Source organism: Podarcis liolepis, assembly GCF_965112155.1.
Source record: "Podarcis liolepis genome assembly, chromosome: 4".
NCBI classification, from domain to species: Eukaryota; Metazoa; Chordata; class Lepidosauria; order Squamata; family Lacertidae; genus Podarcis; species Podarcis liolepis.
In genome coordinates, this window is record NC_139558.1 from 5,714,983 (window position 1) to 5,787,071 (window position 72,089).

The window sequence follows — 72,089 nt, forward strand, 5'->3', positions numbered from 1 at the left end:
TCTCTCTCTCTCTCTCTCTCTCTCTCTTTCTCTCTCTCTCCCTCTCTCATCAAAATAGATTTACCAGTGTTCATTAACATCATCCTGTTTCCCAGTCGATTTTCATTCTGATAAATGCTATCAACCATTGCAATTTTTATCTGTGTGACTGTTTTTCACTTCTCAATTTCACTGAATTCTGCTTTTTCCTAAAAAGGTTTCTGGTGGGAAAGAAAGAAAGAGGTATTTTTTTTCCAATCTTGTGTGTGGAAGACTTCTTTATGTGGTCTCCAGCTAATAACTTCACTTCCCATCTCTTAAACATCCTGCTCTTTCCTCCAATGACCTCTTTTTCCTGATACACTTTTCATTTGCTGCCTTTTCATTTAATATCCTTTTTAATTTGGTTTGCTTGTTTGTCCAGACTTTCTCCTCGGCCTGTGTTTACATTGCACCTTTATTCTTATCCTTTGCTAATATTATGGATTTCTCTGTCTCCTCAGTCAGACATCCAGAATGGGTTTTTTATTTACAGCGTATTTATCTCTCAGACTTTTAGATAATTGACATATGTTAATTTGTTTTCAGATCTTTTTGAGGTCACCTCTAGATTTATATTCTCTTGGCAATCTTCTCTATGCAAAACCCCAGTATACGTCTGGTTGGCCTTATTCAACGTAGTGGATTTAATGTGTGTGAGCATTTTTCCTTCTTTTTAGCAGCTGTTGCTACCATGAGGATTCTCCCAGTCCAGTGCTGTCATCTTTAGCTGTTGTTGTTTTTCTAATCAAAAGGGCCCCTGGACCCTGGTCATATTTCAGGGATGCAGAGAGATAAGGGTTCAAAGAAAGAAAATGCATCTGCTGCTACCCCAGCAAGTGTTTGGTCATTTCATGAAAAAAGCAGCCTTAGCAAAACTCTAGCATCAGAATTGGACAGCACTTAACTAGACAGAAAGGTTGACATCTTCTAATTTCACTTTTCTTCAGGAAACTAATACAAAACCTTCTCTATCCTACTCGCCACAGCTAATGCCTTTGAAACAGAAAGACAAAACAGAGTTGGTGTGTGATGCAGGTTCTCAGGTCTTGGGAAATGGCCTATGGGTTGAATTCCCCTGGAAAGAACAAAAGCACAGCTTGGGTGTGTACCCCTTGATCCACCACTGTTGCTTGAGGCCCAGGTGACCACAGTGGCTAGGGGTGCTGACCTTAGATATATGGGCAAAAGAGGAACCTCTCCAATCCATTTTTAATTTTTGTGGAAACTATATCTGGGATAGGGATGTGGGTGGCGCTGTTTGTTAAACCACAGAGCCTAGGACTTGCCGATCAGAAGGTCGTCGGTTCGAATCCCCGCGATGGGGTGAGCTCCCATTGCTCGGTCCCTGCTCCTGCCAACCTAGCAGTTCGAAAGCATGTCAAAGTGCAAGTAGATAAATAGGTACCACTCCAGCGGGAAGGTAAACGGGGTTTCCGTGCGCTGCTCTGGTTTGCCAGAAGCAGCTTAGTCATGCTGGCCACATGACCTGGAAGCTGTACGCCGGCTCCCTTGGCCAATAAAGCGAGATGAGCACTGCAACCCCAGAGTCGGTTACGACTGGACCTAATGGTCAGGGGTCCTTTTACCTATATCTGGGATAGGAATATATATATATAGCCAATAGAAAAGAATTCCTTGCCTAACACATTTTACAGTCATAATAAATTTCTGTACAAAGTTCTACAGAGGAAGATAAATAAGAGCTCTTGGCTGGGCTTCCACACTATTTGAGTACAAAATTTGTGATTCTGGCTTTATAACCAGAAATAGCAGAGTCCTGTCTTACTGTAATTATATTTGGAGAGTTTTAAAAAGGTAGACTCACTTCTCCCTAGATGTCGATTCATTCAGGCTTTTACCCATTTTCCCATCTTAGCATCTCAATCATTCCTCCTGTCCCTACTAATTAAACTTCATGACTGGGCTGATAAAATATAAAAAGGAGACACTATTAAAATGCATGTAGTAGGTGGTCTGTGCTTCAAGTAAATAAATAAATAAATGCACCAAAGAGACCTTATCAACTGCATCTGAAGCATAAAAAAAAGCTGAGACACCTCATAATTTCCATGCACTCTTAATCTACTTTGTGCAAATTACACACTCAGACTTTTCTAAATTTATTGTAATTAGGCCTATATATTACAAAGGGACTGCTCGCACAGCTCCTACCTAATCTCTCATTTATATGCAGAATAGCAGAGCTAAAGAGTTTAGGATTTTCACATGTAATGCTCTTTTTACCTAATCAAGTTATGCAGCTTAGTAGCTTGCTTCCCTGTGGTTCACACACATTTTTAAAATAAATCAGCATAGTCCTAGCCAGGCATTAATGCTATTTTCGGCAACCTTTCTCTATTCGCTGATTGTTCACCGGGGACACAGTAATTCATCACTCAGAAGTAAATGGTGCATGAGTAACCCATTTTAAATAATCAGTTTATAAGAGAAGCACTACAGAATCCAGATTAAGTTTAAATGAAGTTATGTATTTCTCCATTTTCTTCTTTAAACCACATAGCAGTGCCATGGGTAGTGGGAAAGGATGTCTCTGCCTGGGTAATTCTCTAGATTACTCTAGATTTGTGAGTTCATGTTTCAATCACTGGATGAAGTTTCCATTTTTCTGATGTTCCATGAGATTGATGCTGGTTCACTTTCTCTTTTGCATTCATCCAGTCTCGTCATACCAATCCCGACACACTAAGTGTGCTAGGGAGGCAGCAATCCCATAATATGTTACTTCATATTTATATTAATGGAACATAGCCAGATGTGTTATGGGCTGGCCATTGCTGATCTGGCTACACTTCTAAGCTTTCAGCCATCAGGAGCCCATGCTGCACAAAGAAGAAGAAGAAGAAGAACTATAACAGATAACATACCACTGCTTGAAATTTTGAGACGCTCTTGAAAAAACTAACCAGTTGCATAGTTGGGTAATTTCAGCCTCTACACTTCATAGTCTTATGCCTTCCCTCCTTGAGATTGTAATGTGTAGCACTATCCTTTTTTTCAAAATGTAGTAAGCCACCCCCATGCTGTGTCTGGCCACTCTCATGCTAATTTGTTGAATTCAGACCCAGGACTTCTTGCCAAAGTCTTGTCCTGATAGCACTACTATCATCAACATTCACTGATCAACCTCAGCCCATAATTAAGAGAGCTATGAGTTTATATGGAATTGCACCTGCAGTGCCTCATATTTTAAAAAATCCATAATACTAATTAAATAGTCATTTTAGCTTTATATTATATTTATTAAGACCAAATAAGTAATCATAAAGATGGCTTTTGAGTCGACCAGAATTTTAGTTTTGTTAGGCAGAAGCACTTATGCATTTTTACATTTGTATCATAATAATAATACAGATAGAAGTTATTCAGAACTTTTGAGAAATTCACTTTTAGTATATAAATGTCCCTTTTCACTATGCAACACAGCCATTATTTTATCCATTAACATAACAACATAAATTTTGCAATGCCAAAAACAGACTTGCTAAAAGATTTCCAACTCTTGGGCTTTTTGAACAAGACCAAACCACGATCTGTTACGGTTATTAAATGTTATGTTTCAAACCAGGGAAATAAATGTGTAACATGTAGGTGTGTTATTCAAACCTGCCTAAATAAGGTGGAATAACTATCAGGAACCTGGAATGGATCAGAACTGTGTGCACTCTGATCCATCTCTACGTGTGTGTTAATATATATATAAATATTTTTAAAAATAAAAAAAATGTCCAGTAGCACCTTAGAGACCAACTAAGTTTGTTCTTGGTATAAGCTTTCGAGTGCATGCACACTTCTTCAGATGAAGAAGCTTATACCAAGAACAAACTTAGTTGGTCTCTAAGGTGCTACTAGACAATTTTTATATATATTTTGACTGTGTGCTAACAGTTGGACCAGCTTATGAGTGGGGATTCAAATGCCACTGAAAGCAACAGCCCAGCAGCCACATCCATTCCACTCACCATTTGGATACACAACAGATTTACACCCAGTTCCAATCCAGCTATTGATCTGCAGAAAACTGCTTGTGAGCTGCATTGCGGTGACTTATTTTGCTTGGAGGGACTTCCTTCTGTGCCCGATTCCTTGCAATAATGTCAGGTTCTCTACAGGCTCCCATAGGCGCTTTCATAGTTGTCACCATTTGCAGCAAGACAAATATAAAAGACCTGCTTCCGAATGCACTGTAGTTTCTTACTTGTCATAAAGAAAAATAATACAGCCTTTACGCTCCTATATTAAGGACATTATCTTGCATTCTCCCTAGAGATAAGGTGATCGGAATGCAGGAGAGGCACAGAAGTTCCCCAATTTGTTTGTTTCCTGTGATTTTACTTGATGTTCTGCTTGGGGAGGAACAGAAAAAGCCTATCAATAAACGATTTTAATTCAAGACTTAAGGAAGCTTAAAAATATATCTGTATTAAATGTATAGATTAGGGTTGTCAAACTCAAATGGACTGGTGAGCCAAATTCACCATCCACCACTTATTCAGGAACCACACCTATAATTATAAATTAGTGACTGAAAAAAATATCAATTCCATCTGATTTCAATCACAAATGATACATGAAATGCTAAAATTAGATACTAACCTCAATTAGATGCTAAAATTAAATGGTTGCATCTGTTAGTCACTAAAATTAGATACCGGCTTCTATTAGATATTAAAATTGAGAGCGTGGGGAGAAATTGTTACTGCAGCTGTAGCGAATGATATGTTCTTAAACATTGTTTGGATTTTGGCAAAGTGAAACATTGAAGCCTTGAGAAGGTTACAATAAATTGCAGCACCACACCAGGAGTCCAGATTGGCTGTATACCCCTCACCCCAGCAAGTGCACTGCAAGCTGGGATTTCTCTGGCATAAAGTAGCAGCTGCTGGGAGTCAGACCTTTTGTCCTATGAAGACCATCGTCAGCTTCCTGGTCCCTCAAGGGGCACTACATGCCACATTGAAGACCTGCTAAAGTGCCTGCTGTAGATGGATCCCCCTGCCCTCTCATGCGCAGCAGGGGGGGGGGCTAGCCTGTGACTCCAAATCCCCACCAGCCCAAGTGGACATGGTCAGTGGTCAGAAATATGGAAGCTGTACCCCAGTAACTTCCGGGGGGGGTCACTTCCCTCCAAGTACACAGTGCAATTCTGTACATGTTGACTCAGAAGTAAATGCCATTGCATTCAGAGGGCCTTACTCCTAGGCAGGTATGTGCAGGATCAATACCATAATCACTTAACACTGCAAAGACACCATTGATTTTGCATCTCACATGATTTCAAAGGGACCAGGGATATTGTTAGAATCTACATATATGATATTGGACTCTTTTTTCTTCTTCTTAAGCATAGAAAACCAGCTGAATAGGAAAAAAACGGCCAGCATGTTTTTGCAACTTAGCTTGATCTACAGAAACTAGTGGCTGAAGATTTTCATAGAACATAGATAAGTTGATTCACTTACAAATGTCTGGGGAGAAAATTCTTTTATAGACATAGCAGCTGATGAAACAAGAATGAGTAACTGACTTGTTGGATATATTTTAACTCTAGTCTAGTTGCATCCATGGGGACTATTCACAGAGGCAAAGGAACCAGGGTTGTCTTGCCTCATAGATAAGGCAGAACTAAAGCGATGGGTCCCCTTTCGTCAGGCAAACCACAGTCTGGCTTCACAGCCCTGAAGTTCTCCTTTATGAAGTGCTGCACACACAAAAACAGGGCCTCCAGACAAGCTGACTTAAGCAGAGACCTAAGTGACTGTTCTACATGATCCTAAGCGGGAATATGTATGAAGGTCACCCTGAGCATGAAAAAAATAGAATGGGACCATGAGGGTCATCTAGTCCAACCCCTTGAAATGCAGGAATCTTTTGTTGAATGTGGGACTCGAACCCACAACCTTGAGTTTTAGAGTCTCATGCTCTACTGAATGAGGAGTAGGTACCCAGTACTTTTACTGGGCTCCCAGTACCTTTCTGAGCACAATTAAAAGTGTTGGTGCTGACCTTTAAAGCCCTAAACAGCCTCGGCCCAGAGTAACTAAAAGAGCATCTCCACCCCCATTGCTCAGCCCGGACACTGAGGTCCTCCTCTGAGAGTCTTCTGCTGGTTCCCTCACTGCGAGAAGTGAAGTTATAGGGAACTAGGCAGAGGGCCTTCTCAGTAGTGGCGCCCTACCTGCGGAATACCCTCTCTTCAGAAGTCTAGGAGATAAAGAATTACACAACTTTTAGAAGACATGGCTGTATTGGAAGGTTTTTAATACTTGATGTTTTATGTTTTCAGATATGCTATAAGCCACCCAGAGTGGCTGGGGAAACCCAGCCAGATAGGTAGAGTATAAATAAAATCAACTATTATTATTATTTTTATTAGTATTAGTATTAGTATTATAGTTTATGTCCTGCACTTTCAAATAGCCATTACTATGTCTGCAGTGTGAGGGGGGTGGGATGGTGGGGGAGGGGGAGGAAGAATAAAACTAATATATCATTGTTTCCTTTCCATCACAACAATGGTATCATTAAGAGGTTATCCTCATTAGATCTCAGAGATACAGTGGTACCTCAGGTTAAGTACTGAATTCATTCCGGAGGTCCATTCTTAACCTGAAACTGTTCTTAACCTGAAGCACCACTTTAGCTAATGGGGCCTCCTGCTGCTGACGTGCCACTGGAGCACGATTTCTGTTCTCATCCTGAAGCAAAGTTCTTAACCCGAGGTACTATTTCTGGGTTAGCGGAGTCTGTAACCTGAAGCGTATGTAACCTGAAGCGTATGTAACCCGAGGTACCACTGTGGTACAAAGGGACACAAGGAGGAAATTTGCAGGCTCCACTATGTGGTCTCCACTTGCACAATAGATGACATGTTCCAGCCTACTATAGCTTTGAATTGCCATTATTGTTTTATGTAAAAAGATGCCAGCTGAGAATATTAGAAGTAAGCAGACTTGTAAGAACAGGAGGCATCAGAGGTCAACCCCAAGGCTGTACCCCTATTTATTATTGTCTACACAGATTGACGGTGGCTCTCCAGGGTCTCTCCAGGCATTGCCAGCTATGTCTGTCACAGATGCGGCAGACAGGTAATAAATATGGGAACATAGGAAGTCAAGCTATTGGTTCTTCTAGCACAGTAATGCCTACACTGATGGGCAGCATGTCTCCAAAATTTCAGGCAAGGCAGGAGTCTCTTTCCCTGTCCTACCTGGAGATACCAGGGACTGAACCTGGAATCTTTTGTGTGCAAAGCATGTGTCCCATGACTGATCCATGACTCTTCCCCAGGAGGAGTTTAAAGATAAATAGCCATGTCAAGAAACAGGAGGGTGGAAGGAGACTTGGAGGAGGAGAGGAGAGAATTCAGACCCCAAAATGCTTCCTGTGTTAGAAACACAATTGAGTCTGAAATGTTCCCCTCATCATAATCTACTAACGGAGAACATCAGAACACCTTTCCTGAAGATCAGCATCGTTACTCTGAAATATATTGGGATCAATTATTTCCCAAAAGCACATGACTTAACTTTTGCAACTCTCCACCCCCAAATTGAATTCCTCAACAGAAGCAGTCCAGGCTGTGAATATAACAGGATTCTACTCCCAGAGCCACTATGAAAGCCAGGTCTCAGTGGAAAACTTTTTAAAAAAAAAATCTACATAGAGCTGCAGAAAAGTTCCAAAACAACAAGACCACCACTCGCAAAATAGATTCCTATATATAACAACATTGCCACATTAAGATGAACTACAGGATGTAAGAACCAGAAATACAAACTACAATTTACATCCAATCTTAATCCAAACCAGTATAAAGAATTAGATTATATGCCTACCTTAAACGAAGCCCTTAATTTAGTCCTGAGTAACATATCTTATTTATTTCAATGGGATCTAACTATAAATATCTTTAACTATTCTTAGGCAAGAATGTGTGAAAACTCCTGCAGTGCTAATCCTGAACTTGCTGCCATATGTCTGAAAAAGAGCCTAAAACTGCTGTGTGCTGCACTTTCTTTCTTGGCAAAAGCTGTTTAGTGTCACCATTTTCTGGTAGCCCCCTCAGACAACAGTTAACCATGATTTTAAAGTGTGAGACTGATAACAGAAAAGGATAGGTGGTAATAGCAGTAAAACCTGCATCTTTTCCCTTATCACTGTGACAGTTCTTTTTACACTTCACTTCACTTCAGAGTCAGACCACGTTCTTGGTATTGACCTTGTGTGTGGGAAATATATCTGTGTTTGGGGAAAGAAGTGTCAGCCAGAAATGCTTAAAAGAGTTAAAAGGGGGCCTTTTAGAATGTCTGGAAATAATACTATCTGAAAGTCACATGTGTATTAAATCACACAAGTCAGCAGTATTATAAATGAGCACTATTTTCAATTTAAGTTACATGCCAGTTCTTTTTTTTTTCTCACTTGTGGGTTTCTTTTATTTAAATTTCTGCAAATTAATCCTCTTATTTTATCATCAATAAGAGAGCAGCATGATGTAGATGAGATCTACAAACAAGCATGGCTCCATGGGTGTAATCTGCAATGTTTGACTGGAGAAGAGAGCAAGAGGGGTGTGGATGTTTGTGTGTTACACACAGGCAGGCAGGCATATGCAAGGTGACAGTGCAATTAATTTTTAAGAAGCTGTCTTGGTCAGGCAGCAAAACCAGGAAGATAATTGAACCCTCAGCGACCTGCCAAACATGGCTTGGTGGGTCGCAAGTTGTGTAAGCCTAGTCTAGGAAACGTTCCATGGAAACAATTTCCATAGAGCAGTGACCCAAATAACATAATTTTGTAACCTTGTTTCCAAGCTGATGAGCTGCACCCTGGCTTTGGACAATGCATCAGGAGCGGCACCAAATTCACCCATTAAGCTGCCTGTTTGGACTCCCATCCTCTTTAGACTTCAGATTCATTTCTCCTGTGACTGTTCAGTACCTTGATGATCTCGACAATTTTGTTTTTCCTGCACTTTATGCTACCGCATAGCGCTGGAAGATCAGCAGAAACACCTGGCTGCCTAAGCAATAACCAGGCAACTAGCTTGATCTTTAAGGAAAAGAACAGTGCAAACAAACACAGAAGAAACATATTGAAAGCACATTGATTGGGGGGTGGGGGTAGGAGAATTTAACACACAAATTCCTAATCCTCTTCCCAACTTTTCTTCTAACCTGTGAATCTACATACACACATTTAGGTGACTTCTGTGATTTGTCCACAAAGCCATTATCAGTATGCAAGTGCTGAAAAAGAAGAAGAATGAAGCATGCCCCTGACCCAAGGGCAAGAGAGAACTGGTATCATTGACTTATTCCCTGCAGTCAAAATTTTAATATGGTACAAATTGGATACCATTCTGTGATTCATCCATACCAGTTCTGTGTTGCTTTAATGGGCATCTTTACATTTTATAAATTACCATCTTTGCAATCCAAACTGAGACCATATGCGAAGTGCTCACATTTCCCTAAAGGAGTCCATCTGTAGCAGCTTCTGTTCAACCCCTTCATCAAATCTTGCTGTGATTACATAAACCATTGCTCTGGTGCAGCCAGTATCAAACAAACAGGCTGCAAAGCCCTGCAGAGTTCTCTCCCTTGCTTGTTCATATATCAGGCAGTGGATTTCAAGTTTGTTCCCGATTGTAACATTTCCTAATCTGTTCCTCCAGTGCTTCAGCCATACATGCGAATCTAGTATTACAATCTCTCGATTTCTGCCACCATCTCTCCACCAAGGAGGCAAACAAAGGGAGCTATTTCCTTGCAGCTGTTAGAAACTTAAACACCATATTGAAATTCTGATAGTCAGAAATGCACAAAGAACTTGACAGAACTTGAGAGAGAGCTGTAATACTGATGGTGTGGACTCTGTGCCACAAGGTTAGCAACAGAAATCTGAGCCAAATTACCACCCTCTTAGTGATACTTTCCCCTCCTCCAGTTGCCCATATAGAAGCAAAACAGTGTGTGAAAGGGCTGACTTTTGTGGCAAGGAATGCTACGTTGTGTGAGGGTCTTTCACTTTCAGTTCCATTATTAAAATAGCACTCCCAAAAACCTATGGCTAATGCCCACTGAAGTTATATCTGGGCTGCATATAGCATTCCTCATGATTGTATGCTGGGTGGGGGGGTGTTTAACCCTACACATTAGTTTGGCTGTGTGGCGTTTGCCACCTAGGATGGGTCATAAGGAAAGGGTTAAAATGGGTGTGATGTGATTGGCCAGTGAGTATGCAAGGGGGGGGAGTAAAAGTCAGAGTGGGAAGTTTTGAAAGTCAGTTGAGGTTTGGGAGTTGAGAGTTGAGGTTTGGGAGTTGGAGAAGTAAGAGGGAGGAATAGGCAGTGGGTTGGTCGAGTTGTATTGTGAGAGAGTGAGAGGAATTGTTAGGTTGAGTCAGATAGATAATTGGAATAATCAGTTTGGAGTTGTTAGGAACTAAGATTAAGAAACTGACAAGAGAAAAATAAACTGAAACCATACGCTTGTTCCTGCATTTAAAAATAAACTTGATTATTTGTTAATGTTAACAACTGTCTGGACTCCGTGTGTCCCCGTGACAAGCGGGGTGGTGGCAGCGAAGAAAGCAATCACGGGGTCAATAGACCGTCAAACGTCCGGGCGCCCTGTGTAATCACCACAGGCTGTTTCCTACTTTACATAGGAACATGGGAAGTTGCCTTCTACTGAATCAGACCGCTGGTCCATCCAGCTCAATATGCTGAATGGCAGCAGCTCTCCAGGATTTCGGACAGGAAGTTTCTTCCCAGCACTACTTGGACATATCAGGCTTTGAACCTGAGGCTTTCTGCATGCAGAACAAATGTTCTAGCACTCTTTCCCTTACAGAACAAGGACTATCAGTGTCAGGGGACAGTCCTCTGTTTTGAAGGAGCCCTCCACTTGAAAGGCTGTAGGGTTCAAGTCTGGTTTAAAGGGGTGCTCCAAGAGCAATTCTATGCGTAGAGGGGTTATAGTCTCATAGTAGTCATGTTGCTGGCTTGCTGGAAATCTCCTCTCATGACTTTTCCCCACGACCCTATTTCTCGCCCTTCCTCCTCCAGTCCAAAAACATAACAGACAAAGAATTCCACAAGAGTCACAAAAACCAAGCAAAGGATTAAGAGGAAAGTGTTCCTTGTTGTTGCATTGCAGCTTATGCTGTGCTTTTTTGATGTTTTGCAATACAGTATCTGGGTTGCAAATAATCATAGTTTATTCAACTGACAAGGCTTTTAGCATGTTTCAAGGCTGCCATTCTTGTATAATTTTACTCCTTTTTTGCTTTTCTATAGTGGCTACTGTTTCTAGTTTAACCTGCAGTTGAAAACATTTGTTTTTCACATATGCTATTGAAGTAAGATAATGTCATTGTCTTCTAGATTTCACAGGTGTTCAATTAATACACATAGCAAAGGTATAAATAAGTAACACCTATTTTTTTTTGGCTTTGGTTGGTTAGAGAACAGGCATCAGGAAATGGAAAATTATTTGTAAAACTGTAATTTTAAAATCACAGGTGTATATTGCTGAGACACATCTGGCTACAAACGGTTTTGTTGTTTTATGTCATGGTCGGTTAATTACCCTGAAATAAATATGACAACAATTTACATATTTCAGAATGTAGTCCAATGCTGTGAAGGGTGAATGTACGCTTGAGTAACAGTGTTAAAGGAAATGAGGGCATGATCACCTAAGCATCAAAAACTAGAAGTATGTAATGAAAAATCCTTCCTGGACTGATTCACATGGTGGAATATCATGAAATAGGAGTAATCTCAACACCAGGCACTCCTGGTGAGATTTCAAAGCCCTGCAGAATTGCAATATCATACAAGCAAAGGCACTACCATTCATATCACACTGATGTCAGGGAATTGAATGCACACCAGACACCCAAAAATATTGGATCATGACTTGATTCTCATGAAAATTCTCATGAACCTGCACTATTGAAGACATGTCCATTGTTGCTCAGCAGTGTGAGCCCAATAGGTGAGATGAAGTTGTTGTGGGGGATAAACCTGCCATGCAGAGACAAATGAAGATATTAATCAGCCAGACAGAGAGAAATCAGGATTGGTCTGACAGTTCCAAAACAGACAAGTTACCACAAGAGTTATTTGGTGTTAAGATGTAAGGAATGTGTGGGGAGAAAAATGCTAGCTGAAATATACTTGGAGTCAAGAGTGGATTTCATGCTCTTTATTCAGCTCATAGTGGTGAGGAGGGATGGAAGTTCCCCCAGAATGTCTGCTTTATATACATTATTTACACAATGGGCCCCACGTGATTGGCTAATTCCGGGATTCTCCTGTAGGCCAATCAGGTTGCGGATTCACTTCCACCTGGAGCTGGATTGGGTAGCTCCTGTGGACCAATCAGACTGCTGCATTCTGAATCCTATTGTTCTGGGACCAATCAGACTGCTGCATTCTGAATCCTATTGTTTGAGGACCAATCAGACTGCTGCATTTTGGATCCTATTCAACTCAGTACATAACACTAGCTTTGTCCCCATCACCACTCCCTTTACTCTCCACAAGTTGTGTGGTGAACTTAGGAAGAAGTGAAGAGTCTCCAGTACTCATGAAGCCCCCCCCTTTTTTAAGGAAACAATTTTCCTTTAAAAAGGGTCATGGCTGAGTGTGGATTTGAATCCAGGTCTCTCAGTATTAACTGAATACCCTACACCAGTGGCGGCCAAACTTGGCCCTCCAGCTCTTTTGGGACTACAATTCCCACAATCCCTGACCACTGGTCCTGTTCGCTAGGGATGATGGGAGTTGTAGTCCAAAAACAGCTGGAGGGCCAAGTTTGGCCACCACTGCTATACACATTACTCTACACAAGCTGTGCTACTCTTCCCCCAGTGGTTAGTTACAGCTATGCATGTCACAGTAAGCAGCCTGAACATATGATCACATGAATATTAAATGACAAGATCTGGACCAGGGATCTTAGCCAGATGGAGAAACTCCATAACATCATTGCTTCTCTACAACTTCTGTGGCTATATTTAATATTTGTTTTATTTATTTTGACAGCTCAGTCAGGCATCCGTCAATAATTCTTCAGGGACAGGAAAGGAAAGAGATCTTAATTTTCCTTTTAAAACAAGGATTTAAGGGATGGGTATGTGGTCAAAACTGAGCAGTCAAATCCATACTTTGACAAATAGCCTCAGTCTTTAACTGAGGAGCACAGATAAAATCCACAGATAACATGAGACATGTTTTCTTTCCATGTGGGAAAAGAGAGAGTTATGTATTCCACTAGGCAACTCAATAGTTGTGCAGTGGGGCTTCCCGGTCTTTCCATTGTGACCCTCCACTAATCTGTTGTGGTGTGTTGGGAAAACCACCAAAACAGCAGGTGAGGAGAAGAGAGGGGAGATTGCTCTATCAGGCAGGGAGGAATGTTTGCACTGATGAACCAATTTCCTTAGTGCTGCTTTGAATGCAACTCCTTGATTTTTAAAATTCACAATAGGGAGCAGATTGTGGCTGAAATTTTTACCCCTATTACTTGGAAGTCAATCTCACTGAATTAAATGGAATTTCCTTAGTACACATGGTTAGGATTGCAGTCTTAGCACATCTAGGCTGCTTCTGGCATCAAACAACACTTGAAACAAGAAATGCAAAGAGTTACCGGTCAGGAAAACTGCAATTAAATGTCAATGAATGTGTAAATAATGTGTATTGCAAAGCAATTTATGTATCTATTTTTACACACAATGTGTGCATGTTTTGCTTTGGGGTTTTTTTTTAAAGAATAACAACCTTTCACTACAGAGAACTATGATGAAAAGTATTCACAGCAAGATCTGAACAGCAACAATGGGCTCAAATGGTAGAAGGCAAGCCACTCACAGTCTGTTTTCAATGAATTTCTCTGACACTCTTATGAACAAATATTCCTTGGGTACCTCAAAAGCACAGTAAGGGCCATAAAACCTGCTCCCACCCATGATAATTCCCCAAAATGTTCTCTTTCCTTGCTAATTGAAATGCAGTTTGTTTTCTTGTTAATTAAAGAATAATAAAGAATAAAAATGGGGAGAATTCTTCTGGCACAGTACCATGCCACACATATTTCTTATAGATAACTTAGCAAGCTCCAATAGCTAGGCAAACTCTGAGAGTCTTGTGTCAATATGAATGTCTGAATTACAAAATACCCAGTGCGGGCGCACCACCCCCGGCAGCACGGTCCCGGAGGGGTGCCATCGCGGCTGCCCCCCCCCGCCCGCACTGGGTGCCACGCTCCCGCAGGTGGCATGCCATGCCCCCAGGACGTGCATCAGCCACGCCCACGCCTGCTCTCCGCCCCCCAGTGCCAGAGAATGAAGCATGAAGGAGCATGAAGGAGATTAACCTTGAGAAGAGCATTCCACAGATGCAAGACCAAAACTTAAAATACCTTTTCCATCCAGCTGTTCCATTAGAAGGCAAATGAGAACTAGTTTTCTGAGAATTTTCAGAAAGGTAGTCATATTGGTCTATTATAGCACCTTAGTCTTTGTTAAGACTAAACAACAACAAAAAAATGGCATAAACTCCACAAGTTGTCACAAGACTCTAGTACCTGTGAAGTTAACAAAAGCAAGACTCATGTGCAACACATTTAATAGTCTGATGAGGATGTGAAAATTGTATATATTTGAATTCATGTTTCTAATGTAAAAATTTGCCTCAAAATTTACTGCCATTTCTTTGATTGCTTCAAGGGGAGGCATCAAAAATGCAATAGAATTATCACATGCTGTATACATGTAAACCAAATTGAATCTGAATTAATTTAAATTAAGTGAATTGGCTGTCAGAGGACGATATTAGTATCATCTGGAACAAGTTAAGTCATGTCTAAACGTAACTGGGACTGCAATGAAAACTATTTTGACTCATGTCTGAAAAGCATTTCACAGATATTTTATGAGTCTCTAACAGAGAGATTCATCTCAGATGCAGGCCAGGAAAAACAAGGAAGAGTTCACAACAACAGGGGAAAGATAGGAAAAGAAGTAATTGTGAGTAAATTATGGAGTCTGCATCTTGTTTATATGATAGTGAAAGGAAAGTGATGTCTTCAACAATAGCAAAGGCTATGAAGTATGATCAAAAATACTGTTATTCCATCACAATGACTTGGGTCAAATTTACCTTTTTGTGAGAAAAGTGCTTATATCAACACTTACAGCTCAATTTCATCCCTCCCCCCCCCCCCGGTTGCTTACACTGTAGTTTTACAAAACTATGTCTTAGCTTTTAGGGTCAACAGTACATAGATTTTGGAAGAAATTTAGCCACCTTCAGGTATTCAGGTTAAGTAAATACCCGAGGGGGGGCATGGGCAAACTGTGCCCCCCCCCCCGCCGTGGTCCCATTCTCTCTCATTATGTTCATCAAAGGATGTGGTTGAAGAGAATTCAAAAAAAAATGTAAAAGGGCTGTAATATTCATCATCTCCCTCTTCGAGCCTATGATGGTGATGCTATGATGTTCGCCTGTCTGTTGTGTTTTGTTAAGTTGCTTTTAACTTGTCACATAGCATCTAGAAACTTCAGGTCTGTGTGCTTATGATTAGTGACAGACCAGATTTTATACCTGTCTACTGGTAGTTGTCATATTATTGTGAAAATTCAGTTGTATCAGTGCAGACCCCTTCAACCCTTCTTTAGAAATACATCTGAATCCATAGCTTTCCATCATTCAGTATCTCAGCTTTTCTTTCAAATCCACCTCTGTATCTACACACACACACACACACACACACACACACACACACACAAACACACACACACACTTGGAGTCTCTCTTTTTTCCAGAATCATGGAAATCAGAAACCATTCACAGATGATTACCGTATTTTTCGTCCCATAGGACGCACCGGCCTATAGGACGCACCTAGTTTTTTGGGGGGGAAATAAAGAAAATTTCCCCCCCTTTATTTCCCCCCCAAAACCAGGTCGGGGAATCCAAATCAGGTCGGGGAACAGTGGGATCGTGGCACTCCACCTCCCCGCTGTCCCCCGAGCTTGTGGGGCTGGCGCCAGCTTGTCTCCCCAGCGCCAGCCTCCAAACCAGGTCGGGGAACAGCAGGACGGCGGCGCTGCGCCTCCCCACTGTCCCCCGAGCTTCTGGGGCTGCCCGATGTCTGCCCGAAGCGCAGGGCGCTCTGCTTTCAGCACGCCCCACGCTCCGGGAAGCAGGCTGCTATCTGCAGCCTAGGGAGCCCTGCGGGAACTCCCGCGGGCTCCCCAGGCTTGCTGATAGCTTCCTGAAGCGCACCGACCCCTCTCGCTCTCCAAGCTTCAGCGAAAGCCTGCATTCGCCCCATAGGATGCACACAGATTTCCCCTTCATTTTTGGAGGGGGAAAAGTGTGTCCTATAGGGCGAAAAATACGGTAAATCTGTTGGTGAAATAATAACCAGTGTTTATGAAACACCAGTTTTGAAGATGTATTGCAATAAAGTGTATTGATTGCATAGTATGACAATATAGCCTAATAAAATATGATTCTGCCTCCATTCCACTTTGCTGCTATTGACTGACCTTACTAGGGTACACAAAATAGTTTCTGCAATGAAAACTGGAGCCTGACCATGGATGTCTATGCTGTGGTAACAGCTTGAATAGATTATAAAATTGTAATCTTTATAAGGCTGCTGATTGAATGGGAGTAGCACATGCCCAAACAAATAAATTTGCTCTGTATAATATATGGCCTTCTATATGTAACACAGGGATGAATGAAATCCCAATACTATTTCCCAAACAATGGGAACCGGCTTTGAGCTGTATCCCCTTTCCCTGGTTCCAGTGAACGACCTGCAAGCTGTCCCTGCATGGATTAGCTTGTTAATAAGCTATGGTTCACTTCCACAGTCCCAAACAAACAGCCAAAAAACAGAAGGTATATATGTAGCTCTCTGGAATAGCAGTATTTAATGATTTCTTGGCAGGTCAGAACGTTGTACAGGCTATGACACAGGAAAAGGTGCTTAAAAGTCTTGTTATAGTAACACAGGCTCAAAAAACCTCTAAGCCTCATTTGTAAATCACAAAGCATAATCATCAACTTAGAATAAAGTTTCATCTTTGCAAATCGAAACAATATTCAGTAGCACCCGCCTCTGTGGTTTTGCTATGACTAATCCTATCACTGCTGTGTTATGTAGTACCATATGAAAAAATTCTCTGGCTGCTAGCATAATTTAATTCATTCAGGCTTCTTTTATGAGGTTGTTTTAGAACACAAAAGAAACTCTTAATGAAGTCTCTTGTGGCAAACTAAATGAAAGAATACATTTGTTTGATTGTGCAAATGAGAAGTTGCACTCTATGGTCCATTTCACTCTTGTTTTCCTTATTCCCCACTGTTGCAATATTGAATCTATTATATTACTTTTGTCAATTTGGTTTTGCAATTTAGTATACAGCTGACCAGATAATCTCTAGTTATTTTAATGATGGGTTGCAGTCAAGATATGAAAGCTTGCTGAGCCATACATGTTGTTGTTTTCCCCCAAAAGAAAACCTAATGTAACTTTATTTTAATAGCTATCAATATATTTTATAGTGCTGGGAGCATTTTGTGTCCAAGTTGAACTCTGGTGGGTTTTTTGTTACTTTGCTCTCATCTTGTAGGATGTGTGTGAAAATTTTATAGGCCAAAGGGACAAAGCCTTTCTGCTCATCAGAACCCCTTAATTATGCCAGAGATTTTGATAGATGAGCAGCAAAGTCCAAACAAACGTATAGCTACACACACACAACCCCCCCCCACAAACCAATACACACACACCTTATTTGTATTTTTCATTTATACTTATTACAATTATATACCACAGTTTTCTCCAAGAAACTCCAAGTAGTGTACGTGGGTCTCCTCCATTTCAACCCCACCATGCTAATCTTTTAAATTAGGCTAAAAGATAGTCAATTTATAACTTTGGAAATGGAACCTGCATCTTCATGGTCCAAATCTGACACTTAAACCTGTACACCACACCTCTGCCACGAATTCACTAGGTGGCTTTACGCAGGCCACTATACCTTAAACCCAATTTTGCTATATATATATATACCCACACCTCCACATGCCATATGCCTGCTGGAATGACCAATATTTTGCTAGCTATTAAAATAAAACAAAAGCAAGACCACATACAAATCCAGAGAGAAAAATCAAGAAAAGTAACTTCACCAAAGTCATGTTATTCCCTCAGACATCCTGAAATGCCTTGTGAATTTTAACTAAGATAAACAAATATGTTGAATGATGGACTTCTCTGAGGACAGCTGCCCATTGTGGTACCACTACAGAAAAAGTTGCAAAATTTGCACCATCTTCCTTATTTTGCTATGAAGCTTGCAACAGTCCAAAACAGAAATGTAATGGGAGAGAGAAGGGGGACAACAGCCAGTGAGGCAAACAAATATCTCTGCTGAGCACCCATGAAGTTCAAGCGAGCATTAAATGCACCAAAGGGTAACAATAGGGGCCACTTGCTACTGTGGACTTTCATATGTCCTAATCAAATAGTTTGTCCCTCAACCTTTCCAGTTTAGCAAAAAAAGAACCACATGAGAAAGGGAAGCTGAACAATAAGACCTGTCAAGTTGCATTTTGTGTCAAGAGGAATGCTCAGTGATGACACCTGGGCTTAAGTGCTGTCTGCTCGCATCAGTCTGATCGTGCACTGCCTGAGAATCAGATTAACTGCCGAGGTCAGAATTGCATTTGTAAGCTCCACCAGACATCTGCCATAGGTACAAACAAAAGCAGCACCAACACAGGAGGTGCTGAGAAACACAAGAACCCATGAATTGCTTTACTGAATATGACCAGTAAAGTCCATCTAGTCCAGCATTCTGTTTTCAAATCTGAACAGAGCAGTGACCAGGCCCATGCTCTGGTAGTTCGCCAGCAGCACATGACAGTGATAGACCTTCTGCTCTTGCTTATCCCCCTGAGGATAGGGAAGGGCCAGAGTTCAGAGGCAGATTACATGCTTAGAATGCAGTTAGTGTGATATCAGGAAGAAGCACTCAGAGATCAACTCAATATAAGGCAACTTCATATGTTTATCTTTGACATTGATATTCAAGATACATACTGCCAGTCCATTCACTGCCAAGTCTAATTGCCACAGAAGATCATAAACTCAAGAATGGGTGAGCTGGCTTGGGCTATTCATCAGCTAAAGCAGTTGGTACATGTTTTTGAGGACTCTGCTACAACATCATATTGGCAAAGCTAGTAGCTATAGAAGTCAGTAAACCCTGGAGTATGTAATGAAAGGCAGCATACAAATTTAGAAATAAATACCTCAAAGACAGGTCTTTATTCCCACACACAAACACATTACGAGGAAAGCATCAGAGACTAGAAGCTGCTTTGACTTTTTCAGCCTCATGACTGGGAATACTCAGCATCTCTTAAAAAGCTAAAAATTCCCCTCCTCCAAATTTGGTATGTGGGCCTTGACCAGATTTGATTGTGCCTCATCACCTGACATTTTGAATCAATATGCAAACTTGAGGCTTCTTCAACTTTGTAGCACCTGGGCCTGTTCACCTCTTCTTTCGCAGTTCTTTCCCTCAGACTTTCCTTTTCTACATTTCTCTGGACCAACACCTCTGTCTTCATTCATTTCCCATTTTCTCAGAATGCTACTCATTTCTTTCCTAAATCTCAGTTTTCTCTCCATCTTTAGGACCTTAACAGCTCAACCCAGAGCTCAAACAGTGATGTGCATCTACTCTTTCCTAACTCTCCAACATGGTTTCCATTGCTTACTGCTTTGCATTATCCCTCATTTTAGTATTTTTGCATGATTCTTATATGATTCTTATATATTTAAATCCTGAATACCCTTTCTTTTCTTTAAAATCCTCAAGCATCATCATCACCACCTACCGCTACCTACCTCAGATTAAAAGTCAGGTGTTAGTTTTAGTTCAATTTGTCCTGAACCTGCTCCTTGGACAAATTTTTAAAGTGCTTATATTCACCAAGCCAGAAAAGTAACTTGTGAAGCTTTTTAGCATGATATATTCTATGCAATCTAATTTAATTCTTGTCTTTGCAGTCATTAAATCTTCTAGTGTATTTTCATAAGGCCTGTTTGCAAACAGGTGTTCCTTCCTTCTGTGAACATTTATGGCTAGCTGCATCCTTGCATTCGCCACACTGGGGGCTCTTGTTTTGAAAAGTCTGTTTTGTTATCGTCACTCAGGTGAACTGGCATCAGGGTTCTGGCTGCAAGGTGGGAAAAAAGAGCTTTAGAAAACAGACATGGATTCAGGCACTGGGGTTAACACAGGATCAAGCTTACTTCATTGTAGTCGCTCACAGCAGTGCATGGATCACAGTAGGCTCCCTTATTATCTGCTTTACCTTCCTCACCATCAGAATTCTTGTTCTCAGAGGCAGCCCAATCCTCCAAACACTGGCAAGAAACAAATTCCACTTAAGTATATGGGGTCTGATAACAGCAGAAACCTCAAAAGAACTGGGTTGTTGGTGAGAGTTAATAACACCCTACTGTGTGAGTGAAGAGCTACATGAAATAGCCCTTTGTTAACTAAAGAACGGCAGTCAAGATATTTAGCAAGGTTTGAACAAAGACTTGAGTAAAAAAAAAAAGAGAAAAGAACTAAAGGAAAGACAGCAAACAGGTCTTGCAAAGCAGCATGTTGGAGAGTATAGACTCGTCTGGCTGCTCTTTGGATTTTCTTGTGTTTTTCCCAGTACTCCCCAAACCCTGCTAGATTCCCATATTTCTTGCACTTCTCTATCTCCTCAGCTGTCTCCCCGTTGCAGAGGACCACCAGGTGAGCGCTAGGCATCTTCACCTCTATGCCTTTCTCCTTTAGTCGTGTACTTAGCAGAAGAATAACAATAACCATGATCACAACAGAGATAACCAAACAAAACTGCTGAAAACAGAATTTGAAGCAAGTTTAGAGGAGAAATATATGATGAATTCCACCAAAAGTGACATTTGAAGCAAATTTGGAGCCTCCCTCAAATGATTCAAAATATTAAACAGTTGTAATAGGATCACCAACGTTTCTCAGGCAGATAGTCTCAAATCCATAGTTTGGAACTCATGGGAAAAGATGGAGTATATTTCTGAATAACTACATACATAGTTATTTGACAGAGAGGTCATTTCCAAATTGTGTTTCCTATCTCTAAGGTTCTGATATATAAAAATCAAGTGTTCAACATTTTGCTGCCTGATCCTGATAGCATAAAGAGGGAACATGAGGCTGATGCCCCCCCAAGTTATTTTATGCCTGTACTCGTGAAGAATAACTGCTTGCATACACAAAAGCAAATAAACTGTTACATTTCTCCTTAGCGCTGTAAAAACCTGGGCCATCTGTAGCTCATCCTTTTCTTGGTCAATAATAGATGAACGGAGCCCTGAATACTGAATGGATAATCCATCAAAGACAACCAAGGGCATAATGCTTTCTCAAAGCAATTTCACAATCAAGGTAGGAATTGCACTCATTTGACCGCCTACCTTGTTTTATTTCCTGAAGCATAAATTGTCACATGCAAAAGCATTAGCCTCCTGAGGGACATGGTGCTGTAATCCCAGCTCCTTAATTAGAAGAATGGGAGAGTAAGAATTAATGACGTTTCAAGTGACATTGAACAAATTTTAGGTAGGCTGGTATAGTCTCATCCACAAAGCCTAAAATAATACAGTAATTGGAGCAAGGCAAGAAAAGATGAAAACACAATCTTCATTTCATTTAAAACAACAGAAATTTAACCAAATACACTGCTGGGAAAATTGAATTTACTGCCCTGGCAGCAAAAGCTAATAGGGTCAAGTGAAGAAATGGAAAATTGTATTGTGACACTGTGCATGGCAGTTTTGTTATTCTAAAATTGACAAATATACCACTTTGCGTTTTCAAATCAGAAACATAAGACTCGGTCCTTCAACACACTTCCTCAAGAACAGTCCAGAGCTTTGAAATCCATCAGTAAAATGTGCATTGAATGAAAGAGCAAGGCCTTTTCCGCTGGATTTGAAAGTGGGGCTGATGCCATAGTTTGGTCCAAGCATCAGCATCAATAGTGCAGCCAATTTCCCCACATCATCCTGGTGCCATTTAAGTTGTTGAATTTTGCATCCAAAAGAAATTTGTACAAAGATGAAAATAAGCCTCTTGATTTAGTATTCTGCTTTTTAATTAATGTTTCGAAAAAAGTTAAGCATCAAGTAGCACTCTCTGAGGAAGATTTGCTGTTTGTTAAATTCTGGAGTTGGTGGTACAGTCTCCATGGGAGAGTCAAGTTTCCTCTTTGGTCTCTTAGTTGCTCTTTAGAGATTGGAGTTCTATATACATAGGGATTACAGAGAAGTTTTATACCTTTGACACTCCATCCCCTGATATCGTAACTATGGCGTTTATTGAATGTTAAATAGTATACCAAGGGTAAGTGTGGAGATAGTCCAGGAGCTAAGCAAGGTGGCTTTTGTGTCCAGCATTTGGAAGTCATAAATAAAAATCTGTTTTGACATTGGGACAGGATCTAAATTTGTTTTCAAAGAACCAAAGACCATGTAATGTTAGACCATCTATTATTTCAGGTCTGGTCTATGGTTTATCCTCATCTTCCACAAGAAGGGGAATTGCATGGGCAATTTAGTTTGTGTTATAATGTAACTCTAGATTTGGAATACTCCATCCGCCACATTTTGTGTTAATGAGTAATAGTTTTGTTGCTAGCCAAGCTTTGTGGCAGTGGTTTTTGATGAAGGACATTTTTTCCAGCTTTGCCTTGTCTTACTTTATTAAGTTGCAAACTGTTAGAGAAATCATTATATCAAAAGCCTTACAGCCAGTAAATTAATATAATCTCCCGCTACTTACTGACAGAATGTTTCTGAAACCTTGTGATAATGGCTAGGGGTTTAGCACTTTTTTTCAAAGAATGGTAATTCAACGAAGCTTAAAAGATATTTTACAGAAAGGCCCTGTTTGACTAAAAGATAACTGTCATAATCAAAACTGACAGCAAAAAATAAATCACTTGTGGAGATTATCAATAGTTTTAGAGCATTGACAGTTCAACTGTCTAAGTGTGTCCTCTCCCAATAAGGTATGTGAAAGGAAGGAAGGAAGGAGGGAGGGAGGGAGGGAGGGAGGGAGGAAGGAAGGAAGGAAGGAAGGAAGGAAGGAAGGAAGGAAGGAAGGAAGGAAGGACTCTGGCCACTATCCAGTAGACGGTAATGTGCTCCAGGAGCAGATTTAGCTGCTACAGGATTGTGTAAAATAAATACCATCAGGGCATGTATCTGTAGAACTGATTCATGGGAGGACAGGATAGAGCATGAAAGTAGTGTGTGGATATAATCTTACTAAGATGAAGACTACTGAGCAATACTGGCAAGTGCCAAGGGATCATAGCTCAGTGATAGAGCGCATCGTTTGCATGCAGAAGGATACTGATTCATTCCAAAGCAGCTACAGTTAAAGGGAGCAGGTAGGAGGCAACATGAATGACCTCCCTGGAGTCCCTGAAGGTCTTGTGCGTAATGTAGTAAGCAATCGTGGGTTAGATGGGCAAGCAGCCCGGCAAATTAAGCTGGTGGCTATGCCGAAATGGCTAAAATGACGAGAAGAATCGGAAATCAGGAAGACCAAAATTTTAATAAGGAATGGGGAAAATATATAATTTACCTTAAAAACCAATGTAAACAGCTAAAATCATTAGTAGGATTGGAATAACACTTGTAGTTTAATGGTGAATCTTGGACATAATGGAGATGTAAAAGATCTGGGTTATCATATAAGATGCAGGAGAAAATGATTAACAATAGGACCCACAAAGGGGAGGAGGGATATGTGATTGTAAAACTTTAATCTGGAAAACCAAATGAATAAATTTATATAAAAAAAGACGGGCAAGCAGCCCTACCTGCTATAAGGCTGCATTCTGTGTGCTGGGCAGGATTGCGACAAATCAAGATTAAAGAGGGAAAAAGTAGTACTTCCCCACTCCTCTCAATAAAAGGTGTTGCTTGAAGGCCTTTATTGGTCCTTTAGATGTCATTACCAGGATCCAAAGAACCTTGCAACTAGTTCCCAGCGTCTAAGGTAATGCAACAGAGTGTGGGGAGCCAGATAATGCACCCCCAATCTCCCACTCATGCAGTCAACATTACATGTGGGATAATGTCTGAACAGTGTTCCTGTGCCATTTTTCAAAATTATTTGTAATCATAGATCAACCTTCATGCCAGCATTTTACAATACATAATACAGGATAAAGTGACAGAAGGTCATTACCAGCATGCATGCAGTCAGCTCTGTGCTATCTCTGCTTTTGCTCTTTCCCCTTCTCCTATTTTGTTTTTCCCTTTATAAATACTTTAATGTGAGTGTTTGTGATTTCTTTTATTGATCATGGCAAGTCAGCCCAGAAATGAAGATGCAAAACATGATTGCCTGTGCAAATGGGATAGAGCCCTCCAGAGAGACTCTTTGTGGATTTCCTTTTCCACCTGCAAATAATGTAACAGAAGGACCTTCGTGGCAGATCATAATGAACACAAACCAGGAAGGAAATGACAGTCTCCTCTTCTGGTCTCCAGAGCAAACAAAAACCACAAAATGAGTGTGGCTGTCTAAGTGTGGAATTGATTGGCCTGCACAGAGGGAGGGGGGGAATGAAAACAGACAAGGCTATATCCATCAATATCCTCCACTCTCTTGCTCTCCCACACTGCAGTGCACTGGCTTCAATGCTCCCTGCCTCAGTAACTGAGAATAATCCCATATTCCTGCTTGCCTGTAAACTTACTGTGTGTCCCATACAAAGTGAAAATGGAAATATAACTGCCCTAAATCCAAATGTCCAGGCTGAACTGATTTGTAAACCAGATTTGTTCCAGACTGGCAGGAAACAAAACTTTTTTTTACTTCCCATCCCATTTTCCAGGGTGTTTTTTTTTCTCCACCTCTGCTGCATATTTCTGTCTCTTATACCATAACAACAATATTCTCTAATTCCTTCTGTTGCTCCTAATTCAAATCCTGCTTGTGAATTCATCATACTGTAATATTTCTTTAAATAGTCCAAAAGGGTTTTCCATTCTCCCACAAAGCAATCATCATTAGAGTCTCTTATTTTGGCTGTTAATTTTGCCAATTCCGCCTAGTCCATCACCTTACTCATGGGTAGGCAAACTAAGGCCCGTGGGCCAGATCCGGCCCAATCGCCTTCTAAATTTGGCCCGTGGACTGTCCGGGAATCAGCATGTAGAATGTGTCCTTTTATTTAAAATGCATTTCTGGGTTATTTGTGGGGCCTGCCTGGTGTTTTTACCTGAGTAGAATGTGTGCTTTTATTTAAAATGCATCTCTGGGTTATTTGTGGGGCATACAAATTCATTCTCCCCCCCAAAAAAATAGTCCGGCCCCCCACAAGGACTGGGGGACAGTGGACCAGCCCCCTGCTGAAAAAGTTTGCTGACCCCTGACCTTACTTACCTTTAGTGGGAACTTCTTCCATCTTTGTGCACAGAGAATCCTATCTGCTTTTGTTACATACATAAACAACTTAATCATCTTTTTTTTGGAATTTCTGACCCCATAATCCCTAGAATAAAAGCTTCAGGGTTTTTTTGTTGTTGTTTTTTTGTATAATCACTTGAGCTTGCACATATAATTGGGCAAGGTAAGAACAGTCATTCTGATAAAATTCACTTGAAAAATAGAAGCAGTAGCAGAATCTCCCCCACAAATTGGATAGATCCCTACACATAAAATATTACCAAACTTACACAGCACCCCAGGTGTAAATGAATCAAGACACACTATATTATAATTAAACCAATCAATCTATAGATTGGCCCTTTTAATTTCAATACATAATGAATTAACGGAAGATAAATGTGAGGGTGCATACAGAAGGAATCTCCTATTTAACCTACTTGTTTTCTCGGCTCCTTTGTCAGACAGCTAGTCTTCAGGTTGTAGATCAGATCCTCATTAGTGATTGAGTGCTTGGAAAGGCTGGCCTGAAAGCAAAAAAAAACAAGCAGTATTTCCACTTCCTGTTTCCAGGTGCTTTGATTTAAAAGTTTGGTTTAAATTGTATATTTAAACGATTTCTACATCTGCACTTCAGCAAAGTTTCCAATGCAGTTTACCAAATCAGGTAAAATACTATTTTAGAATATAATGTATTACATAGTGTTAACATGATACGTTAAAAAGCCAGGGGAATAGAAATGTGGTTGCTTGAAAGAATAATGGTGTTGGTGCCAGGTAGGCCTCCCCAGAGAGGGAATACCCAGCATGAAGCGGTGGGTAATTTTTCAGCATTTTTTTGCAAACACATTCCAAAACCCCTTTTTGCTTTCTCCTCTCCCCTTTGGTTCCTTTTTCTCCTTTCCTCATTGCCCTGCCAGTGTCATCATTTATCACACTGTCATTTTATTGGGGCTGGGGTGTTCTTTGGGGTTTTTTGTTGGGGGGAGTTGTTTCTGTTGTAGTTGTTGGTTTTTTTGTAACTTTCTCTTACATCTTGCTATATACCGTATTTTTCGTCCTATAGGATGCACCTAGCTTTTGGGGGGGGGAATAAAGGAATTCCCCCCCTTTATTTTCCCCCCAAAACCAGGTCAGGGAAACCAAACCAGGTCGAGGAACAGCGGGATGGCGGCACTGCTCCTCCCCGCTGTCCCCCGAGCTTGTGGGGCTGGCCGATGTCTGTCCGGTGCGTGGGGCGCTCTGCCTCAGGGCGCCCCGCGTGCTGGGCGGCAGGCTGCTATCCGCAGCGTAGGGAGCCCTGCAGGAACTCCTGCGGGGCTCCCCATGCTGCGGATGTCTGCCCGAAGCGCCGGGCGCTCTGCTTTCAGCGCGCCTGCCGCTCCAGGAAGCAGGCTGCTATCCGCAGCCTAGACAGCCCTGCGCGAACTCCCGCAGGGCTGCCTAGGCTGCGGATGTGTTCCCGAAGTGCCGGGCACTCTGCCTTCAGCGCGCCCGGCACTCCGGGAAGCAGGCTGCGGATGTCTTCCTGAAGCCTGGAGAGCGAGAGGGGTCGGTGCGTACCGACCCCTCTCGCTCTCCAAGCTTCAGCGAAATCCTGCATTCGCCCCATAGGATGCACCCAGATTTCCCCTTCATTTTTGGAGGGGAAAAAGTGCGTCCTATAGGGCGAAAAATACGGTATGTGGCAATTGTTCAGTTTGATTATGTATTTTTTAAATGCTTGATTGCTGTTTATGATTTATTGTGTTATTTTATAGTTAAGTATCATGTGAAAGGCTGGACTTGATAAATCCCAAGCCGGAATTAAGATTGTTGGAAGAAATATCAACAACCTCAGATATGCAGATGACACAACCTTGATGGCAGAAAGTGAGGAGGAATTAAAGAACCTTTTAATGAGGGTGAAAGAGGAGAGCGCAAAATATGGCCTGAAGCTCAACATCAAAAAAACTAAGATCCTGGCCACTGGTCCCATCACCTCCTGGCAAATAGAAGGGAAAGAAATGGAGTCAGTGAGAGATTTTACTTTTTTGGGCTCCATGATCACTGCAGATGGTGACAGCAGTCAAGACTAAACAACAACTTTTCATGTTGTAAGCTGCCTTGCGCAAGATTTGAACTTTAAAAAGGCGGCATACAACTAAAACGATATTTGTCTGTCTGTATGTGACCAAGTTTTTTTAGCAATGACGTTGTGATGTTGGCTTTGCTCTCATAGCCTCTCAGTCACATACTTGTTTATTGAAAATGGGCATTGCTTTTTATCAATGATGTCAAAGTGATTTATAAAAAGATAAAACAAGTGAAGCAACAAACAAAATAAAGAGCCCATAAAAAGACAATTAATAAAAAGAGCTTAAAATATTGAATATATTCCACACAAGAACCGCTTATGCCCCTGTGGAGATGGCAGTACCGAATTGGTGGCGTATGCCCTTCTGGCTTGCGCTCTTTATAAAAACTTGAGGAATGAGATTATCCCCCCCCCCCCTTTTATTGTCCATTCCGGGTCGCCCAGCCACTGCCCCAGTGTGCTTTCTCTTGGCAGATCAAGATGAGCAGGTGACAGCAAAGGTTGCAAGGTTTCTAGGTGGGGCAGTCAGAAGAAGATCCACTATTTGACTATTGATTCAAAACCCTAAAATGTATTTTATATAATTGACTTTTTATTTCTATTCTTTGTATATTGTATTGTTGATTTATTGCTATGGCCGATGGCTGATGCAAACAAATATTCATTCAGTCAGTCATTGCATATAGGAATAATATTTTTAAATGGCCGGATGGATAAAATGCTAATAAAAGGTTTTTGCCTGACATCTTAAAAACAGCCAGGGTCAGACATTTTTCCCTGGGAAAGCCATTCAGTAGCGGGGGTGGCACTGCTGAAATGCCCTTTTGCTGTAGATGTGCCAACCCTGACGTAGGAGGTATTTGGAGAAGAGGATCAGCCATAGAACTCAGCATGCGACAGCTTGGTAGGAGAAGAGACATGTGTCAAGTACTTGGATATGGCGCCATTTGCGTTGTTTATTTATTGATTAGATTTTTATCCCACATTTCCCCTCAAAAGAGCCCTGGGCAGCAATCAACAAAAGAGTAAAAACAATACGAAGATTTCGAAAGCATTTTGAGCTTGAAAGGCACTTTGTACTGAACCTGGAAGCCAAGAGACAGTGGACTTCTTCTCCCCACGCTCTGGGGGCTCAAGATGCGTTCCCTGATGAAATAATCATAACTACGCAACACTGTATTCCACCCTTTGTTTTTCTGAAGTCATAAATTAATCTGCATTATCTTTCTAATTATCTCTTAATCATCTGCATATCTGTAAGGCATCATTTAACACTTGTTACTCTACCGCTTGAAAGTAGCATCACCGTTGTTAACACGTGTTTTCTAGTCACATAAATATTTAAGTGACAAATCGGGAAATGTTAAAATCACAAATAATGGCACATACAAATCAAATCAACACATAATAAAATTGCCAGCTATTAATGGCATGCAAGGAACACAGCATATTATTAATCCAAATAAAATTCATTAAGTTTTCAATGGGTTTGCATTCTGCAATACAGGGTTGAGCACTTTCTTGAGGTGGGTGAGATACTTCTATTTTTTCCTTCCACAGTGTGATCAGTATAAGAGATCTGACTACCTGTATTTTGCACACATCCTACCTATTTTTAGAGCAACACTTCCTGAGCCCGGCTTAAAATCACTGTGAGCAGGCCCACATAGCCCTATAGTGTCTACTCTGGCAGTTAACATTTCTTATCACCTGTCTAGGAACATAAGGAAAGCCCTGCTAGCCCTGCTATATTTATTTAATAAATATCCCGCCTTTCCCCCAGAACTGGGACTCAAGGTGGTTCACAAGCATTTAAGCAAACACAGATAAAACATAGGTTGGGTCTACATTGATCTTCTAAACGTTGAAAAAAATAATGTTCTATAGTGCTTAATAGCAGTTTTCCATTGCCAGTGGCTTGCTGCTCTGCATCGCCCTCTGGTGTCACATATCAATAACGCATTTTAACATTATAAATGCTGAGTGTAGATCTGCCCATAGATTTTGTGTGTACAGTGCTTTTTTCTCTGGGGGGATGCAGGGGTACACATACCCCCTAAACATGGCCTCATTGAGGGGCACGATTTCAATATGAGTAGGAAAATGAAAGTACCCCCTAAACATTTTTTTAAAGAAAAAAAGCACTGTACATATATATAGAGAGAGAGTGAGTTTAAAAGTAATTTAATTATAATGGAACTAAAATGATGGAGGGGGACTCTATTAAAATGCATATAGTAAAAATCTGCTATCCATTCCAGTATCCCATTTTACGCAGTAAACATGGTGAAGGTCCACTGAAAGTACCAGTTTGGGCTGGATAACCCCCCCCCCTCCATAAAACATTTGGGGGCATAGCCAACCAAGTCATATTCAGGGGTAGACACACTGAAATCAATAGACAGGTTAGATTAAAACCCAAATATTTCAGTGGCTCTATCCTGTGCATGACTTGGTCAAACATCACCCTAAGTATTTTATGGGTGGAAATCCTATTCCATCAAAATTGGAGCTCTGCTAGACGTACTCCTGGCATTAGGTATTGAAGAAGGTAGATGGAATTTATGGTACATGGTGAGCAACAAAGATCAAGGAAATGCCGAAATACATATCCATAGGGATTAACTCTATGTGCTCAAATGATGATTGCACATCTGCGTTATGTTTTTGTGCAAATGCATAGACTTTGGTCTAGGGCTAGATTGAAGTTATTTGGAATTTCTCTGGTTTTGAGGCTGCTGCTGACATGCCATTGTCTTTTGCCATTCTTGATTTTCTTTCAGGTAGCTCCTGAATCTTATTGAAATGACTTGGGGTCACTTGTCATGCATTATGGAGAACAGTAATTCATGTGTCAGAAAAAGTTAACCCAACCGTCATACCCCTGTGTGGGATTTGTGACTGGTGAAGTGAACATATCAAGACTCCCATTGTTGAAGAAAGCCATGAGCCTCAGGGTAATGGTCCTATTGCCACTTTCTGCCAGAGTATCATAGGCTTTTAAGCACACATAAGCTTATTTCTAACTCAGGCTGAAGAATCACCTAGGATTTCTAAAAATAAATATAAAAATCATTTTCTCTGCGGTTGAGTAATACGATGACTGCAAAGAACCAAGCACTAACTATGAACTATCTTCAACAAGGAACTATTTGCTCAAATAAAACAGCACAGATTAAGTTTGCAGATGTTTGATCATTTTGCCTACTTAATTCAGCTTCCAAAATTCAGGGGCATGATTCATCCCCTTCCATTCACACAGCTCTAAACATGCAGAAACAGATATGAAGGCAGCCTTGCAACAGCCTCCCTGTCTCCCCACCACCATGGTCAGATGCACAGATATTGCCCGTACATTGTGATGTGTCTACCTTTACAAGTGGGTAACTTGTTAGAAAAATTAGAGGAGTGTCAAACCAGAAGGTTTCTAGGGAATGGAAAATATTTAAAGAATATTTAAAAACGTACTGTACGAACAATAAGATACTTGCAGAAATAGAGTGATACTGGTAACCAAGAATTACATAAAATGTAATAGTGGATTATATATATATATACACAAAATAATAATAATATGAATCTGTGCAACGAATACAGATAATATAAGTAGTATAATGAGAATTATTGGAAGTTATACATTTTAATCTGTCATGTAAGTGTAATATATTGCATTTGTTTATGTTTGTTTCCTTTTCTTATTTCATCGTTTCTATTCATTTGTATCGTTTTCTGTTTTATATGTTATGTAATTTGTGTATCTTTGCCTATGTGAAAATTAATAAAGATTTCCTAAAAAATACAAGTGGGTAACTTGCAGTCAGATCCAAAAATCTGTGCACTGCAGAGCACTGATGCAACTTGAGGGGATTTCTGGTATGTCAAATTTAGGAATAAATGAGAATGATAGGAAGAGCTCAAAATGTGAACTTCTCTTGACAATTTGAGTTGGAGCTCCTCCAAACCCTCCAAAAGCCCTTTTCAAGTCTGCCCCAACTCAAACTGGATCTTACATTCTGCCTCCAACATTTCCATTTTAAATCTGAGATTATAAATTCAAGTTCCACCATCTCTGACTGCATATGAATATGATGTTCTTTCTCAGCCAAGGAACCCTGTATTCAGTCATTTGTAGCTGGGAACTGTAGAACTTGTAGATAAATTGCATGATCTCAGATGCAAATGATAGAAGTCCTTCAATATCTACATAGTTACCCGCTTCCCAAGAGCTTGGAGGAAGTGAAGGTGGGTTGGCACCTAAATCAGGCTTTTCAAATGTTCCATTAAACATTCAAATAACCTATGAAGGTTGTCCAAGTGTTTGACTGGAGCTGTCAAAAGGCCTCATTTATTTTGGGGGTTAGGAATGAGAAGCAGCTTGTGTTTATAGGGATATTCCAAGCTTCCACATACAGCACACAACAAGCCAAGAATATGTTCTACTCACAATTGGTTCAATTTAGAAGCCACATTAGGTGACAGTATGATTAAATTCTAAGGGAAAGCTGGCAAGGCATGACACTTGCAGATACCAGCTAGGGGTGGGGAAACAGTTCCAGTTTGTGCCACTTTCACAATTTTCATTCTAAACTCCATTCCATCTCATTTCTACAGCCTTAAAAAAAAAATCTGAAAAAACCAAACCAAACCAAACTAAAAGAAACCACTTGCTTTTATGAAGTGGTCAAAGAACTGCCCCCTTTTCTGTCTGTCTTTCAAAGCAGCTGTCTTGAGCAGCCAGCTAGCATAGCTGCTGCTACATTAACTGATTTTTGCCAGCGCACCTGTCCCAGGTTGTGATGCGTGGTGATGATGCCCCAGGCCACTGGCTGTTGCCATGAGTCCAGTCTGGTATGAAGAAAGAAGAAAGCAGAGGTTCAGGGTGTTGGGAATACTGCCAGGGAGATATAGTCCATCATGGCCCCAAGCTGGCTGCCGGACGTCCATCGATCTCCCGTAGTCACGCAGATCCAGCAATTAGCGACGCGAAGCCTCAGAGATAGACTGCCATCTCAGGCTCGTGCACACTCTTTATCAGCAGAAAACACAGCCAGAAAGCTGCACTGCAGAAGAGCATATTTACAGACTTTATTTAGCGTTGAACAGAACAAAGAAAAACATGACCGTTCTGAGTCAGTGTCTCCGACCGACTGCAGAATCGAAAGGAATAGCAAACATAAACATCCTGTGAACAGGACATGCGCAGACTCTGTGACTCACAAAGCCTGCTCCCTTTTAAGGTGGAACGGAAATATCCTAACACAGGGCACTGGGAGGACTGAAGTTCCTGTGCAGATGAGGTGGGCGATTTTCCAATGTGGATTAGCTGATTTCCAAATCAACCTGAAATGAGCTGGGGAGAGTGGGTACTTAGGAGGTGGGGGAGGCATCAATAATAATAATACTAATTCTGCTTTTCAAATGTGTGTCATACTCACAATTGCTTAAGTCATTAGAGCCCATGTATAAATTTCCCATGGTCGGCTCATCATCAACTCATCAACCTTTTTATTCGACCGTCAGTCAGAAAAAAGTACATTTGTCAATACACAGTTAAAAGCTCCAGGAAGATTTTAGAACTTAGCCAACACTAAAATGGGCTAAACAGATAGCCCCATATCAATACAATCAATTTTAGTCTTGCGACGCTTAAAAGCTAAAAAAAGAAATTTGGCCACCAAAGAAGGTATAGCTCTAGTGACGTTATTCAGCAAGTGTAAGACCTGGTTTTCTTCGGATAGGAAGCTAGATTGACCTAGGAGTGGGTCTATAAAATTTTGTCTAAGCTCTGCATAAGAAGGGCAAGTCAAGAGAATGTGTTCGGTGGACTCAACCACACCCATGGCACAATGACAGGTTCTCTGGGCGTATGGTACTCCCCTGTACCTTCCCCACAATATCGCAGAGTCAAGGACATTTAATCTAGCCGCTGTAAGAGGTCTACGGTATTCCACATAGTGAATTTCTGCAAGGTAGGGGGCTGGTATGGTCCGATAAATCTGGTCCCCTAGGAACATCCCTGGTTTTACCTGGGCTATGTCCTCTTGTCTGGCAATGTCACTCAGTCTCCGGGAGATCACAGCTCTAGCTTGATTGTACGTCATAGACTCAAAGTAAAGGTGAGACAATCCACAGGATTGAACCTCGTTAGTGACCTCCCTTTCCCACGATGATTGGAAATCGTCCCTCAATATCAAGGGGGCAATACCCACTGGTTTAAAACAAAGCTTGAGCCAAAGCCAGAGCTTCGTCTTCAAGGCCACATACCGTAGAGCTTGCCAGCCGACCTCTAATCTCATAACCGCACCCGCTACCGAGGGGGGAATCCTAAGGATGGCTCTAAGGAATCGCGTTTGGATAGAATCCAATTTCAAAAAATCCCTACGGGAGCCTAAAGAGATGCCCACCAAAAGAAGGGGGAGGACTTTCATTTGGAAGAGTCTCAAAGCTATCTTCACTGACTGAGCCTGATTCTTAGCATATAAGGATCTAATCTGGATGGCTGCTTTAGATGCGTTAGTTGTTATATAGTCTCTATGGGCCAGAAAAGACCTATTTGACCGTATTACTTGTCCCAGATATTTAAAGCAGTTAACCTGCTCTAAGGGGCTCTGAAAGTGAAATATTTATGGATAAAAATGGTTTTGGCTTGTGGTCTTGTTTGCAGACTGTTTTGTTACAGCTGAACATTACAGAGCCCACCCCCAGCCTCAAATGTGTGTGTATGTGTGTTTGCCAATGTTTTCCTTAATTATAAAGTAGCCCTTTGAAACATGTCACATTTTTCTCCATTTCAAAACACAGCGATGAAAAATTAATTTTTAGGACAAAAATAAAGTAGGGCTGTTTGCACAATTTCGCTTGTCTTTACTCTTTGAGTTAAACAAGAGCAAATTCGCTGGTTGACTGTGGATATGATTTTCTAACACGATATTTAAATAAAGTCACTAATTAATGATATAAAAATACCTGTTTACTATTAAGCAAAAGCAACCAGATGCTGCATACACGTGCCAATTAACATTTGCAACATTTTTTGCAGATTAGCATTCCAGGGGGGAGGAAGTGGGCAGGATCCAATTCCATTTTAAGCTGTTTCAATTCAATTTTTCCCACATCATATGTGGAATAATGTCAAACTTCAATGTGCAATATGGACAGTATCAATGTTCATTTTAATGCTATGCTTTTGAGCAATGAGGAGTTCCTCAATTGTTGCATTTTTGCTTGTGACTGTAGTAAAAAGGTAAAGGACCCTGGGCAGATAAGTCCAGTTGAATTCGACTATGGGGTGTAGCACTCATCTCTGCTTTCAGGCCAAGGGAGCCAGCGTTTGTCCACAGACAGCTTTTCCAGCATGTGGCCAGCAATACAGCTGAACAGGCTCATTGGAAGGTGAATTTTTACACAATCAAATAGTGTTTCAAGAAAAATTGCTCCATCACAAAAATCACAATTTCTGGTGCCAAACACTTGTTGCAGCTCTATTTAAATAACTGCCATTAAAATTAAAGGAACTTAAAAGTCCTTAACTCAGTGCTATTAGTTGCAGTATGAAGCTTATTCTGGCGCACATAATAAGCAAAATTGGTCTGACCAGATTAAGAAGAGAACCACAAAGTTATGAATGTCTCAATAATTAGACATTGTTAACTAGGAAAGCAGAACAGATGTTGGGTGATTGCTGCAATATGCTCCTAATTTCCCACAACTATTTGCAGCAGTTCCCTGAGTAACCAATACATACCAGCACATCTAAACATTGATTAAGATTGCATTAACTGTTGTTACCTGTGTACCCTGCCTTAGGAACATAGGAAGTTGCCTTATCCTGAGTCCTGCAGAGTCTCTTTCAGGCAAGAGTCTCTTTCAGCCCTACCTGGAGATGCTGAGGTTTGAACCAGAAGCTCTTCCACCAAGCTCTGGCCCTTCCATCTCCGTCCATAGTCTTCAGAGCAGCTTATGCTCACAACCATGAATTATTACTTGCAAGACTCTCATTCTGAGTTTTAAAATGTATCTTCTTCATTTTTGTTTACTGTCTTCTGGCATCTTCTGCATGTCTACAAGGGCAAAACAAATCATAATTCCTAAACAGTATAGAAATTGCAATACCCATTTGATTTATTTCCCCTCTGCTTTCATCAACTCTTCTCCACATCTTGTAAATAAGGTCCCAAATAATGTCCTAAATAATGTCTCACTCAGGGATGCTCATATGCCACAATATTTATCAACATGTATACATGAAATATATGTTTGGTTCAAAATAATGGTACTTTGATCATTTATTTATGTTAAGAGGTGGTCGTTACACCCGAGAGTAGCATCTGCGGTTTCATTTACGGCACAGAAACAGAGTGATTACTGTATTATGAGGTAACCGCACTCGGGGGTATTACAAAACATGAAATACAACTGAGTTGAGGAAGTTCTCCTAATTTTCCAGGCCTGTGATTATCTCATAGGAGCTCACAGCTTGCAGTTACCAGATGTTTCACAATATCAGTGGCTCTGGAGTTGCTTCCGTGTTATAACAAGAAGATTTTACAGCACAGACGAAGGCTGGCATTTTCTCTGCTGGAAGAAGACAAAATTGGCAATTTAGAACAGCGGTTTTAGCTGAGCAGTTTGGTTAACATCAATTAATCTAATTTATTAAAACATTAAGGAACCAATCACAACCAAGGCCTACCATAGTTCTTATATGTGCCATGTATATCTGTGGGTTAATATTCTTTCATTCAAGCTACAGCAGAAAACATAGGATCTAAGCCTAAAACATAAAGATGCCCAACTTCTGTGGGATTATTTGTGTGTGTGGACTTTGCCCTCCAGTTAGTAGCTGATGGGCCAGGTTCTATATTAAAGTGAGGGTTTCACAGCTATGAAACAGAGTAACTTGAGTGACAGGCATTATATACAAAATGCAAAAAGCCAAGATAGCATTGCAGTGATTTGGTTTCCGTGTAAAGCTAAGCCAAAGCCTGGCTTAGCATGAACAAGTAAACATGTGGCTTCTAAAGGGAAAATCACAGCCAGTTTACTCCTTCTCCATTCCTGCTGCTGTTGCACTGCTGTGAGCTAAGATGTGCTTTGGCTTAGTCAGTGTTATGTCTGAACCCAGGCTCATGGTTTATCTTGTTCCAGACAAGCCAGAAGCAGTTGCCAAGGCTTGTTCTACGGCTGACCACTCATTGGGGAGACAAATGACAAAGCATTGGGTTTGGAGGTAATGCAGAGCCAAACCGTGGCTTAACTCACAGCTGTGTAGCAGCAGCAGGACCAGTGGGGACAGCAGAGGGGTCATGATCTCCTCTCAAGTAGTTCAGATGTTTCTTCATTTGCAGTAGACCATTCTTTGGCTTAGCATTAGGTGCAAAAGGGTTTGCCTCTCACAATTTAAAAAAAACAATTTCTTTATCTCACAAGAGAGCATTTAACCACACCTTAATTAAAACTCAGTTCGAATACCAAACATACATTTGTGGTGATGTATATTGATCTGAGTACTAGTTACATTGTCCACAAATGTCAGCCCGGAATGTCCTTCCACAGTATGCATCAGCAAGCAACAGGTCTTAAAAATTTCTTACAGCACAATCCTAACCATTATATGGGATTACGTTTCATTGTGTTCAATGAGACTTACTCTCTAGTATACAAGTTTAGGATTGCAACTGGTAATGGGCTTTAAAGAGAGTCTCTTAACTCTGCAATTTATTTTAAAGCCAGATGTTTATGCATGTCATCAGAATAGAAAGAGTTTTTAAAAGGCATATTTTATTGTGTATAAAGTCCTAGCATCAGGCTGAAAAGCGGTGTAACGGTACAACATAATTTCAAGTAAAAAAAACCAAACACTTAGTACTGAAGCAACAGTAGATCAGGGGATGAGTAGCTGAGAATGGGTGTGCAAAAATGTGCATAAGAGTGGGAGGTAGGTCTTTTTTCATATAACTCTGCTCTTTTCAAAGTGGCAATTTTCACAAGGCAAATTGAACATCATGAAAATTTAGCACAGCACTAAATACATTTAATAGGACTATTCAAGGTTCATAATGCGGTGTGCAAGCTATAGAATTACACATAAGAATTACAGTGGCAGTATAATTCTGAATACAACATAATGGAGACAAACACCAGGGGAAGTCCCTCCCCTTTGTGCCCAAATTGTGGTCATCCAAAAATTTCTTAGTTGGCTAGTGGTGGTAAAAGAATGCCGGACTACATGGAACTTGGTCTGATCTGGTCAGGCCATGCTTGAAAGTTCTGTGTAAGTTCCCACATGAAAACAGCCACACTTTGCTGAGAGTTCTGGGATGTCCTCTGGTCAGTCAACAAATGGATTATTTGCCATCACAACCACTTATTACTGACCTGCTTTTAAGTAGATATTTTGGACAACCAAGCGATTGTGAGGTACTTTAAATCAAATCCGGGGGCCATTGGCCGTGCCACTGGAGTCCCACATGTTTGCTAAACTATTTCTACAATGGATGATCTCTTATTGAAATAGAAGGAACTGCCCCATGATGCTAAATTTGTAAAATGTTACAAATTCTTATTGATTAAAGCTCAATCATTAAACAGATTACTGAAAAATCATAATGACTTGAAACCCTTAAATTACATACAGTTCTGATACCTTAACAAAACCTAAACAAAATTGAAATTAGTGAGAGTGCTGTCTGCTTAGATTATAAATAGGTTTCTTGGCAAGCGTGCATCTAATAAACATAATATATGATGTGTAGGGGGAAAGGAATATGAAATGAAACAGATGTTCATCTTCAAACAAATACATTCAATATCACATTTGAAGCAAGCATTCATCATTCCTTCACCGAGAAGAATCCCACTGCGGTTAACCACATCTTTAAGAACATAACAGTGATATCTCCTTACAAGGCAGCTACATTCATAATGGAAAGGAGTAAAAGATGAAAACAGCTGCAGCTGAGGTTTAGTGGACTTCCACAGATTGAAAAAGGAAATCATGACTCTACTTAGACAGGTTTTATTTGGCTATAATCAGGTTTGGCTGTTCTGCTCCCCAGGGAATACAGTAATTATGGCTCACTAGACTGAAGATAATTACTGCATTCCAAGGGGATTGGCACCTGCTCTCCTCTTTCATGCTGAGTTTAAGAAAAGAAGAATTTACTGCTGGGTCCAGGACTGGATGGATCCATAACCTGTCCTGATTGTGTTCTGTGTACATAGTTAAATACCAGTGGTCAGGGATCTGTGTGAATGAAACCACTCCTCAGTATGAGCAACTTTTCATTTATTTATTTAACGACCTATTCTACATCTTATTATCACAAATTACTTTCTTTAGGACTTCCTTCAGCTTCTCCACAAATCATCCGTAGTCATTTTTTAAATTACGCATTTCATACTTTATATTGACATTATTTGACTCCTTACTTCCATTTCTCTTTAGACAATATTCCTACATTTTTCATAGTGCTCTTTTAAATCCCACTAGCGTTATCTGTCCTTCACTTATGTTTTCCAGATGTTCCACAAATTTCCCCCAGTCCTCAATGAACCTTTGGTCTCTTAAGTACCTAATTTTCCCCGTCAATCTATCCAACCCATACATTCCTGCCTGTTCTCTGAGATCTGCTGGAGGAACAGCGCCAACTCATGGCATCTCTTGGGCAGCTGCAAGAAATGGGGCATTTAGCACAACAAGGATCTATATGGTGGAAATTCATTGACTTAGTCAGGTGTTTTCTGTGTTTAGTTTTAGACTACTTGAAAGGAGGGAGACCTTTCTAGGCCAGAAGACTCAGCTGCAGATGACAAAGGCAAGGACACTTAGATCCGTACCCTACTGTAGCGACTACTGTATCATTTATTTATTTTTATCTTTTAAACATATTGTAAGCTGCTTTGATAACTTCAGTTATTTGCAGAGTATAAAAGTTCCTAAATAAATAGTATTTATTTATTTATTTATTTATGCAAGGAGAAGGGGACGACAGAGGACGAGATGGTTGGGCAGTGTTCTCGAAGCTACCAGCATGAGTCTAACCAAACTGCGGGAGGCAGTGGAAGACAGGAGTGCCTGGCGTGCTCTGGCCCATGGGGTTATGAAGAGTCAGACATGACTAAACGACTAAACAACAACAACTTTGCCATATGACCCAGTTTTGTGTTCTTCTTCACTTTGCCTTTTATGCTTTTTTACTTTTTTTTACTTTTGATTTCATCATTTTCATGATGTTTTTATGTACACTGCTTTGAGAAGATATTTTTCTTGATTTCCTGATATAGAACTGTTTGTATAAATAAAGTAATAAAACAAATTCATAACAAGGCCTTCATTTCCTTGTTTCAGTACTTTGCGAAGTGCATGCAACTAAACCAAACACAACAAATACTGAATTGTATAATGACATTTTCTGTTGGCTTGAGCACAATAGTTAAGGACAACAGCCAGTTGTAGCAGTAACTAGCGACTGTTATTATGAATAAGAGTTTTAAAGAAAAAGCTTCACCTTCATAGTTATGCTTAGGTCTGAAGAAGAACCTGATAATAAGTTATTTTTATGCATTACTGGAGATGCCCAAATCAATGCCAAAGAAATAAACAATGAAGGAAGGAGGCAATGAAAAACCTAGACTGAAGATTTAACTCAGAATAAATCTGAAATCTGAAAACAATGGTGACCTTGAAACCCAATTGCATTTAGGCAGCTGGAAAGGACACATTTATGTATGTATGTATGTATGTATGTATGTATGTATGTATGTATTTAGCATGGAAGGGTATGGTTCATCAGTGAATATTTTAGGATTGTCAAGGGAGCTAACCAAGCTGCAATAGATGGGAACTCTGCTGGGAAGAAAGAGGTACTAAAAGTTGATTATTAGTGTTCTGTACAGAATGTCAGCTTGTGTACCACAGAATAGTAATACTGCAGGGCCAGCATAAGTAGGTTCCATCTTACCCACCCCGCTACCCTTCCCACCAGCCAGCCATTCCTGCTTTTATTGTAAATTTTACTTACTGGGTGGCGAAGTGGGAGAAGTAGTGGGAGCCAATGATGAGAAACGAAGGAAGAATCTTCTTGTGGCCATGCAAGGCAGCGAAAGCATTTCTTTCAAGGGAACTCCAACAAACTTTTCCTGTGTCAAACAATTACAACTTTTCATGGGTTCCATCTTACCCACCCAGCTATCCTAATCCTTAAATTCACTGATCAAGAACAAATTTGTTGTCTGCATTTTTTCAGTTGATTTAGGACGAATCTGATGCGCTGAATCCAAAAATCACATTGGTTTTGCTCAATCAGGTCAAGTTCTTGAGCTATGGCCACATGTCAGTTTTTTACGTTTTTGTTCACATATACGCTTGTGTGGAGCATTTTAGAAGAAGTTGGTGGGGGTAAAATGCCATGTCGAATAATTGTTTTGATTGGAAATGATTATTTTAATGACAAGAAGTATTCAGGTCCGATAGTTCTGGGTGATTATGTCGAAAAGGGGTCAGTTTGAAGTCATAAAACCTCGAAATCTTCCATAAATTTGTGCGGCTGGGATCAACAGAAAGAACCGGAGCAGCCTCAAGTATCCTGATCGTCAATCAGCACGTCGTCCAGTAGCTCATTGTGATGAAATGTCAGTGCCTATCTTCGGAGAACTTCCTGACATTAGTGACGAAGATGCCTCCAGTGTTGAAGGACATGAAGAAGAAGTGGTTCTTGAAGATGATGCTCCACATCCATTTTCCCAAAAGGAGTTGAATGATCTAGTTCGCGACCTCAGCTTGTCAAAGGACTCTGCCGAACTGTTGGCATCCAGATTGAAGGGAAAAACCTCCTCTCTGACAGTGCTCACATCAGCTTCTTCCGCAACAGGCATCAAGAGTACCTCCATTTTTTCTCAGAAGAGAAGGACTTGGTGTACTGTGCAGATATTGTGCAGCTTCTGCTCAAGCTTGGAGTGCCACAGTACGAACCCAAAGATTGGAGACTGTTCATTGACAGCAGCAAGCGATCACTGAAATGTGTTCTGCTACACAACGGCAACCAGTTTGCCTCTATACCCCTGGCTCATTCGACTACACTGAAGGAGAACTATGAAGCGGTGAAGTATGTGCTGGAGAAAATTGGTTATGATCAGCATTAGTGGTTTATTTGTGTTGACCTGAAGATGGTGAACTTTTTGTTGGGACAACAGTCTGGCTTCACCAAGTACCCATGTTTTCTGTGCATGTGGGATAGTAGGGACCGTGCTCAGCATTACACGAAGAAGGACTGGCCTGTGCGGGAGGAATTGGTGCCTTGCAAAGAAAGGAACGTCATCAACAACCCTCTGGTGGACAGAGACAGAATACTCTTCCCACCGCTGCACATCAAGCTCGGCTTAATCAAGCAGTTCACCAAGGCTCTGGACAAGGATGGTGACTGCTTCACTTACTTGTGCCAGGCTTTTCCAGGATTGACCATGGAGAAGTTGAAAGCTGGCATCTTTGACGGTCCTCAGATCCGTCAGCTCATCAGAGATCCAGAGTTCAGAAACTCAATGAACGAAGTGGAACTGGAAGCATGGAAGGCATTTGTTCTGGTAGTGAAGAACTTTCTGGGCAACAATAAGGCCAGAAACTACGCAGAACTTGTCAACAACATGCTGACTGCTTTCAGAAACCTGGGCTGCAACATGAGCATCAAAATGCACTACCTATTTTCACATATGGACTGGTTTCCTGAGAAACTGGGTTCAATGAGTGACGAGCAGGGGGAGAGATTCCATCAGGACATGAAAGAGATGGAGACCAGGTATCAGGGTCGCTGGGACGCAGTCATGATGGCTGACTACTGTTGGACTCTGAAGAGAGACCTCCCTGCCGCTGAGCATTCCAGGAGTTCCAAGAAATGGAAGTTCAATCCCTGAAGTTTGAAAAATGGTGAAGCAACATGCAATTTACGTGTACTTACCTTTATCAATGCCCACCATTCAGTTTACAGTAAACCTGACCTGATGGAGAGAAACGGATGCCATTTCCTGATTCAGCAGTGCAAAAATACCCTAAATCAGTTGTAGAAATCTAGACAACATTCAAAAAGTAAAAAATTGTTACCCAGTGTTACCCTTCCCACCAGCCACCCATTCCTGCTTTTATTGTAAACTTTACTTACTGGGTGGTGAAGTGGGAGAAGTAGTGGGAGCCAGTGATGAGAAACAAAGGAAGAATCTTCTTGTGGCCATGCAAGGCAGCAAAAGCATTTCATTCAAGGGAACTTCAACAAGCTTTTCCTGTGTCAAACAATTGCAACTTTTCATGGATTTAACAAATTAGAAGCCAGCACTTCAAAAGCCTTCAGAACCTCTAATGATCTTTATGGAATCTGCCTTTCTTTTGTCTGAACTTCTTCCCTTACAATTCTACAGAATGAGGATCACTTTACAAAGACCTCAGTGTGGTTGATTTTCCACCATGACTGTTCCCAAGCCATTCCTGACATGTGCTGATTCTTTTGGGAAGTGATGCATCTCTCCAAGTGATCCGAGGCGTTAGTAGTAGATGGCTGGAAGTAGTCATGTTGAAATTGAAACTAAAACAACAGTAAGGCAAACGGAAGGAAGGAAGGAAACCAATAGACCACCACCTTATAAAGGAGCAATATAAAAACAGTGTGTGGAATAAAAATAGGAATAAAAATGAAACACATTAGCAAAAGCAACCTCCAAACGATTAAACAGCCTAGGAAATAAGTCTGGGGCCAAAATGATATATCAAAGCAAGACCTAAGTGTATGAGCAGGCTCATGAGGAGACAAGTAATCCTTCCGATGTCTTGGTCTCAGGCCATGACAGATTTAGACTGAAAATTGCTTGGAGCCACTGCAGTTGACAAAATACAAGCAAAATGCCCAGTCCCGTTTAACAGTTATACTTGGGACTAACTGCACTTTCTTCAAACCAAACCCACATATAGCAAACTTCAGTAGTCTAATCTGGAGGTTCCCATGGTATGGATCATTGCTGGCAGATTATCTCTGTCCAGGTTGAACCACAGCTGGTGCATAAGCCAAAGCAGTCCTCCAGTCTGCGTCTCCAATGACCAAGTTAGATCAGTAAGCACCCCTGGACTGGAGGGTTGCAAACCCATTCAGCACCAGGTTGAGTACCACCATTATTATTTTTATTAAAAGAATTTATACCACCATTCGTTTCAAGAAGGAAATATCAAGGCAGTTCCCAGACAAATAAAAGTCAAGAGCAAAATAACAAGAATAACGGCAGTTATAAATATGCAACTATTCATAACAAAAATACATAGAAAGGAACTACATTAAAGCAACACACATACACCCCCAAGCCCATTAACCTAGCCAGCCATGGTGCCTATTGTGGGTTGCCACTGAAAATGGCAAGCATGTGCCAAAACATCCTTTCTCAGTAATATGCATCTCCTGCCAATTCATTTCTTGTCGCAAACTTTTCGTCGGCATAATGTAATCATGGGAGAGAAGCCACGCAGATGGTCTCTGGTACAATTCCTGGCACTTCCAGTTTAAAAGGCCAGGTAGCAGGTGATGGGAAAGACCTCTGCCTGTGAGACCTTGCAGAGTCGCTATTATATAGGTTGACGATGTACAGTGTAGACATTACTGGGCTAATAACATGACCTGGTATAAGGCATCTTCCTATATTCCAGGTTGAGGGCTGTTCCTAATGCCACATTCTATGCTTAGCAGCATTTGTGCAGACTTGTTGCTCACAAAACCCTGACTATTGTTCCTACCAACGAATAACATTAAGCTGTCATGGGAAACGAGAAAGGGCAATATAATTATGGGTGCATTGTTGACTTGTCTTTCAACCTTCCTCCACAGCAGGACAACAGCATTTATTCATTGTTGAGCTGAATGAAATAGCAAGAGCAGTAATGCTGTACCAGACGTTTATTATATCAGATCTGCAGCGTGAGGATTGTTTGACCTGTACAATAACAATGATGTACAAACCTCCTCGCAGAATCTATTGTTCCAATTTCTAGCCCTTGATGGGTAATGGATTTTGCTGGTTTTCTCTTTGACATTTTGCATCACAAAAACAAAGGAGAACTTAGCTCATTAAAATCAAGAGTCCTCCATTCAGAAGGAATGGCAAATTACTATAGTTTGGAGCTTTTTATGTTCAGAGGAGTTCCTCCTGAAGTTTATCAGAGTTTTCTATTACTCAGAAGTTAAGTGCCAATTGGCCACAGATGCTTAAAAAGCAGTGTAAATCCAGATATGTCAGTATCAATTACTCGATCTTGAGCTCAGCTAACGACATTAGCATATAAATTTGTTAATTGGGATTTTTCAGTATGTTCGGGTGTTTTGTGCCACTCTGAAAGTGCACAGCTGATAAATGTCGGATCCAAACAGTCTGTTGCCTCTGGAAGAAACAATGCCTACATTCTGAATCTTCGTAAAAGGATGTGGCTGTGTTCGATTCTCCTCACAACATAGGATGTCAGGGTTAGGACCCGTTGTCCAAAACTCGACCAGTTTTAGAAGTAATTATGGAAGTGAGAGCTGGACTGTAAAGCAGGCAGATCACCGAAGAGTTGATGCTTTTGAATTCTGGTGCTGGAGGAGACTTTTGAGAGTCCCATGGACTGCAAGAAGATCAAACCTATCCATTCTGAAGGAAATCAGCCCTGAGTGCTCACTGGAAGGACAGATCATGAAGCTGAGGCTCCAAGACTTTGGCCACCTCATGAGAAAAGAAGACTCCCTGGAAAAGACCCTGATGTTGGGAAAGTTTGAGGGCACAAGGAGAAGGGGACGACAGAGGACGAGATGGTTGGACAGTGTTCTCGAAGCTACAAACATGAGTTTGACCAAATTGCGGGAGGCAGTGGAAGACAGAAGTACCTGGTGTGCTCTGGTCCATGGGGTCACGAAGAGTCGGACACGACTAAATGACTAAACAACAACAAACAACAACATGGAAATTTACAATATCTGGAATTGTAAATGTTTTAAATCCCAAAGGGATGAGTTTGGCTTGAATATTTTTAGCCTAGAAGTGGGTAGAAATTATGTCTAAAAGCACTGGTGCGAATCAACAGATTCCAAATAAATTTTGCTAACCTGATCTACTTAATATCCCTCAGTTGTCTACAAAACAAGAGCTACCAAATTTACTTTGAATTACATTGTAGGCAAGATTTGGGGAAACTTTGTCAGCACCAGTCACATTCCCTTGTAGGAACAATAAACTGGGCTGTCTTGGTTTCAAGTGGTGTCAAGCTTTTAGTCTATAATTAATCTTCTTTTGATTACTGTTTGGTATGGTAGTATATTATATTAAATAATTTTTTAGTGTCGGTGTTGATGTATATATTATATATTGCCTGTATTACAGTATTGTATTGGAAATCATACTCAGACTACAGTGTAATGAAGGGCAGTTTCTAAGTCTGGGAAATAAATAAAGGAGGGGAAAAGCCACACTCCTCATAGGTAGGTAGAGATGGAAAGGAAAAGAAAAGCATATATTGCCAGCATCGTTGCTTCCATACTTCTAAACATGTTTTTGTACTAGAGCATAATGAGAATGTTCAGATTTCCAGGAAGTTAAATCATTTCCACAAATGTACAGGAAAGAAAGTAAATGTTATCATTAGCAGAACTCCATAGGAAGCTCCACTCCAGCTTCTGATTGGATTCCATAGGTCTATATATCTAATAATGAACTTCTCACTCAAAAGGTTTCATGCTGTGGAATCGTTGAAAGCAACACAAATGGTTTCTTTAATGAGGACATGTTAACAAAGAGCCTGCAAGGATGATTCACTAATCACCAAGGATACTTCTGTGTCTACACACATAAGGAAAAGGAACTGAAGATTGAATTAGAGGTGACTCATGTTTTACATGGCAATAATATGTGTCACATATATACCACAACATAAAGTGTAACGCAAGGATGTGCATTTCTTTTTTAAATGGCTCATAATAAAACTTTTTTGAAAGTACACATTAAAAATAGAACAGATTCAAAGGATGAGTTATTAACACAACAGGCTTAAGACAGTTCAATAGCTATAAATACTAATAATTTTCTTTCTCTTTATATTTCTTTTACAGAGTTTTCTTTAGTTTTTCTTTACAGGGTTTTGAGATGAAGAGATAATTCAAAAGTGTATATTGGGGTGGAGGAGCAGGCATAATCCTTTCTTGTTATTGGCATCTGTCTGTCTTGAGGGGCAATGGAAGAGTGCACCATGGGAAAACAAAACTCTGAGGCAGAGTGCATGGCGGTCCTGGGCTGCCCAGATGATAAGATTCCCCTTGTGGCCTCACTGATGTAGTCTTAAGGAAAGGAAAGCAGTACATTTGGCACCAGCTAGGCTGCAGGAGTTGCCGAAATGAGCAACTGTCTTAGGGACTCCACTCCGGATTTGTATTGGGTTTACTCCTTAGGCTTTTCTTTTCCTGAAGATGCTGCACAAGGCAGTGGGTAGATGTCATTATTCAGGGTTTACTCCTGAAGCCTAGTTCATGAATAGTATAATCATGAAGCAGCAGAGGTTTAGGATCAGAGTTTTCCTTCTAGATGGGCTCCCTTCCCATGCTGATGAGTGCTCCTTCTGCCACTCACTTCCCTCTACAGCATGTGCAGAAACCACCGTCTTGATGGTTGAACCTACTATTGGTCTTGCCCACTTAATCCACTGGAGCCTGTCTTTGCAAGCAGGGGAAATCTTTAGCTCAGCAAGGGTTTGAGACCTATATTCTGCCCTCACCCGGTTTAGCTGGCCCAGCAAAGCCATTTCCCAGGGTTTTGGTGCTGTCGCATGCTGATAGCTTCTAGGAGCCACAGGTGAGAGCCGCGTGCAAAGTGGTGGAAGAATTACCCAAGAAGGAGCACAACGTTTCTCCTCACCAGAGGTACTGCACCTCCTCTAAAATCTCATTCACCTTTATACCTTTATGATCAACACACAATTCCCATGTTTTGTCAAATAAGTCCTTTATCTTTTGTCCCCTGGTCACCCTTAGTTTTTGTGTTAATTTCTCTAAAAGAGCACATTGCTAAAGGTTTTGGCACCACTGGTCAATATTTACTGTATATTCTGAAGTATTTTCCCATTCTGAGCTGTTAACTACTGCTCGTGCTGCCCAGAGAAAATGACTCAACAGCTCTTTATGACTAAGAATCTAGAAACATATTTAGCAACACAAATGTATGTATCCATTGACCAGTAACTTCACTGATCTCCTGACACTTCCAATCCCCTTGTAACAGAGGGAAATTCCACCATGTGTGGAGGCATGTGCTGACCATACCACAACCTTTTCAACATATAGGGAAAATATAAGGGTTTATTAGAACTACCTTCCTTGGTGTCACATACCATTTGTGTAATACTTTCAATGACAGCTCCCTAGCAATGGCAGATGCTATCTTAGAGAAACCTGTTTCTAAAAATGCACATTAGGAGACCCTGATTGGCACCACTCTTGGAAGTGCTGCACTGTGACCAAGACTAGAGGGCAATTCACTTTTTAAGGGAGAGATTCACTGACACAGCCCCAGCAGTGAAAGCCCCGTGCAAGTACTTCTGCTTGTGCAATGGGGACCCCTCCCCCTGTGTGCCACCTGAAATTGGCTCTGGGCAGGGTCAGGAGACTCCCCAGAACAGCAGCAGGCAGTGGGGGTTATCAGAGAACAGATCATTCCATCTGGCAAACTGCAGTGCTTGCATAGTGGAACAATGGGAATAGCATGACATTGAACTCTGCCACATGTATGTATGATCTCTCAAGGTGAAGTGTATGGCTGTTGAGGGTGAGGCCAGTGGATGCAACCTCACTCCCATTCCATGAGCATGGTGTGCAGGTGGAAGTATAACATATGAATGGCTCTAGGATCCGTTGTCCAAAACTGTGGCCCATTCCTCTTCCTTGTAAAATACAGCAATGGCATAAAGGCAGCAAATGTATGATGCAATATCAGAAATTTCCAGGGCTTTTTTCCAGCTGAAACTAACTGGAACTCAGTTCTGGCACCTCTCAGGTGGGTGCCATTGCCATTATAAGAAAACAAGGAAGGTGTTCATAGCAAGTTCCGGCACCTCTTTTTCTAGAAAAACAGCACTGGAAATTTCATTGCTACAAGTTGCATGGTAAAGATGAACAAATGACTGTTGTGTTGAGTGGCAGCCTGATGTTTAGTTCCTCCCTGGTGTTTCTGGAAATATTCTCTTATACTCACATTTTGCAGATGTATCTACAGATCATATAGAATCATAGAGCTGTAGAGTTGGAAGGGTTCCCAAGGGTCATCTAATCCAACCCCCTGCAAAGCAGGAATATTCAGCCTTTCTCCAGTGTGATTCCAAGACTTCCAAGGACACACTGTGCTGCATCAGTCAGGAGTGGAGGTTTCCTCTACTTCCTGCCCATCACGGTAAGAAATTTGGCTTTTTGTTGGCACTGGGTGAGGGACAAGTGATGCATAACTGAAGAGAAAATCAAGTACTTTTTTCATAATTAAAGCAGGTATCTCCTCTCATGATAATGTTTGAGAATATCTATTTTAAAACTTTATTTTCAGCCAGGAAATGTTAATACCATCCAGCAGGGCACTTTATGTCCAATATTTCTTTTCTCATCGGCCAAAATACTTTGGGGAAAGTATTACATTAAACAATTGATATATCCATTCTAAAAGTACTTAGTGCCCATTAAACATATGGGTTTCATTCTGCTAAGTGGGGGGGGGGGAGAGAGAATAATCTTCTGGTTTAAAAGAAAAAATAAGATGGTAACAAATTCACCCATTGACCAAAAAAGATGAAAATTCTAAGTTGAGTGCTTAAAACTAGATAATGATGTCACCAGGCTGCCTACCATCTAAATTTTGCACCCCCTGGACTCTGTGCCTTATGTGCCTAAATCTGGCACTGCTAGGTGGATAAGCATTCCACAAGGAGATAGTCACCTCTGAAAAGCCCCATTACAATCAAGATAACCCCTCAAAGGTTTCCAAGCATTGGACAGTAATGCTCAAGAATCAAATGGATCTTTAAGGTCAACCCCTTAGTGTTGTTCACCCATTTCCACTATACAGTCTTGTAGATTGTGCTTGCTTTTATCTTAGCCTTCATACATCTCCCCACCGGTCATTCGGTTCCAATTCAAGCTCAGGATACTATGAGAACCATGGCTACCTAGCTGAACACTGGCCCTCAGCTTCCCCTGTATGTTTTCAGTTAGTGTAGAGAAATTAGCACAAAGTAACAACTTGGGCTGTGCAGTGGACAAGGTTGGCAGAGGATGTGTAGAAGAACAAGCAAATGGGTGATGGTGCCAGTGTCTGAGGCAGCATGCAAATCAACAAAAGAAAGGAGGAGGTGGATAATGTATTTAGGAGTTAACAAACATGGGCATAAAATTTGAATTAATTGGAATTTGGATCTGCTGTAACATATCCATTTAATGTAATTCCTTCCTTCTTTATCACTGTTTCTTATATATAATACATTGGCCACCAGACTATTAGAAGGTTCTGGTTGGTGTGAACCAGTTTCTGGAAAGGATCTGGCTGCTGATGATTTCCTGTGGGTTTGGGGTCCTTTCTAGACTTGGTATATGAAGGAAAGAATTCTGACAGCCCAGGCTATCATATGTGGTTCTGTGGCAGGCCTTGGTTGTGGTATGGGACCGATAAGGATAGGTCTAGTGTGGTATAAGGGTGGTGGGCACCCTTCAGTTACGGCGTGTTCCCCACTTACCCAACTGCTTTGCCTTTTCACACATTTTAACTGGCAGGGCACAACATAATCAGGCTACGTAAAATGATTAAATTAATGTACTGAGCATTAATATAGTGAGCGAGTTTTTATAAATCTATTGAAGAATACAACATTAACCTTTGTTATGTTGTAAAAAGAATCATTAGAATTTTGCTGATGAATATTTAGCTGCCTCTAAGTCAACAATAAATTTGAAAAGTGCACATTACTCTACAGGAAAATAGGAGACTACATAACTATAAAAGGAAATAAATACCCCACTGATTGCCTCCTTCCTTTTGGTGTATAGTTATCACATTCTGTCTCTCTATATGCGGCAGGAAATAATGAGAGGGTTTATTTCTTGAGTGATTAAAGCCACAGCTGTTACTGCTTATTGAATTGCTTTAACCCACAAACTGAATTAAGGAGCATGATTCTTTGTTTTATGCCACACGCCTTACATTGCCTTGTGGATATTAAGGGCCAAACTGCACATTACATACAAATACATATGACAATAGATTGAGGAGGGTTCTTTTTGTTATTGTTTTGACCAATTGCTTTTCCTTCCTGCAAATAACCCCCTCTCAGCTTTTCCAGCAAAAAAAATAAAATAAAAATAAATTGCTTACTGTTATGTACATGAACATCTATGGTATACACTTGTACCTCAGGTTAAGTACTTAATTCATTCCGGAGGTCCGTTCTTAACCTGAAACTGTTCTTAACCTGAAGCACCACTTTAGCTAATGGGGCCTCCTGCTGCCGCCGCGCTGCCAGAGCACGATATATGTTCTTATCCTGAAGCAAAGTTCTTAACCTGAAGCACTATTTCTGGGTTAGTGGAGTCTGTAACCTGAAGTGTATGTAACCCAAGGTACCACTGTAGTTTGGCCCTAGGAATGCAGGCATTTGGGCTATGCAACAGTGTGGGGGTGTCTTACTATAGACCAATCACTTTGACTAAATTGGTTGACCATTTGCTTGCACAAGAGAGGGGTCCAGATCTTTTCCCGCCATGGTCAGCCTTATTGTCAACCTGGGAAGGTAGCCCATCCTGGAGAATGAAAACTCTGATCATTAACGTCTGCTGCCTTGCAGGATATCTTCAGGAGAGGAGAAGGCTAAGGAGCAAACCCTATACAAATCTGGAGCCTCTAAGACAGTTGCTTCTTCCAGCAACTCCTGCAGCCAAGCTGGTGCTAAACATATTGCTCTGCTTTCGTTTGGACCACATCAGCAAGGCCAAGAGATGGGTCTTGTCGTCAGGGCCTCCATACACACTGCCCAGACTTGCGCCCTGGGGAAGCCACTTCAGTGCTGCTAATGTAGCAGTTTGACTTCACCCCCAGAGGCACATTTCATTGCCTCTTGAGACAGATGGATGCCAACAATAATTTATGCCCACAAGGGCTCTCAAGACAGCTCAAATTCATACAGAAACAAATCCATATGAAACAATGTCGGGTACAACTGAGAAGCCCTGCTCATAGTAGTTATCTGCCTAGTCTCAGAACATAAGCAGTGCTCTGCTTGACCAGGCCAATGGCCCATCTAGCCCTCATAGAGGCCCCCAGATGCCTAAAAGAAGCCCCAAAGCAGGGCCATGTGGCAGTGGCAGAGCATAAGCCCATGCCACCTGGGGCAGGTGAGCGGGGCGTGCCGGGGGGGGGGTTGCTCAGAGGGAGCCTGTTGTGGGGGCGCTTGTTTGTGCACCCTTAAAAAGGGGGCCTGGGGCTATGGCCCCTTCAGCTCCCCTCCCACACTGTGCCACTGCCTTCTGGGAAGTGACACCTCGTGAAAAAGAAGCCTTCCCAGGGGAACGATATTAGAGATGTAACTTCAAATCCCGTAACACAACCATCACTTGGCATTTACTGCATTTCTCCCATTGGCTTTTCCTCTTTTCTCCTCCTGCTTTGACACAAAGTGCTTTCTGCCAACTTGAATAAAATATTGGGGGGCAGGTCAGGTAAGCCCCGCCCCACCCCACATAATCACATGCACACAATCCACTTGAATGGCCCATCAACTTTGAGGGGCCTGGCCCCTCAAATATTTTATTGGGGGGGGTCAAAGACCCTTTGGCTCCTATGCTTTCTGTTCTCACCTACCTAGGTACCTGGGGATATCACAGGCAATGGATTCTGTATTTGCCTAAGCAGAGAATGAGGCAGCCTTACTGTCATTGCTGACCGCAGTCCTCTCTCTGTTTTCAGGGATCTACGCTTTTAAATAAAAGCTTTACAGTGCTACCAGTATTAAGGAAGAAGTGAAGATTCCTTTTAACTTACCCACTTGCTCCTGGTGAAAAGGAGTTGTAGTACAGCAAGGTATTTATGGACTCTAGACTAAATGGTCTAAACGGGCACTCTTTGGATCAGGGGTCGGCAAGGTTTACCTCGCCTGGGCCAGTTCTGGTGAGTTGGACCCTGAACTTCTGGCCCAAAGGCCTGCCATGGTAGCAAAAATGGATGGGAGCTGGGCGAGAGTTTAGTTTATCGAGAGTATTATTTGCTGGTGCACTACAGGAAACAACTACTTCTAGCATGCTGTAATTTTTCCAGTCTTTCTTAAGCAAAGTATAGCTTGACACTTGCTTTTGAAACCCAACAATTACATAAATGAGATCTGAGATTAGTTGGATATTCAGATTCTATAAAAAGTTAACAGAATCTGTGCTGCATTGCACGTTCAAAATCATCGAGGATAAATAGCATGTATTCTCTTGGCTTAAAGCCATGTCCAACTAACCAGTTAGAGTCATCCTGATCTTCGAAGTAAAACATGTATGCAAAAACTGTTGGCTTGTTTCAGTGGTAGGCGCCGGCAGTAGTAGTGGACTCAGATTTTGTTTGTTCTCACAGCCACACTAGAACCATTAATTAATTAATTAATTAATTAATTGTGGCCCTTCATCTGAAGATCGCAGGGCAGTTCACAACATAAAGATACAAAATGAGGACACAAAATACATAATAAAACAAGAACAAAAATAAACCAATAACCCTCTTCCCACAAGCACATTATAATTATCTATTGCCTTTCTTTCTTTCTTTCTTTCTTTCTTTCTTTCTTTCTTTCTTTCTCCAAACCTTTATTAGGCATTACAGATACAGACCATCTTAAAACATTCACATACAAAAATTTTAAAATATATATAAAGAAGCAGCCATATAAAATATATAGTAACAGAAATTTTCATCGTAGTGTCTTCCCGCTAAACTGTGCCATTCACCACTCTAGGAGATACTATTGACATAAACTCAGCCACCCTTGCAGTTACCTCTAGGTCAGTGTTTTTCAACCTTTTTTGGGCAAAGGCACACTTGTTTCATGAAAAAAATCACGAGGCACACCACCACGGTGTGCGGAGAGGGAGATGTCAGAGCCCCGCTGCTCTCTATGGGGAATCGGATGAGAGCAGACCGCCTGTCCGCTCTCATCCGATCCCATCCAATATGATCCCCACCCAGGATGGATGGAAAATAGGGTGGACACAGTCCGGCGCCCGCCTAGTGGGCGAAAATTTGACTTTTTTTTAAAAAAAATGGTTTTTTTGAATTTTTCAATTTTTCCCACGGCACACCAGGCAACATCTCGCGGCACACTAGTGTGCCGCGGAACAGTGGTTGAAAAACACTGCTCTAGGTTAATCTCAGACGGGTAGAATCTTATATTTTCACTGATTATTTATTACACTTACACTATTTTTTCCTCCTGATGTTTGGCTAACTGCTCCCCTCAGCTTAACAGACATTCTTGGCAGTAGTATGAAGAAAACACACTCACATTCACACTCACACATATTGCAGTCTCATACATGATACGTGGCATGCTGTTTCTCATTGCGATGGAGTTTAGTAACCAAATTCAGTGTGAATAGGTAGACTAAGCAGTTCACACATGCACAGTGAAAATGCTGCTGCTGAGCTTTGCTCAATAAAATCTGGCAATGTCTGGTTTTTATACACACATGAAAATGGCCAAGTAGCCCAGAGGTTAAATAAACACTCATCTGAGCAATTTTTCCTCTGACCATTTGGCACCCTCCACTGAGGATGGTTCAGAATGTTTGTATAATAAAAACCAAGAAATCATTTACCGGTATTTCCCTTCAGTGGAATAATAGCCTCAGAAAGAGGTTAGCATCTGACTGAAAACCTGCATTTAAGGTTTCCCTACATTCTAACAGAGAATGTTAGAGAGATCAAAAGCTCTTGTGGGGCATATTCATAAAGAGAAGCACAAAGAAATAAATGAGAAGTCCACCTGGGAAAGAAGACAGGTATATGTAACTAACCCTTGCTACTTTTCACTGGCTCTATTATAGCATTATTACAGTTATTGTGACCCTTTTAATGAAGAAAATGGGACTCGCATTGCATTTGCTAATCCGCTGGCAATTCTGGAGTTCATCCTTCTCTGCTGGTGGTTATTGTTATATACAAGGGTTTTTATTAAATCTGAATGAAATTCAAGCCAATCTGCCTCTAATAAGACCTAATCCTCCATTAGCCTTCTCCTTGTTGAGTCATTTATGCCTATATAAAAAGCCTGCATACAATATTTCAGGAGGGCTGTTGAGGCAATATATGTGCCAGAATTTCCTGGGAAGTTAAAAGTATTTTGATAAGATTAGTGATATTTCATGGAGTGGTGTGCGTATGTTCGTACAACTCTGAGGTCATTTTTATGACCATCAACCAGCATGGTAGCAGCTGCTTCCTGCAAGGCAGGAACATGCTCATACTCAAAGACCATGGAGTTATTCTGAGCACCATTACCCCACATAGCTCTCTCACAGACACTGGGAAATCGCCATGAAAAGAAGCTCTGAGCAGCCACCCAAATATCTTCTGAGCTAAATTCTAAGGGATTTGTGGGGTTCATATTTCAGTACTTATTGGAATAGTATCTCCCACCTTTCCACTTACCAGAGTGGTATTCAAGGCAACTAACAACATTCAAGGATAAAACTATCACCAATAAATAAACCATTAAAAACAGTAAAAGCATGTCCGAGGGCGGCAGGCTGCCTTATGGACTACAGGGTAGGTTTCCTGGCCCACATAGCTTTGCCCACTTAACACTTTGCTGTTGCTCTGCAGCCCACAGCAACCACCACTTTCTTAATCTGACCTCCTAGGGAAGGCTGGAACCAACATAAAAGATGCCCCTAAGACCCATCCTTGTCTGGCAGTCAGTGGCAGTGAAAACCACTGAAAGATCCAGCAGACCCATCAGGAATGCACACTCCTGCCCTGTTCCTAATGTAGGTTATCAGTCAGTATGACCATAATCACCTCTGTCCCAAACTCAGGACTAAAGCTAAATAATCTATTTCATGAAAGAATGCCAGACACCAAGATGTCACAGCACATTTGAGCACCTTACCCCAGAAGGAGCATTTGAAACATGCCTATACTTATCTGAATTTGCATGTGATAGGACCTGGCTGGGACCATAAATACCCAAATTTAGACTGGGAGAGTACATTCTTCATCCTAGGTCCTGGTTTGTTACTGGATCTGAGAGCAGGTCTCAGGTATCAATAAGGCAGAAGGGGATGCTCTCTTGATAAAGTGAGGGCAGAGGACCTAGATCCCAGTATTTATACAAGCCTGGCTAATCCAGGATTTCATACTGTCCGTCCAAAGCAGCTCAGTTCTCATCCTTCACCCATGAATGTAATACACTGGTGGTGTAGTAACAAAAGGAGGTAAGAGCATAGGAATATGGGGAAATCTCATTCACAGCCTTTCTGTGGGAATTGCACAGACGCAACTCTCAGCCTCTGCCATATTTGAAAATTTTGGTGGAGGCAGGGAAGAATCATTTTTCTATTTTCTGTTATTAGTGGAAACCATGCCCTTATCCTGACCTGTCTCCATTACATTTAAGGAAACTTGATAGAGAGTGATATCTAAATCAGACTTCCATGCTGAGAAGCAGTATACCGGGAGTGAGAGAAGTAATATGCTAAAATGTTGACATAAATAATCCCATGCTTCCCCTAAACTACCAACTCTGCAACCAAATAATGATGTCTTGTGGCGTCTCTGATAGATGTTTAGCTTCCATTTTCAAAGAATGAGCTACAGAAATTGAGTTCGGTTAGAGAGGAAAACATCATGTCATAGTTCTAAGAGTCAAACAGGATTACTGTAAAATACATTGTATCCAATTTCAGTACACTTTGCATCTAGATTAGCATCAAATTAGTTTTATTGACCAGTTTTATTTGAGCAGTAAAAATTAATCATTATTATTGGTCTTATTTTTATGATCCCACAAGTAGTGAATAAAATACCACAAATAAGAACATATTTCCAAATTGCAGTGAAAATGGATGCTAGATAGAGTTTTGCTATTTTGACCTGCCTCCATACCATCCAGATTAATACTATTTAGGGAGATTTTTATTACAGGGAAGAAATATTGAGGTTGGGAGAGATGCTATTTTGTAATCGCCCCTTAAAGTGTGTGTGTGGGGGGGGAGCTCCTTGTTGGAAATAAGATGCTACTTCACATGAAGCCGGGATGGTATTAATGTAATGTTACAGTGGTTATTTACATACCGAACATTTCCTCACCGGTTCTCATTTCCTTTAAAGTTCAAGTATTTTTGAAATGAAAAGTCCCAACAATTTACAAGGAAAATAAATGTTTGTAAGCTACTCCAAAAGCACTTGAGTCAGAATTCACTTTTATTTTCTATCAAACTTATTTGTTACAGTTGAGGCTTTATAAACTGGAAGATTTGTTTTAAATGGTAGATTCTACCTTGATGAATATGACTGTAGTGTCTTTGTTGTATAATGTCAATGTAGCTGATTGAATGACTGAACTCAAAGAGTGCTCATTAATGGTTCCTCGTCACCCTGGAAAAAAGTGACAAGTGGGGTGATGCAGGGTTCTGTCCTGGGCCCGTTGTTGTTCAACATCTTCATTAACTACTTGGATGAAGGGATTAAGGGGATGCTCATCAATTTTGCAGGTACCAAACTGGGAGGGGTAGCTAATGCCACAGAAGAGAGAATCAGGATTCAAGATGACCTTAACAGATTGGAGAACTGGGCCAAAACAAACCAAATGAATTTCAAGAGGGACAAATGTCAGGTTCTGCACACAGGCAGGAAGAACCAACCACACAAATATAAGATGGGGGCACCTGGATTACCGATAGTAGATGTGAAAAGGATCTACAGGTCAGTGGAGCTGTGTTGCTGACCTGCTCTTTCTCCAGCAGGGTCACTGCTGCATACTGGGTCAAAGAGGGTGAGCAGCAAGGCAGTGGAGAGGTTGGCACAGTGAAAATGTGCTGGCAGAACTAATGCAGTGCTTCTGCTGACACCTTTGCCAAATTTGCTATTCCCCATCCTGGTATGCAGCAGCAAATTGGACAGAGAAAGTTTAGGTAAATGTGCCATCCACTACTGAGTGGGAATGTGCCATCTGTGAATATGGATGCCGTATACATACAGTACATGCAAATCATTTGCTATGGAGAAGTGGTTGCTGGATCATGCAAATAGGGTTTACTTGCATATGGACGTACACACACACACACACACACACACACACCCCACAAGGACCTGGGTACAGCAAGGCTATTATTATTCCTATTATTAATATTACAGGCAGTGACCATTTTAGATGCATCCAGCTGACGTGTGGTTGCCAATGCATGAGTCCTTTTGGACCTGGAAGAAGGCAGAACAGGGGTAGAGGGGGGCGGAATGGGGTGAATTGAATGGGAGAGAGGCAGAACAGAGTGGAACAGGGCAGAGCGCACGGATACATGCTCTGGCACGGATACATGCACGGGGGGGGGGGGCTGGGAACGGAACCCCCACATGAAATGGTTACTGCCTATCTTATATTTCTTTTTACCCCACCTTTTCCCTGAACTGGATCAATGCAACTTACAGATAAAAATGAGAACAGATAAAAGATAGAAAAAAAATCATTAAAATGCAATTAAACATTTATCGAATTAAAACTATATACATATATAATATTTATTTAAGATATATAGATAATTACAATAAAAACAGCACACCACCACCCATTTCATTAAAAGCAGTCAGTTCCCCAAAGCTGAGTGTCATCAGCAAACTGGTGACACTGAACCATGAAATTCCGGACAACCTCTCCCAGTGGTTTCATGTAAATGTTAAATAGCATGAGGGACAAATTAAGGTGCACACAAGTTCCATGCTCTACGTGAAGCCTACATACTTGTAAAAGTATGAACTAGTCCTCAGACTCAGAGTATTATGTTTGGGGTTTTTTAGTTATTAAGTTGTTTATTCATTCTTATGTGTCTGGGCTGCACCAGACTACAACTGGGATCTCAGGTGGCTGAGTGCTTCTCCATACAAAATGGAAAGGAATGAAACCATGCCCACAGAAACTATCACACCAGGGAGAAAGCGTGCCCAAACCATTCTCTCTCACATTTTTTCATGTGGAGAGAATGTTGTTGTTTAGTCGTTTAGTCATGTCCGACTCTTCGTGACCCCATGGACTAAAGCACACCAGGCACTCCTGTCTTCCACTGCCTCCCACAGTTTGGTCAGACTCATGTTGGTAGCTTCAAGAACACTGTCCAACCATCTCGCCCTCTGTCGTCCCTTTCTCCTTGTACCCTCCATCTTTCCCAACATCAGGGTCTTTTCCAGGGAGTCTTCTCTTCTCATGAGGTGGGCAAAGTATTGGAGCCTCAGCTTCATGATCTGTCCTTCCAGTGAGCACTCAGAGCTGATTTCCTTAAGAATGGATAGGTTTGATCTTCTTGCAGTCCATGGGACTCTCAAGAGTCTCCTCCAGCACCATAATTCAAAAGCATCAATTCTTCGGCGATCAGCCTTCTTTATGGTCCAGCTCTCACTTGCATACATCACCACTGGGAAAACCATGGCTTTAACCATACGGACCATTGTTGGCATGAAGGGAACTGGCATGTTGGCATGGAGAGAATACTCCTGCATATAAAAGCATTCAAATAAACAAGTCCCACATGCAGCCTAAAGTGGTATGTGACTCCAGACACAGATTTAGTACCTCAGTAAAAATCAGACCTAAAAAATATTCTAGACATACCAGTCATATGCTGAAATGAGGTTCCTTCCTGTTGTTGTTGGCATCCATCTGTCTTGAGAGATGCCAAACTGCTGTCTTAGCAGCACCAAAGTGACCTCTCCAAAGCACAAGCCTTGGCAGTGTGTGTGGAGGTCCTGGGCTGCTCAGACACAGTGGCGGAGGAAGGGAGCGCAGTGGGGGCAGTTCTCCCCAGGTGTCACCACTGAGGGGGGTGACAAAATGCTGGGTGGCACTCACTGTGGGGCCTGCAGTGCGCCAGAGCCACGCATCTCTCCTGGGAGAGACTAGGGTGCACGCAGGCTCTGCGCTGCCCTAACGGTCTGCCCACTGCCTCCCCCCCCAGCTGTAGGGCAGCTGAGTGGGAGGAGGTAGGCAGACTCTGGAGGCCCCACGGTGCACCCCACCCCTGGGCACACTGCCCCAGGAGCACAAGCGGCTTCCTCCGCTGCTGCCCAGACAACAACAACCCCCTCTCTGCCTCGCTGATGGTGTCCAAAGGAAAGCAGAGCAATAAGTTTAGCACCAGCTGGACTGCAGGAATTGCAGGATATCCAGGATATCCAGGTCCCATCCAGCTGCCTTAGGGACTCCACTCCAAATTTGTGTAGAGTTTGCTCCTTAGCTCTTTCCTCTCCTGAGGATACCCTGTAAGGCAGAATAGGTTTAGGATCAGAGTTTTCCTTCTCCTAGAATGGGCTACCTTCCCAGGTTGATGAGCTCCACCTGTCCCTCTCTTCTCTCTACAGCATGTGCAGAATCTGCCTTCTGGACTGTTAGCCCCACTATTGGTCTTGCCCGCTCAATTCACCACAGCCTGTCTTTGCATGCAGGAGAAGTCCCTAACTTACCAAGGGTTTGAGACCCATTGGCTACCCTCATCTGGTTTATGCAGCCAGTCAAAGCTGTTCCCAGGGTGTGGTTGCCATTGCATGCTGACAGCTTCTGGGAGCCACAGGTGAGAGCTGAGTACAGGGTGGAGATCAAAGATGCACAAACTACCCCAGAAGGAACATGGCATTTCTCCCCTGACAACCTTTCCCCTAACACTCCATACACCCCTTCCCGTACCACAAAAATATCAAAGAAACCACAGGGTCAAATGGGAGGAGCTCACAGTATGAACTCCTCCCTGAGCCAGCAAAGACCCCATTTTCAAGAAGAGAAGCAACAGTGTCGTCTTCTCCTATGTTTTCTTTCTTATATTACCTCCCAATTCAGTAAGGTATAGTGAAGTTCCTTTCAGGCCATTAATACAACAAAATCTTCCTAAGAACTGGTGCAGATGTTGGGCAGAAAATGTGACTGCTATGTGCATGCCAATTGCCAGAGGAGTGGCCATATCAATCTGTTGAGTCTTGTGGTATCTTCAAGTCTTTAAGGTGACACAAGACTCTTTGTTTCTTCTACATGCCTGTGTTTGACATGGTGAACATGCTAAATTGTTAACAAGAAATGAGGGCCTATAAATACACACTAGGGAGCAACTTCCAGTTGAGCCTCTCTAACCACAAGTCTACTATGTGTGCTGATCTCTTTGGAGACATATGTCACAGAGTTCATGGAAAGTCTATAGTGTATTGGAAGCTCCTTTCACCATGTCTCCACTGGATCTGCAGCCTTTTTGGAGAGTTTACCTGCACCTTATATCTGTCTCCACATGTTCCCCTCACCTACCAAGGATGTCACTTCCAATTGAGAGCATGCTCATATACCACTGGGGCTATGCTGTCTGCAGGTGTCTGCTGCTGTTTGTCACCATTCACCTCAGCCCCCTGAGAATGTCAATTCCAATAGAGAGGAAGAATATATCTGCATGAGGTAAGGATTTGATATGATGGAGATGACAATGAATGCTGTGGCTGGCATACATTTTGCTAAGGCTGCTCAAAGGAGTTTTGAAGAGAAAGGGTTTTTTGTTTTTGATGGATATTTATATGCAAAAAAACTGCCAAAATACTTGCATATGGATGACAAGTTCCAGTCTATTTAAATGCATCGGTCAGGCTTCTCTTCCTTTCCACCCGCTGCTCTTAGGATAATTATAATTGGTATGCTAATTTGGGTTATGAAATGGCCACTTTAGATAGATATTTCACAATCCCACTATATAATATCAATAGATTGGGGCATCATTTTAACTGTTACTGAGAATTATGAATATTTACTTGCCTATTAGCTTAATTTCAACTCTGCCTTTCTATCCTGAAGGATCCCCAAGGCGGCTTACATAAAATAATAGCATTGTTAAAAGAGTGATCTATGAGTAAGATAATTGCAAGGATTACTGAAATCTGTATGCAAAACACTTTGAGAAGCTACTATAGCAATATTAAATAGAAAGTTAAATCTTATGTTAGGTTATAAATGTGGGGAGTAAGTCTAAAGCCCAGATTTCGTACTTATAAATTGCTGTGCATGGGGAGGCTTGGCTATTCCTCCAGCACATGGAAATCTGTGTCTTGGAACAGATCTGATCAGGTGTTATCTTCTCCATCTGGGCACATCCTTGAAAATGGTCAGTATGGAGTGATTTTTAACCATTCCAGACTGCCCTAATTACGGTCTTCCCAACCTGTGAATCAAACACAGCCCTCAGCCACGTGCAGCAGCTTTGGTATGCTCTTATTACTACCACCTATTTGGGACTGCTAAAACAAGGAGGAAGGTGGTTGAGCAACTGTGAGTCTCCTGCTACCAAAATATCAGGGACAGAACATGGTCTCTCAAATTTCATTGGCACCCTTGCGATGCCAAAATTAACCCCCACACACACACCTTCCATTCTGTGCAGGCACTATGTCATAGTTGCAATGTCTTACGGTGCCCCCTTTGGCTTGGCACCGCAATGCCCTGCAGTGTAGCCCCTTGGCTTGGGTTCATTAAGCTTCTCTGCAGTCTCCTTAAGGTCCTTCAGTAATCCTTTCACACATTTGTCATCTAAAGGTCCAATGACATTTGTGGCTTGTTTCTTGGTTCTGGTGCAATTAATCTTACAAGGAAGAAGAAGCCCACCGGAAAAAAAATATACACAATATTTGTCTTTCTCTTGAAAGGTCCCTTCATATATTTTCTTTTTCAGTACTACAATGAAAGAATTCCAATTGTCTGTCAGTTTACAGTGTATTTTTTTCCAGTCATGCATAGTGTGTTATTTTACTATGGCTGGAGATTTGCAGATAGCTCTAAACTCAGCTGTTGTGGGTAGGGTTGTTTTCTCCTAATATTATGAAATTAAAGTATGATTTCATGGCTTTACTACATTCTCCTGTCTTGTTGCTGGAGTGGCAAGTTGTAAAGCCAGAAAATCATTGTGTGTTTGTTCAAAACTTTTTTGTAAAAGAATTACTACTTTCTTCTGAGATATATTTTCAATAGAAAAGAAAGATTAGTCACTTTCAGGGGCTGTAGTGGTCTACAAATGTGTAAAGATAATCTGTAGTAACATTAATTTTCTGACCCTTCTATCCCTCCTCAAGTTGATTACAGACAGTTTTGAACCATGTGCAAAGGGTTAGAAAAGAAACGACAGCACTATAGCAGACACTTTGTTTTCATGTAAGAGTAAAACACAGCCACGGTTTTGTATGAATAATTATACAGAATTCAGAGCAGCAAATATTACACAGAGTAGGCGGAAATCTCTTAAATGTAGGTATGTTTTGCTCTGCTCTACTTTTTCCTTCAGCTGAGCATTATCATACTTAAAATTATCTGTTGAATATCCATTTCTCACAGAGAATTCTCTGGAGCTTGCAGCCTTGTGGAGATCATGGTCATGAGAAAACTAAACAGATGAGTTTTCAAGAAAAAGATAACACAAGAGACAACAAACTTCCAGAGAATAAGATAAAATCATGTAGTATGCATTTCACAAGTTAGTACAGGCAAATACTTCATACCACCGAACAATTACTACTGCTGCTCAGCAGTCATAGCCCTATCAAACTCAACAGTGCTGTTATATGCATCTCAATCTCTGAGAAGTTTCTGGTGTTTCAACGCATATTCTGGGTTTGGTCTTTTCCATATTGGGCTCTACAGCCACCTGTCAAGGAGCTGTCAAGGAGCCAGGTTATCCACCGGACATACATGGAAGGCACAGAATGCTATTAGCTTTTTATTAGCAGAAAAACAAGACAGCAATGTCCCCAGTTCGTCTTAACTCAACAAAGGCATTGCTGAAATGAAGCTCCAGGCATGCCCTCTCCTCTGGGAAGGCAGACGAAAGCTTCGCCGAGACATGGGTTCTTCCTTTGGGCCTGTCTGATGCGTTGCTCAACAACATGCAAGATCCCCCTTGAGTGAGGAGTCAAAGGAGGAGGAGAGTCAGCAGGACTGGGGACTGTCTGCACTCATGCTGTGTCACTCAGCTTCTACTCCTGTCCTGGAGGGTCCAACTTCTCCTGACGCACACACACACCCTTGATCACTCAAGTCTCCTGCTTCTATCAGCTCTCGGCTCATCCCTTCTGCTGACTGCTCCTCAGTGTCCTACCAACAGGCTCCCAGCTCTCAGTGTCATCTTCAGAGCCCTCCTTAGGGGGCTCTTGGGCTAACAGCTCCCACCACCACTCCTCTTTATTCAGCCAGTCCCTAACACCACAGCAAGCATTGTAATTCTCCAATGGTTTGACCTCATCCTCAAAGGCTCACTCTTCTGTTGTCTCCCGAGACAGAAGGATGGCAACCAACCAACCAGCCAGCCAGCCAGCCAGCCAGCTGTGCATAAGATAGAAGGGCTCACAGCACCAATGCATCTACACATTCTGCTTTCCCATTAGGTTTCCTCAGTGACATAGCACACTAGATTAATCACAGACATCAAACCAAATTTCTGTACCTGGCTAGTCCCACAATTACTAGGAGTGATAGGAGGAGGACTGGTGCTGTGCAAGTGCCCCTGCTTTTGTGCTTGCACAGAACTGACCCCCCTTCACTTCACACTTCCCCCTCTCACTCCCAGTAAGCAGCTGTGATTCTCTTGATGAAAGGTCAAGTGCACAATCACACCCCTTCCCACCAGCTTATACTGGTAGCTAAGGATATAAGTTGATTGAGAATTTAAAGGCTTGGGGGCCTGGGGGACGCAGGGGCAGGGAACAGAACCCATTTGGAGCAAATGTGTCTTGTCCACCCCTAGGCTTAGGGCATGGAAGTGAGCAGATACCTCAAGAAGGTTTCCCTTAACACCTGAAGTGTTGATAATGGGGAGGGGGACAGAATGAACAGGTATGGCATGCCCTAATTCAAGGAAGGGATTTGATGACACCCATCCATCCAAAGAAAGTGTGCCACCAGGGAGAAACCAAACTCAAGTGACCTTTCCAGGGCACAAGTCTGGTCAGTCTGTATGGAGGTCCTGGGCTGCCGAGACGACAAGGTCCTTCCCTCGGCCTTGCTGATGGGGTCCAAAATAAATCCAAGCAAAACATTTGGCATCAGCTTGGCTAAAGGAGTTACTGGAAGGCGCCATCCAGCCATCTTACGGATTCCACTTCAGATTTGGGCAGGGTTTACTCCTTAGCCTTTTCCTTTCCTGAAGATATCCCACAAGACAGCAGAGGTTTAGGATCAGGATCAGAGTTTTACTTATCAGAGTTTTACCTTCCCACATTGATGAGCCCCATCTGCTCCTCACCTCCCTCTAAAGCATGTGCAAAAACTGCTTCATTTACTGTTGGACCCACTATTGGTTCTGTCGACTCATTCCTTCGCATGTAGAGGAAGTCCCTAACTCAATGAGGGCTTGAGACCCATTGGCTACCCTCACTTGGTTTAGCTGGCCAACTCACAGCTTCTAAGAACCACACGTAAGAGCTGAGTGCAGGATGGAGACCAAAGGTGGACAAACAACCCCAGAAGGAGCATGACAATTCTCCCACCAGAGGTATTACCCCTCTCCTACCACCCCATGATTATGGACAGGCCCCTGTATTAGTAGTGTCTGGCACAGTGTTAGCGATTGTTGCAGGTCCTTTTATGTTGAATAAAGTTGTGGTGCTAGCTAACCCAAAGATAGACATGACTGCAACACTTGAATCTCTGCTAGATTTGCAGGAAGCTGGGTAATACATTCCCCAGCACTCTGGGCACTTCTGGGGACTTCAAGCACCAGAAAGAGAAATCCTGTACTGCCATCACCATTACAGGCCTGGTAAGTGATGAAAGAGTTCTTTCCTGGCTTGAATTATTGTACTATTCAAGTAAGATAAGAACTAAAGGGGAGAAATTGGGTCAATTCAGAAAATGGTACATTTATGAGCATATCAAATTTCTATTTCAAAGTACCTCATTACATTATTCAACAACTTCACTAGTTGCCAACAAAATTTGCCTAGCACAATGTTATGGAAAACAGAATTTCTGCCTGGCTACAGTTCTAAGGAATTTTGAAAGAAGTTAGCACAGTTTAGTTGACTAGCATAATCCTTATATTTTAGCTAAAATCAAATTTAAGTTCAAATGCAGGGCACCAAAATTACATGACGGCATTTTGCTGTATCATTAATTGTTTGCACTGTGGGAGAAGTCAGGAAATTAGGAAGCAGCCATTTTTTTATTTTTGTTCCTCACAGAACCTGATTAAGATTTCCTCACATTGTCCTTTGAGAAATGCAGTATGTTTCTGAACCTTTGAATGATTAGCCCACTTAGATATCTTCCCTATTCCCCAAAACAGAGATATAGCACCAGTTTACAGAAGCACTTGGTATGTATTACCATCTCAATCTGAAGCTTTCCTTTTGAGACCACTTCAAAGTAGAAATACAACCACGGTGTCAATATAGTTCATCAACACGTTAGTGTGTATTCTGTATCCGACTGAAGTCTCATTTTCAAGCCCACAGCCATATAAAATTAAACTTAAATAAAAGCAAAAGGTCAATGCAATTCTCACAACGTAATGAAACGGAGGAAACCACAGAGGAAAGAGCAGGCCAGAATGACTCTGCTTTCTATTCCCAAAGGCAATGCAGGTTAAATTAAGTATCGGCACGAGGCCTGCAGGTAGCTCACTTGCTATATTTCACTAGCATGCTGGCTAGCAAAATTCTTTCTGGAGGAAACAGATTGCTATCACCTATGTGACCGAAGGTTGAGCCAGAAGCACACAGAAGACAGAGAAAGGTAATTCCATTTATTACCCACCTGCCAATGGTTCATGGAGCAAAACCCAATCACTGATGCATAACATATTCAACTAACAACATAAGCGCCAGTTTCAATCAGACAAGCTGACATGCAGCAACTGGTCAGGGGGATTTTAACTTAGGCATTAATCCAGAGAGGAAACACATCAGTATAGGAAAGGAAGTTCTTAGAATATTTCTGAATATCACTGTCTGTCAGTTTCTCATGACACATGTTGCCAACATCGCACAGACAATCAATAGGGTAATAGGGTGGGTCTTTGACTCTTACCCCTACTTTCCCTTGGGGCAGTTGTTCAACAGCCATCTAACAAAGCCATGGAGCAACGTGTCCATTGCATTGCTGACAGCTGCTCTGAAGTGCTGCTTGGATTGGTTCAGGATATATAAATATTTATTGACTTTGGGGTAAACAGTTCAGCTTTGACATGAACAGAGGGGAGCTTGTCCAGCTGTAGTTATATGACTGTGCATATACTTGCCTTATGGAATCATGGAGATTGCATGGAGAACTCTAGTCCCATTGTGCTGGCAACTGTACAAATTCATAATCATCCTCTTCAAATAATCTGTATTGAGAACTGTTTCCTTGTATGTATGCTAGATGGCGCAAGAGCACACAAACGGCTTTCGGTGTGTCTGGATTAAACGTTCTTGCTGATCAAGAACAAAGAAGCATGCAAGGTTGTTCAACCATGTTTTATTTCTGACAAATGACTGCAAAAATCTTTCAGCAATCTTTCTCTATAGGTTTATTTCGAGTATCCACGATTATTTTATTTGAAAAAATTAATGGTTTGTCAGCTTTTTGTTTGCAGACTTGTGAACAATAACAAAACAAGACAAAAATGAACAGATCAGCCTTTAATGTTGCCATGTTACTGAATATATTGAATAGCAAAACAAAACAGAAAGGCAGACTTCTCTAACAGCACTCTTACAATGAAACCATTATTACAACGGTGGTCTAAATTCCTCATCTGATATGCTAGTGCTGTACTAAACTCTTATCGCAGAAAATGCAGAAATGTGTGAAGTTTTCAAGGTCATGGTCTTCCCACTGCAAAAACATTATGATTGGTAATGCAATAAAAGAAACAAACAAACAAAAGCCATTTGGACCTGAGATCCCAACTTATATTTCCAGGACTCCAGTCACGGATGTGTGAACTAGTACTTTAGTGCTGAACCAAAATCCTGATAAATTTATAAAGAATTATTGACATGAGTTGAATGGCAAAGTTCAGAGTCAGATTTTCAGTGCTGAATTTGATGGAGTACATAAACAAGGAAGTCTAGTGACCAGTTCTTTATAATATGTAGTGGCAAACTTAGGGCTGTTTCCCACACACCTTAGAAATCACCTGAGAATGATGCTACTTCACCACACAGTGGTGTTCCAAATTACTTATGGGCCAAGGAATAGATAAAAATAAAATAGTGTCTGATGGCAAAAGCATGCCATACTGCTGCTACCATCAGTAATCCCCAAGGTTCCCTCCTATTTCACCTATTTCATTTGTAAACTTAAGAAATCATCTCTGGTTTCATGACCCATGAAGTGAGTGTTGAAAAGGGAAATGGGCACTGTAGCTCAGCAAACATGGATATCCTTTGTTTCTTCTCACTTGCCTACTTAGCCCTTAATAATTTGCAATGAAGCATGAACTGCTTGAAAAGTACCGTATTTTTTGCACCAAAACACTCACTTTTTCCCTCCTAAAAAGTAAGGGGAAATGTCTGTGCGTGTTATGGAGGGAATGCCTACGGGTGGCATGCCTACGGATTTTCCTCCTCTAAAAACTATGTGCGTGTTATGGTAGGGTGCGTGTTATAGAGCGAAAAATACGGTATTTGGGCTGAGGTGTTTGTGAAAGATCTGTTGGTGATGTCTAACCTGCAAAAAGCTCATTTGCTGTCAGGGGCTGGGCAGAGGAGGAGGAATGGTGGAGACCGCCTCCCCATCCTAACCCCTCCAGGGAGAAGAAAGAGGAAGACAATATAGATTTACAACAGGGGTTTGCGGGAGGTCACAGCTCAGAGGCAGATGAGGGAGGAAAGTTGGGAAATCATGGGAGAGGAGAAGCAGGCAAAGGCAGTGCGGCAGCAGGCTGACACATTGTCATTAGAAAGCATTCCAGACTCACCATTTCCCAGAACCTGGCAAGCTTAAAAGTAGGAGAGCAAAGAGCTTGAAGAAACTTAGCAGCACCCATAGAGATGATGACAATGACGAATGAGGAAGTGGGAGAGAAGGCGGGGGGAGTGGAAATTCACTCAGGACAATGCCATTATCCAAGAGGCTGTGTTCTATAGCCTCTCTCTGTAAAGTTTGAAATAAAAAAAAGGACAGACTTCCGGGTTAGCGCCTCCGGCAATGGCGGATTTCCTCTGATCGGGAGGAATCCGCTTCGTGGGAATTAGGGTCTGGACCGCCATGGCGAGGCGGAGACCCACCAAAAACCACAGGCGGGAGAAGCCTGTGGACGTGGGATTCGGCTGGCACCTTTTGCGCCTCCCCTACTCGCAGGGAAACCCGGTTTTGGGGATCCGGAGCAAAGTGGGGTGAGCGGCGCGGTGCTTCGAATCGACTGCTCTTTTCATGGAGTGAAGCCACATTGCTGTTGCCGGAGAGCGCTGACTTTTTCCTGTGGACAATTGGACTTTAAACAACTACCCGTGAGTAGAACGGAAAATTGGACTCTGAAACATCTTAATTTGGCACCGAAGCGGGAAGGTCTAAACAGGAAGTCCGCTTTCCGCTTTTGTAAATAGATTGAAGCAAAGACATTGCAAGCTAAAGTCTGGAAAGTCGTTTGTAAAGGACTAAATTTCCATCAGCTAAAACTACCAAACCCCCCTTGGAAGCAGGAGAAGAGGAGGGGAAAATCTTAGACTGTTTAAACCTACAGGAGAGAGAGTAAAGAAAGATAAATTTCCACCGTCTTGAACCTGGGAACGGGGTGTCAGAGACAGACACTTCGGGGAAGTTCATTGACTGTGAATAAAACGTTTTTTGACAGATAGTTAAAAAAGAGAAACATATTGATTCCAATGTTTCCTTTTGCATTTAAAAGGAACAAAATATCTGAAAAATGAAAGGAATTTTGTTGCTGGATCTGCTTTTAAAAAGACGGATACAAACAGAAATTGTTTCCTCTAGAGGGAGCTTGTGAAACTGTTGCTGGAGTCGATCTGGGGAATTCTACAGCTGTAGAGATTAAAGATTGTGAGAACCAGACATTGACCTTGAACAAGAATGTGCCCAGAAGAAGCCTTAGTGCTTGCTTTTTGCAAGACAAGCGCTTTACTGGAACAGCTACATGAGAAGATGGATTTGATGACTGTTGCAGTTAGCAATTTTGGACAAACAGTGAATACCTATACAGAAACCACTCAGGAACCAACTCAGGAATTTGCTTTGACAGGGCAAGTTGTGCAGAAGACAAAGGAGGAGGTTCTTGCTGAACCTCAAGTAATAGAAACGGAGAGAGCCGCGGCCTTGCAGGAACATAAGTTGTTGTTTCTGACGACTGAACCTGGAGAAAGTCAGATTTGGAGAGATGGACACTGTTTGGTTTGGAGATGGGAAGTTGGATAGATTCCCCTATGCAGGGATGTTTTGACTTTTGGGATCTGGTTTTGGGCCAGGGGGAGTTTGGATTTGTGGGGGCCCTTAACCTTGGAGGGACTTTGAAACATGCCTTCAAATATCTTTTGGATTTCAGTGCTGACTATGGAGAATGGGCTGACCTGTCGAGAAGGGATAAAGTTATTGTCAAATTGGAGTCTCCCCGAGATCTACTCCTCAGTGAGAAAGGAAGGAAATTAAGAATAAGATCAGCAGAAGACAAAGTAAAGTGCAGGTATAAACATGAAGAAGACCTGCAGAAGGGACATGGAAAAGACTTAAGAGCCTCGGATAGAAGGTCACCAGGTTGATGGACTAGATGGAAGGGATAGAAAGGACTGACAAAACCCGAGACCAGGAAGAAGAGACGATGGATGAAGATTGGAAGAAAGTTTAAAAATTCATTTAGAGAATTATTGTAAAATTAATGAGTGTTAGAAAAAATGTTGGAATGAAACTATTTGGCTTTAGTAGAAATGCTAAAAGGAATTATGTATAAATAAGTTTTAAGCTTTAAGCTTTAGGGCTTTTTATGGTAAAATAATGTTAAAATAAATTAAGGTAATTTAATGACAGAATATAGTGAAAGATGGAAAGGATTTGCTGAGATAATTAATAACTAGAATACAAAAAAGGGAGGTGTGAGGAGGTCGATGAAACAAGTTAACGAAAGATAAAGATTTGGGAATATTGGATTTATTTATTTTTTGTTTGTTTTTGTTTTTGGTTTTGATGTATTGTGGGTTTTGTTTTTTCTTTTTTTCTTTTTATTGACTTGTATTGTCTAATTCTTTTTTTTTTTTGTCTATCTTTTTTCCTTTTCTTTTTTTTCTCTGTAATTTTAAATTCTCAATAAATATCATTTTATAAAAAATGAAATAAAAAAAGGACAGTAAGAAACTTTTCCTTGTCTTTACACTTTCCTGGGCAACCAGCCTGGAGCTGCTGACAGAATCCTGACATTTACATATTTAACTCATCACCTGATGCTAAAAGCATGCATACACACACACACAAACACACACACACACACAGTAGGTATGACTTAAACTTTTGCAATATGTCACATGCTCTTCTGTAAATGAGGTCAGACAAAACATGACCAAAAGCTATGCAGCTTTTTGGACAACACATTGACTTTGTGGGACTTCCGGTCGGTGCCAGCGCTTAATGGCGGTCCTAGCTCCGAGCTCCGGAGAAGGACTGCTTCGCAAGTTCGGGTCTTACCCGCTACGGCAAGCGGGGGACCCCTAAAATCCCAGGCGCTGAAGCCTGAGAACAAGGAGACTCGGTGGGCACCTTTGCGCCCCCCGGTACCGTGAAAGAGCCTTTTTAAAGGCTACGGATCGACATCGGGAGTGAGCGCGGTGCTGAGAGTCGCTACCCAGCCTGCGAAGTGAAGCCGCGTCGCCATAAGCGGAGAGCGCCGATTCCTTCCTGAAAAGAAAATTTGGACTGAATCCCCGTGAGTAAGAGCTGAAATATAATCGGGACTCTTTAAATTTCAAAAATTGGGCTAAAAACGGGGGAGATCTAAACAAAGGAAGTCTGCCTCCCCCCGACTGCATGAAAGTGAAAGCAACGGAGCTCTAAACCTGCATCCGTTTAAATCTGCTCTTTGATTAGCTTAACCGGACATTTAGACCCTTTGATCTCCCCTCTAGCTAGCAGGGCAGAGGGGAGGTGAATTTGAACAACAACTGCATGATTTGTTGGAAGTAAAAAAAACCTCTGCTGTCTCATCCATCTGAAAAAGAAACGGTCTGCCTTTGT

At 41.5% G+C, this 72,089-nt stretch overlaps 2 long non-coding RNA genes across 2 annotated transcripts; both read right to left on the reverse strand.

The window, feature by feature from the left end:
- Nucleotides 1–20,463: 20,463 nt before the first annotated feature.
- On the reverse strand, nt 20,464–26,105 carry LOC310706128. Its single transcript, XR_014525707.1, has 3 exons — nt 26,031–26,105; nt 21,600–21,680; nt 20,464–20,513 (listed from the first exon to the last, which is right to left on the reverse strand). It is a non-coding gene; the product is annotated as an uncharacterized lncRNA (long non-coding RNA).
- A 9,817-nt stretch (nt 26,106–35,922) lies between these two features.
- On the reverse strand, nt 35,923–40,802 carry LOC310706121. Its single transcript, XR_014525700.1, has 2 exons — nt 40,690–40,802; nt 35,923–36,244 (listed from the first exon to the last, which is right to left on the reverse strand). It is a non-coding gene; the product is annotated as an uncharacterized lncRNA (long non-coding RNA).
- Nucleotides 40,803–72,089: the final 31,287 nt, after the last annotated feature.